General features: G+C 38.9%; 1 protein-coding gene across 1 annotated transcript; it reads right to left on the bottom strand.

The window, feature by feature from the left end:
- Nucleotides 1–46,243: 46,243 nt before the first annotated feature.
- Nucleotides 46,244–70,874, bottom strand: TMEM168 (transmembrane protein 168). Its single transcript, XM_030238269.2, has 5 exons — nucleotides 70,795–70,874; nucleotides 66,249–67,514; nucleotides 57,695–57,837; nucleotides 54,995–55,269; nucleotides 46,244–50,812 (listed from the first exon to the last, which is right to left on the bottom strand). The coding sequence occupies exons 2-5, from the start codon at nucleotides 67,440–67,442 to the stop codon at nucleotides 50,265–50,267; spliced, it is 2,160 nt and encodes a 719-aa protein (XP_030094129.1). The 5' UTR covers nucleotides 67,443–67,514; nucleotides 70,795–70,874; the 3' UTR covers nucleotides 46,244–50,264.
- Between the last annotated feature and the right edge of the window lie 1,215 nt (nucleotides 70,875–72,089).

Here is a 72,089-nt window from a genome sequence, read left to right as displayed (position 1 = left end):
AGTCATCCACATACCATTTTGGAAAAAAAAAAACAAACATGAGATACCTTCAGCTACAGAGGTGCAGCTAATGAGTGCTCTTTGGTCCTGCCAGTGAGGGTCATACCAGCTCTGCTTCTCCATGGCCTTGCCAGGGAACATGATTTTTGATGTATTTGGTCTCTGTTCTTGGCCTGTCTGATCTCTGAGCAGCCTCCACGTTCCATGGGTGTCCACGGGTGTGTGCAGTGGCTGTGGTTCTCCCTCTTATCTCCAAAGAGGTCTTGCATTCCTCATTATGACCAACACCATTTCCCCTGCCATCTTCTGAAGTTCCTGCCTCTGCACTGCTCTTCCATGCTGCTCTCCTTTACTCCTGGGGTCAGACCATGATTCCTGACTGTGGTTTATGCAGGGATGCTGCAAGCAGGGAGTAAGTGCACAACAAGACTAGCTTCACACCCAGTAACCTTGTAGCCAGAGAGTTCCAGTGCTCCTGCCCACCACTGGTGTGCCAGGATACCTGGCTGCATTTCCTACCTGATTGCCAGATATGAGTGGACAGTACAGTGGTTATCCTGAAAGTAGTGTAACATACTCCTCTGTGAATTCATCACTCATGGACTGGGGTCTTACTGAAGCTGATACACTTCTTCCAAGAGGTTTTCAGGTTTGGTTTTTGTTGTGTTTTGGGTTTTTTTTAGATAAATATTGTGCTGCTGCTCAACTAAGGTCTAACCCAAGTGTGCTGGCTACATATACACTAAAATGGCATGCCCAGCTCAGACCTGAAATGGAGTGCTATAGTGATGAATGACAGCAAACCTACAGTTAGCTAGCAAAATGTAGACAGGTGGGATTGTAACTAGGTTACTTTTCCCTATTAATTAAAGGGTTGGGTTCTTTTCCCAGAGTGTTTTTTACAAACCACCGATAATCACAGCAAATAATACTATATTGAAAATTCTAATAAGGGAGATGGATGTCCCCTTTTATTTGATTTCTGGGGTGTCATTCAAAAAGTTAAGTTTTTGAAGAGCTCAAGATGGCCTCGTTTTCTGTTCTGCCTAAATATAGGGAGAGGAATTTCTGCATTCCACAGATACTCTCTAATAGTTTCCAGAAATCTATTATTCATTAAATGTTGCACCTAATTTTAGGTCTCTCATTTTGCAATGTTATCCTTCACCCTCAAAAATGTAGTATCACTTACATAAAGGTTATTTTAGAAGCTCCTATTACCCAGGATCACATTAGCAATCCAAACCATTTCTTCTCTATGTGGTGACTTCCAGCCAGGACAATGTTATTAAAATGCAGGAGTTACAGTACTTTTCTTCTATTTAATTTGGAGAAGAGGTGGCTTCCTTGGGGGCACCTAACAGCATCCTGCCAGTGTGTGAGGGGAATGTGCCAAGGAGAGTGAGCCAGCCCCTACAAGGCAGTGCATGGCAGGATGATGAGAGACAAGGAGCACAAAGGGCAGTGAGGGAGGTTCTGACTGGATATAAGGTGCAATTTTTTCATGAGAGCAGTCAGGCACTGGTATGGACTTCTTAGAAAGTTGCACTATCTCAGCCTTGGAGTTTTTCACCAGCTGTCTAGATAAATCCTTAAGGAACTTTCTCTGAGCTCACAGGTGACCCTGCTTTGGGTAGAAGGTTGCACTACAGACCTCCTGAGGCATCTTCCAATCCTAGGTATCCTAGGATATTGTTTGTTCACGATTGTTGACATTATTCATTCCTAGATGTACCACAAAACAGGTGCTCAGTGCAGTAGTCTTCAGTTTGACCCATCCCTGAGAGGCAACACCCCTGCCAGTAACTCTGGTGGCCCAAGGTCAGTTTGCCAGGATGAAATATTCCCAAGAGACTGTGGATCACTGAATTCAACATGGCATCAGATGATTTGCTGCAAAGTATTCTTAGGGATTTTTCTAGCACCAGCACTGTAACTCTGAAGAGAGATGGGCACAACAGCAATCTGAAGAAATTGTGGTTTTTATCCATTCTTTTATGCCTGGTGTGATTAGGTAGCTCCCAACATGAAGTAGTTGCTCAGACTATTGGCAGGTGGTGCATATGTTCCCTTTGCCTGTGTCTATTTTTAGAGGAAGCACTTTGTGGTAGGTACTGGGGTTTTCATCTCGTATTTTGAGTAGAACAAAGCAAATTCAAATTCAGGTGGTCTTAGGAATCATAATAAACCAAATGAACGATATTCAAGTCAGAAACAAGTACAACACATGCATGCATCAGTGGTAATTGGAAGATGTTGTAACTCCCTTAGTGCAAGAAGGACAAAGAGAGCAAGGCCTGGAGGAGAGAGCACTTCATATATTGGAGCGCTAAGAAGCCAGTCCCTCTGGCTGGCTGCTTCAGAGCTGTGATTTTTGTAATTCATACCAAAAGAGGAATTTCAGAGCTGTGAACTGGGGAGACAACCAAAGGACAGGTAGAAAGTGGGAAGGAAGCTTGAAGGAGGAATAATTGTACTCTGCTAATTCCTATATTCTACATGGCTGTCCATGTGTGAAAAGGAAAATGGAAATACCTGTTTAAATAGGAGCATGAATATGGAATTGAAGATAAAAGTATGAAATTATTCAACAGCAACAACAACAACAACTACCACCAACAATAATAGTATGTACACTATAAAAATAATACAATTATGATTAATAATACAATACAGTAATACAATTGTATCATTTGTGTGCATGCTTGTGTTTTCAGAGAGGCTGACAAGAGTGGAACCAGTAGAAACCTATACGTGTCTGTGAAGAGTATTGTGACACTTTGGGAGAAACAGAAATTACATTTAAAAAGTGAAAAAGTATCTATTAGTATTCTTTCATCTGGGTAAGAGAGCTAGTGCTGGTGCACCAGCAGCTTCCCTTCTAGGATCTTCTGATTTCTGAATGCCTGAAATAGGAATCTGAATATTCTTTTGCCATAAATTTTTTATGCTACACATAGAAATATGCATGTGTATGGACATGCCCAAATGCACACATGCAAATTTTATTAAATTCACACACAACTAAAATAGAAAATTTTTAAAAATGTTGTTGCTCCTCTAGAATGCTTTAGTTCTTACAGATACAGTTGCAAAAACAGATTAAAAAATCCAGAAATGTGGGGTCATACAGATGTAACATTTCATCTTAACATGTACTTTTTTAGGAAAAGTGATCACATTTAATCTTAATTTTAAAAATACTTCTGATAAATCCAATGGGGGCAATTTTACACTAGTCTGGAAGATTGCTTGTTGAGCAGGAGACAAATTCCAAGTGTTAAGTGTTGTGTCTGACACTGAAATGATGGGGAAATTGAAGACTGAACATGTTATAGGAGCAATTCTCCTATATTTCAAGGTCCAGAACCAGACACTCTTGTAGTGAAAATATCCTCTCTTCCAAATTCTACCATTTTTCTTTCTACCATGAATCTGACTTAAGAATTTATTTTCAATTTAATAGCCATCCTGATCTTAATTTACCATAGAAATGAAGATAAAAACCTGTACCCACAGAGAGCAAGAGTACTTTAACCTGTCCACAGGTTTTTGGTCCTGTTTGATGAGTCTCAACACATACTAACAATCATTTGAAACTTTTTTTGTAGAGATTGCTGTCATGTGTAAGGCCACAGCCACCAGCCATCACACAGAGCTAGGACAGGCATGGCTACTGATATCAGCTGCTTAAAGAGTGAGTGAAAGTTTGCATCAAGCCTTGTGTGAATTTCTGTGGTGGTGACAACTATCTTTTTTTCTTTATAACATCTGAGTCACTAAAATCTTCTACTCAGCCGAGCACATAGCTTCCTTCCTTTAATATTTTTCCCACGTGGATACAAATGGGAGTTTTGCCACTGACTTCAGAGATTTTCACCCAGTCATGTCTAGAACTAGGTGCAGATATGCCCCTGGAAGCTCTTGGAGACTTGCCAAGTGGCTGAAGCTGTATCTGTCCCCCTGTGGCTCCTGGGAATGTTAGTTCTGCCTGAAATGTGTATTCCCTAAATAATACAGGAAAACGTCAGGTGAGGCAATGTGCATAAAAACTCCTCGTTGAGGATAATGGACTAAGAGCTGGATCTTCCATATCCTGTTAGCAATGCTCCAGGTGGTTGATTGTCTGTATTTTTTCAGTCTTGTGTTCTGAATTAGTGTATGAGCCATGAAATAGTCACTCTGGCTATGAAGTGCCCAGTTTCACACCAAGGATGGAGAATGTCTCTCAGTGAGGATTATTCATAGCTCTGTGGGGACAGCCCTCAGCTCTGTGTGGGCTCCTGGCACCCTGAAGCCAAAGAGGTTAATTTGGGCTTGCCTGCCCTGCTCCTCAGTCCCTGGGGAGTGCAGAGGTGCAGGGGAGCCCTGCTGCCTCGGGAGGGGCTGCAGAGGGGTGCACTGCCCAGAGCCACAGCTCCCCTGGCACCTGCAAAGCAGCAGCAGGCAGGGAGGGAGGCTTCCAGGCTTACCCCACAAAACTGCCCTCAGATCCACCAAGGGAAAGGATGAATCCTATTCTGGACCACTCTCCAGAATTTACAGTTTCTTGAGATGTCCCATAGCATGAGAACTACAAACAAGAACATTGTAAGAGAGAAAGAGAAAAAAAAGGTCCAACAGCAAAGGGGAAATGAAGACTATGACTGTATTACTGGGACAGGTGTGTGCAACTGAGGAGCAGAGCAATTTGAGTGCAGCCCAAATTGTTTTATGCACTGTCAGCTCTCATGCTGGATATTGGCATCACTCCCTCTTTAGAAGAAAACTGGTATAAGCAGCAGGTTCATCGTGTGAACAGACTTAAACCAAACCTTTGCAGTACTTTCTCAGTGCACCTGCTCATCTGATAAAAATGTTTTGCAAGAGCTTCAAGTCCTGGAAGATCTTCAATCACTTCTAATGTGATTTTTGAGAAAGTTTTGATAATAAAAAATATTTTGATTATATAAATAAAATCATTCTTCAGTTCTGTAGCTTGAACCTTTGCCCATTTTCTGCAGTTTTGAAACCCAGAGCATGTTAAAAATATATTAAAATGTTCAGTGCTGAAGAGAATATTTTAGCATTCTGAAATCTCACTTGGGACTGTAGATTCAGGCTTCCATTTTATTGATATCTTGTCAGAAATGATTTCATAAAGATTTTAAAGGTTTGAAATGTCCAGATCGATATATGATTGTACATTTATTATATATTGGAAATCCTGGAAATTATATCAAGTACTGTTACTCAAATCTAAAAAAAAAAAAGAAATCAAGGCAGGCTGAGATTGATTCTACTTTTCAAATCTACTTTTTAAAAAGTGCTACTTTTGGTATTATGGGATTTTTATCCAAAACTGCATTCTACCTTATTGGCTAAAAATGATGAAGTGCAGTTATATTAGAATGAGATGTTGAGTCAGTCACAGTATGTGAACTGCTACAAAAGAGAGAAAATGGGCATGAAAAACAACTTAGCTGCAGGTTATTGCTTTGCAATGCTTTACCATCTATGACTTTTATGCAGAAATAACCTAGGAGCTCAATCACTTTAAGCCTAGAAATGCCTTTTGAATTTTAAACAACAAACAAATGAAAAGAGCTGATTCAGTTTTATATTTCTATTATTTCTCCATGCCAACTATCTGTAATCTGGCAGTTTGAAGGATCTAAAAATGTCATGCATAGCAAACATCCTGAGCGACCTCGGGCTGAATACAAATGGCACAGTTTAATTGCAATTCCATTTTTGGTATCAATTCCTGCTTCCTGACAAAGGTTGTGAGGAAAAAGCTGTCCTTACATAGCAAAGCCTCTTCCTTTTTGATGTATACTCTGACTTCAGTGGCAATTAGGTGGCAACTGTCCAGGTCAAAGTTGTTGTTCCTCAGACCCTTCCACTGAGCCCAGTTTGTGCAGAACAGCAAAGGAGAGGCCTGTGGAGTTACAATGAGTAGGTTCCCTGATGATGTGTACAAGTAACAGGCTCTGTTCACTTTGCAGCAGCAACATCCAGTGTAATTCTGCTTTTATATGCAGAATTACTGGAGTTGCACAGAAACAAAAGGAAAGGTGTGAACTGGGCTTTGTGGTTTCAGTGTGTCTGTGAAATGACCAGATTTGAACAGAGAGGCTACAGCCAAAAAAGATCACTGTCTGTCAAGAGATGGTGCTGAGTTTGTTTTTACTCTAGAACATTTGGGAAAGGCATAATTATGTGTAATACAAAATAAGGCCTTTTTTTTTTAGTGTCCTGTGCAAGTTGTAGTCATTTGGTCAGCACAAATGGATGCTGATTGTTACCACTTCATGCTCACACCATCCAAGTCACCTTGGGAAATGCTGAGGTGGAAAGGATAATGGGAGTAACATAAACTACATTTGGGCTAGGTAGAAGAGAAGGTCCTACAATAGAGGAAATATCTCCATATTACCATATACGAGTCTGAGGTTCAGTTGTGCCCTTCTTCCTCAGGAAAGCATTGACTTAATCACATTTTTGTAAGCAAGGAGAATGGAACACAACACTTCATATTGTTTTTTGTATTTTATTGGACATATAACCAGTAATCTTGGGAGCTGATCCCTGGTCATTTGCAATGTCCTCTCTTCAAAGAACAAGGATATTCTGGAAAAGAAATACAAATCTGATATTTTTCTGGTAAAGGTCTTCAGTGTTTAATCACATTAGGAAGTCCATTAAAATACATGATTATCTTAGCAGATACATAGATAACAGCTGCTGTCCCTCACACTTCTCTGAGCTGTGTGAGAAAACTGTAAATCTATCTAGTAGCAATTAATGGTGATTATGCTGATGCTTATTCTATTTAGAGTTACATTCTGTTTCCAATAAAATATTTCTGAAGCTGCAGAATTAGAAACTCTTTCTTCTATTTGTATGTAAGCATTCATTTTCTGTGGTTATATTTAGTATTTTTTGTGAATATTAGTAAGGATAAATTTGTAGGAATGCTTGAGACATTGGTACTCTTTTGAATTTATTTTCTGTTACTTATTTTTATACATGAAGAGCAGTTGTGGCTTCAAAGTATATCCATAAATCAAGTTAAACATTCCCATGTTTGTAATTCTAGAGAACAAAGCAGTCACTAGTTGGTCTGTGATGAGCATGGTTAGAAGGAAACAGTTTTCAGTAAAAACCCCAAACTTTTGAATGGTGAAAAAAAGAGGTGTTAGCATGCTGAATGAATTTACAGACATTTTAAACTCTGATTATAGTATTAAATTATTACTAATTTTTTTTTCTTTCCTCTGAATGTCAGCCTACAGATTACAAGTTACAATCTGAAAACAATAAGATCTAAATTAGACAAGCATACAAGAACTACAGGAATAAGCAAGTACTAATTAGAGATAATAAGCTTCAAGTGATGTCCAGGGCATGTCCCAAGTAGGCTGGAGTCCCTCATCTCCATGGCTTTTGAGGGCCATGTTGGATCAGCCCAGGCTCAGCCTGTGTACCTGAGTAGATGAAGCAGACCAAAGTTGGATAGCAGAGCACTGAGGCCTTCTTAGCTTTAGAAACACCCCTGAAGTGTCCAGTGACATGTATCTGGCACTGAAATAGGAAAACAAAAGGCTCTGGCAACATTATTTTGAAGCAGTGCTTAAGAATCTTCCTTCTTTTTCTCTGCAAGTTATGCTGTAAAGAAAGTACCTACCATGTTGGAAAGGATTCAGTCCAGTTGTCCTGGCTCAGCTTCCCAGGATAGTGTAGTGAAAGAAATCCCTTTTTGGTCTAATGTAGCAGTTTTGGAAGTTCCTTTGTCAGCTGGGCCTTTTGGATACTTATCCAAATTGTTCAGAAATATCTTCTTTAGTCCCCTGCTTATGACAAATTCATTTGTCTCTTTGGCTACTTGCACTGGCAGATTGCCCCTTAACCGAAGAGCATGTAGGACAGTCTTCTACTAACTGAAATGCTTTGTGGGTCTCATCTTACCTTGCTTGTGTCCTTCTGAGCATTGATACAAGGAAGAAGAGGACAGGGCTCCTGTTTAGAGCTTCAGTACAAAGCACGTGGCAAAATTGGATGCTTCTGGTTCTCATGTAGAAGATGAGGATCCATGCACACCTGGGTAGTTCAGAAAGCAGAGCTAGTAAGCAGCATTTGTGTTCAGATATTGGAAGAGGCTGCAGATATCAGATCTGCTCCCAGAGGAATATTGAGGGATATATTGAGGGAAGGTTTGCTAGACCAGGTGCTCCAGCACTGAAAACCAGCCAATAACAGAAAAAAAATTCTGCAGGTTATCTTAGTATTTCTGTCCTGCTTTGTACATGCTTGTTTTGGTTTATCTTCACAAAACAAAATTGGATTTCAATAGCAATAACTGCAGCTGCACTTGGAATCCTTGTAACTTTTCCTTATTGCCCTTTGAATAGGATAACCACTGCCCTCTAAAAGGCAACTTAAAATAAAGCATATAATTAATGCTTAAGACTTTCAGTTGTTAGTGCTTTCATTTTTCCCTTTCACTGTCTGTGCTTTGATAAAGAGAACAAAAGATTTTTAATGGCAGTCGACAGTAAGCAGAACTGACAGATTATAAGCAACTATTGAATTTCATATTGTGGCAGAGCTGTGCTAACAGTTTTAATCCTCAAAGTTTGTGCACTGCATCAAAATGATTCCAGCAGCTTTACAGGACAATTCTGTTCACTTACAGTATTGAAGGGAATTCTGGTCTGTGGACATCAGTAATACTCTGACTGTATCTATCTGACTATCCCCAAAGTTTTGAAGTGTTTAGTCACCAAACAGGCTCTGCAGTCTTGTGCTCCTATGCTCCCTAGACACCCCACCACCACAGCAGTACTGTTACAGCCAGGAAGCACAGGCATTTGAGGTAGACAAGGCTTACAGAGAAAGGTGACATCTTTTATCAACAGACTGGGTAACAGACTGAAGGTGCCACAACTTAATCTGGAAAAGTCTGAGTTCTGATCTGAGGAAATTTCAATTGACAGGTGGAACTTAACCTTTAAGAAAAACTGAGTATTCACAAATAGGTTTTAGAGTGACAATCTCCTACGCTTTGAACCTGCACAGAGAAGAACTTCATCCTGGAGCTCTGCAATGACATTCTCTTCTTGATATGGAGAAGAAGCCTAGGTAGGTGTGTTCTGCATCCCCTGGGTGTGTCTAACACAGGGAAGTGCTCTATATCCTACCTTGTGTTGACTGGGCAGTGGTGGTCAGAACATTCCTCAAGTCATCCCATGGGCAGCATAGAGGAAATGCCTGTCTCTGGGTCCCTAAAAGGTGTGAGCTTCTGAGTACTATCAAAATTAAGACATATCTCAGCCTGCCCAGAAGCAGGCACTGAAGTATGCAGGAGACATTAGAAAGCCTTACACTTAAAATCCTGGGTCTGCTGTGGCAACTGGGCAGTGACACTGAGAAAGGAAGTTGTTACACATTCTCCTGGTCCTCAGCTTTAACCATAGAGCAGTTTTTCTGTTTTTAAACATCTCTGCAAAATATTGAAATAAATAGAGGACAGTATTGTTCAAAGATTAATTTGCTGCTGAGATTGTTTATGCAAACTATATCTTCTGCTGAGTAGTTTAATGTTCTAGTGAGTCATATTGCAATTACATGTTTCCCCTTAGTTAGATGACAGTAATTAGCTATGCTACAGGAAATTGCCTAAATGGAAAATTTTATGTAAGCTTCCTATGAATTTATAGAATATATAATGAAAATGGTTTTTCTATGCAGCTGAAAGTCTTCTCTTTCATCCCAATTTTGCACTGTTTTAAATCTATTGATTTCAGGAAAGTTGTGCATGGTTTACCTAAAAATGGCTTTTGTCTCCAAATGAGAACAGAATCAGGTTACTGCTTCTGTATCAGAATTGGTAATGAGGCAGCATGTTGCTCTCTTTGTGCTTTAAAAAATGTTAACACGGTTGCTTGTGCCTTGGTGGAGCAAATATAGAGTCTGATCTACCATCTCTACCTGGGATCTCATCTATTCAGTCCAAAGAAGATTTTCTTGTGAATTTATTTGTCCTGGACTTTACATAGAGATATTAAAGTATTTTGTAACATCTTCACTTTCATTTATGAACAAGCATACAGATATATATATACATACATTTCTAAACACATCCTTGAAAGCACAAGAAAAAACACACACAGTTCAGTACTGGCAGAGCTGAACAATTTATCCTGATATGGAACGCACAAAGATTTTAAAAGAATTTTAATAACATAAATTATTGTAATTTACTTTTTTTAACTAAGGTCTAGTCACATTATTTTTTAATTCTAATTGGGTAAATTCTGTGTCTTTTTTATACTCTGTTTAATGCGACATAAAAGCAGTCTTAATAAACTCAGATTTAATTACATTTAGTCAGGAAACAACTCATGGATTTATTTTTATATCCTAAAAGCATTGAAACTGTGGGGGAAAAAAACCAAAAAAAAAAAAAAAAGGATACAGCTTTGAGGAGTAAGTGTTGCATGTTATTTGTTTTAAAAAAGGAAATGTTTGGATTTCTGTTTTATGAAAAAGAAACCCAGTCACTGTGGTGACCAGTGCAAGCAGAGTACAAATTCTGGTGCCACCAGTATAATTGGTGGATGCAGAAAGGCTAAAGTACTCAGTCTAATACCTAATTAAAACTTCTGCAAAGGGAGTTAAAAATGCAGACTAGACTACAGAAAGTAGAGGGCAATGACTGGAGCATCAGGTCAAAACCAAAAGTCATGTCCTTTTTTCATGAATACTGCTGTGGACTCTGGGCAGAGAAAGATAAAGGACACTGCTGTGGGCTCTGTTTACCTGTTATCTCTGCTACTTCTTTCTTGTTCCTAATGCCTATTCATGCTACATAACTGCAAGAGAGAAATTCCCTTTGTTTTCTGTCTAACCCATTTCTAGAATGTGCCATGGAAAGTATATTTTGAATCTCATATGAGCATTACCTTGGTGCTTCCTGTGCTACTAATCTAGCCCTGCATTTGTATGCATTCAGTACACTCATTTTAAAGCTATTGTGTATTATATCTTAGCTCAAAATTCTCACATTCCATTAGAAAAAAAAAAGAACACAGACTTATGCTAGTAGCAATCACATTTTAGCACCAGAAAATTTCCATCATCTGAAATGGTGAAAGGTCCCAAGTGCTCAGCATAGCCAAGTTCCACTCTATGTGTCCTTTTAAGACATTTCCTCGGATTTCATTTTTATGAAAGTGAAGTATTGTTGTTCCTATTTTAATAAAGACCCACTGCTGGAAATCATCTAATGCAAAATCTAAATTTCACACTGCTAGAATCAGAGGTGTTTTCTGTACGATGTATCTCTCCAAAAGGATAGCAGTCTTTATAACTTACTGGTTTTTGAGGAAGAAATGACAACATGAAAATAATACAATCAATAAAGTCACCTTTTTTGTGGTCCCCAGATGTGCTCTGAGCCTTTATTTGGTAAATCTAACTTTACTCATTGCATTCCTTCTGCAAAGCTTGCTACCTAAATATTTTTCTATGTTTAGTCCAAGGCCACAGTTTTGATAAAGCTAACCCAATTGTGAGAGCAAAATTTCTATTTAGTCCTTAGCAGAATGTCTTTTTACAGGTCACCACATGATTTAATAAAATGTTGGTGTTTCTTGTTCTGGAATAATTAAAGTTGTTCAGTGACAGATTCTAAATTAATCGAAATTCTGCTTGTAAAACAGCATAAAATATAGGCAGAGAGTCTCCTTCAGTTCACATACCAGACCCTGTCTGTGAGGAGACACAGAGCCTACCTAGTGTTTTGGTAATTTCTTACTGGCCCCATAAATTCATCTATTTAAAGAGACTCTATATACTGCTTAAAAGGATTTTCTGGGATACCTTTTTTATACACAATGCCATCTGTGGATCTGCCTATATTTTAAGTAATTTTGAGGGACTAACAGCATTAAACTTCATGCATTTAAAAGCAGGAATTCTAAAAGGAGAAAACTAACATTTTTTAAGTTATGAAAGTATGTTATGTGTTGATTACTCTTGAAAGAGCACATGGACCTCTAAAGGTCTGGTTTACTGGCTGACCATCCATTCTTTTCCTGTTGTACAGCCCAAGTGCGACATTGCAGCTTGGTGAGAGATTAAATGATTTATGAGAAGGAAATGATTCAATGAAAGCAGACCTATAAACATAACCCCACTGATGAAAACAATAGTGATAATGATCAGTGCATTGCAGCAGAAATTGTGAGTGTACTGAAAAGAGAGAGGGCTTTTTTCTCTTGGCAGAATGGGCCCCTTAAAACAACAGAGACTGTTCCAACGGGGGATAGCAGGTGTGGAATTGCCTTGGCTAGGTCTTAGCCAGGCTTGGGTGTTACCAATCTCATATTACACAATATTGTAGTAATGGGAGACAGAGATTGTGTGGGGAAAAAGAGAGAAAGACAGAAAGAGGGAAAGAGAAAAAGAGAGAAAAGGAAGAAAGAGACGGAGCTAGCTCTATGTGACTGGTCTTTTCTGAGGAGAAAAAAAGTGGAATTAGCTTAGGGAATTTGGGATCATTCCTGTTCAACATTTAAACATTTAGAAAACCTTGTTTATTCACAGTGAAGGACAACTTTTTTTTTTTTTTTAATAATGACAAAGATATAATTCCAGAAGTAATATACTATTTGGTGTTCTAGTTGTTCATTTGCAATTGGAAGTCATTGATAAGAATTGGGACCATGCTCAAACAGACTGTTGGTAAAAACTGTGTTTTAGATTAGAAGTGCTTAGGAATAAGATATTGGAGTGCTGAATATTATTGCTACTGCTGCTCATGCCTGAATGCTTAGTTTTCTTTTTGTGTGCCAGAAAAAGACAGCCATCTTCAAAAATGCATCTTCTCCTGTGATTTACACCTCCAGAGATTAAAAGTGCACTGTGATCCTGGCCCCCAAGTGGACAGACTGATCTTCTGCAGAAGCATGTCACTGGCTTTCTACCCATTCCACAGCATCACCTCCATAAGATTTGTGCACTGATCCTTTTACTTACATAGATCATTTTCAGAACAGATGTGTGCTATAAACCAGCAGATACTCCGTGCAGGATGTTGGAGTTGAATTTATTTTTGCTTCTTTATGCTTGCCAACACTGAATTGAGAATGATGGCTTGAATAACTCACACCTTTGTTTTGTGGTGTTTTACTTGGATGCACTTACTTTCTGAAGGATCAGTTGTTCTTAAGGAGTGGCAGTCTCTCAGCTTCAAAATTTTAATGGAATGAAGGGAGAGGAGAGGAGAGGAGAGGAGAGGAGAGGAGAGGAGAGGAGAGGAGAGGAGAGGAGAGGAGAGGAGAGGAGCGGAGGAGAGGAGAGGAGAGGAGAGGAGAGGAGAGGAGAGGACTGAGGAGAGGAGCAGGAGAGGCAGAGGAGAGGAGAGGAGAGGAGAGGAGAGGAGCGGAGAGGAGAGGAGAGGAGAGGAGAGGAGAGGAGAGGAGAGGAGAGGCGAGGAGAGGAGAGGAGCGGAGAGGAGAGGAGAGGAGAGGAGAGGAGAGGAGAGGAGAGGACGAGGAGAGGAGAGGAGAGGAGAGGAGAGGAGAGGAGAGGAGAGGAGAGGAGAGGAGAGTTGTACATGACTAAATATTTACCTGGAGATGGCACCTGGAAGCAAGTTAGAATAAGAATCCAGGAGACTGAGTGCACTCATGAGCTCATGGCTGATCAAAGTTTGAAATTTCTCTGTAGAGCCTTGAGACTATAGCAGACTGAAATGGCAGATAACCAAGCTCATAAAAAATAGACAAATGGATCACTACACTTGACCTGAATTTTGAGTATTTAGTGCTTTGGAATCTAATCTACAGGTAATCTAATCTGGTCCACATCTGATTAGACCCCAATGCTTTGGAGAGACAAGAGCTTTTTTACAATGCAGCATTATGAAACTCAGTCTGGTATTTGGCACATAGTTTTCCAGTCTTACACACTTCAAGAAGAAAAAAATATCTCAGTAGTAGAAACTGACCTGAAAGAAAGCAGGTATAGTGGGAGATAACTGCCATCCTGAAGTTTCTTAGTCACTTTTTAACTGGAATGCAATGCCAGTATGTATATCTGTTTTGATTGCTGTCTAAGCAATAGTTTTTTATATTTTCTGCAATAGTTTTTAAAATTTTCTGCTAGTTTCATCATCTAATTGTGCTGAACTATTTTCACCCTCCAATAACCACTGCAGTTAGTGTGGCTGAAACAGTTATTCTTCCATTTTTCATTAGAGAAAACAGCCAGTAATGGGGTTGGGTGGTTAATGTTTTCTCCAGAAGGCATATATATAGTTATATAAAATGATAATAATGATGCTGTTCACCACTTTCCCTGTTACTGGGTTCTGCCCAGGACAGAGCTGGGGTGCAGGTGGGTGCAATTCAGCACTGGGGACTGAGGCAACGGGACCAAGTTGAGAAGACCTGTTGGAAGGTACGGAAAACAAAACATCTGTGTTTTAAAGATGTGTGATTGACAGCTGGGATTAAAGTTCTAATTTATGGAAAATTGCTTGCTGCTCTTGGCTAAGCAAGGTCAGGATTTATGTAGGAGTTTTCTGCTTCTGCTGCCCAGTAAGCCATGAATGTTTGTTTTGGAGAAAGACCTTGGTGCCTAACTCTTTTATTAGATATTGACCTGTGGTATATTTTTTACTGTCTTGAAAAAGAAAGTGATGCTGTGGGGAAATGAGCAGCCTAATTATTTTCCAAGAGGATATAACAAAAGTATTTCATGATGTGAAATGTCTGTTTATTTCCCCATGTGGTTTGAGACATTGGTTTTGAGCCAAAAGACTCCTGAGTCACCTTGGGATTTTTCTCTGTGTCCTTATGCACTGGAACTCCTGGAATGGCTGGGCAGTGACAGCACTAACAGTGTAATATTACTTGCTTAAAAACACAAACACCTGCCAGCTGAAAGTTTTCTGTAAAGGGCTCTCAGACTCACAACCTGATTCTTTCTCTCGCTATCAGGAGAGAAAAATACCAGCATCCCTTTAGGGGAGCAAAATAGCAGCATCCACTGATAATTAATGCTGGCAACAAAGGATTATTAGTTCAGTACTAGGCTTTTGCTACTTGATAATGGGATTAGGTAGAAATATATTCTGTTATGTGATTCCTTTGCTATAAGACAAGGGACCCTAGAACCTACAACAGTACCTTTAATGTCCTCTAATTCTGATGAACAAAGCATGTTCAGAGCAGCTATATGGGAGCACAAGGTCTCTGCACAGATGGCCTTTGATGGCATTTCCAAGATCTATGTGGAGAATGAAAATCTACAAACTGCAATTTTTTTCTTTTTTTTCGCAGAAAGTGAAAGAATTAAGTTGATTCTGTATTGTCAGATGAAAGCTGTGATAGAATTTTCCCTGCTCTTGCATTTATGTTTCATACTGAAAATAGGCTAAATATCATGTTCACCAGACTCCAGACCAGACTTCCATAAATCAATAGAACACATTATGTGAATCTATTTTGAAAACTGACAAGTGGTGGAAGGTGTTTATATTTTTAAAGTAAAAGCATATAATGCTTAATATTGGATTGCACAGTACAGCATCTCTCAAAATAATGTAGGTACTGTTTTTCAGAATTTTAAATTACCCATCTACTCTCTCTGCTATGAGTTGTAATCTTTTAGTCTGTTTTATATGACAGAAACAGTTATTCAGTGTATTAAGATTTAATAGGAAAACATGATGATCCACAGAGAGGAGCACAAGGCCTTATTATGCTGGTTTTTTAGGCAGAATATGAATGAGCTTATTTTTTCCTTGTAGATTCTCTGTTGAATTCAGTGTCAAAGACCTGATTCTCTTAATTCTTCAAGGAGAGGAAGAGGGAGAATGTTGCATACAGCCAATTAGAGATGCTCAAACTTTAGCTGAACTATGGGATCAACTGTAGGACTAAATATTTGATTTTGTAAGTAAAAGCATAATTTTTAGAGTTATTTTTTTTAACTTTAAAAACCATTTTACTCTCAGTTTTATAAAAATTTCCTTGGTTTTGGTGGATATATTTTAAATAATTTTATATCTCCATGGCACAACAATATGCTTGATCTGAGAGAGGGATTAGAGGCTAGAAGTCCGGCTCAGTGAGAGTTTAGGTAATTAAGCATAAACTTGTGCTTCTCAAAGAGGATGCCAGCACCTGGCTGCTGCATGGCTGCAGATGCGGTCAGAGCCATGCAGGGATTGCAGCTCCTGGAACAACTCCAGCCTCAGCCTCACCAGAACCCAGCAACTGAGCTTTCCCCTCCATTCCCAAGAGAGGCTGACTTCAGAGGGCTGTGTAATTCAGCTCTTAGTGCACATGGAGCTGACTGTGGCTGCATTTTGAAGCACAGGTAACATCTGTTTGGCAGCTGAGACCTATTCCATGTCTCCCTCCAACTTGAGGCATGTGAGATGCTAAAATTTTATCTCCCATCTCAAAAAAAAAAAAAAAAAAAAGAAAACAAAACAAAACAAAACAAAAAGGCACATTTGCCTGTGGATCACTGCATGTGGCTCTGTTTTGTTCATTGAAACTGCAGACATCTAGAGAAAAATTCAAACTCCCTGAGAGATCACATAAGGGCAACTGTAGAAAAGCCTCCGAAGTTGAGCCCTGACAGTTGATGCTCCAGATTTTTTGTCTCTGTACCTAGGATTCTTCCCTTATATCTAAATATGGGAAATAAAATACAGAAAATATAAATATGAGCTTTAGTTGCAATGAGTAGAGCCTTAAGGTCTCTTTTCACAATGGCTTGGCCCACCATCAGTTCATGAGACTCATGCTCATCCCATCTCCTCTGGTGCTAGTTTTGTGAATTTGTTGCACATTTATACTGGTTCAAGAGGGGTAAAAAGAGCACCCCTGCCACTGCCTTTGTCACTTGGTGGATACATAGACCTTAGTGCCCATATTCTCCTTCTGGATTTACCTGAAATCTCACCAGATACCGTTAATTAAAAGTCACTTACAGATTCATCAGCTATCGGCAATTTAGAATTGGAACAACCAAAATTTTCTCCTTGTTTATATAAGGTAGCTGATTTTTTCCCCCCTAAACTTCTGCTCTTGGAATAAAATATATGTCTAATGTTTCTCCCCTTCCCTTGGAAATGAGAGTTTAAGACACATCAGTTCTTAAGTACTGGGATCATCGATCACAGAATAGAGCAGAAAGCATGGAATGTTTCCTTGCTTGTTTCCCTTTGTTCTCTGTGGGAACAATATGAATGAAGTAGACAAAGGAAAATTCTAAGAGCCTTTTCAGTAGCCTGAAGTAAAGCTCAGGTCTCAGAGTCTCTGCTAACCATGCTATTTCTTTTAAATTTTTTTTAACCTAAGCACCTCTTCAGTCACAGGGGCATAAAATGGGCTGTCATTACTGTCTACCTTTTTTGCTCCAAGGAAAATTCTTTCCATGTTTCACAGCACGTGTTTCTGTGCTCTCAAGATCTACATCACAATTTGGGGAAATGTGACTCTCTCCTACAGATCCCATCTTTTGGTAAAAGCAAAAGCATTTTCATCTGCGAAGGTAGCTGCTGTACACAAGTGTTCACTTTTGTGTGACTCTATTTGAACTACCTCTTTTGTGGATAATTCCAGCACCTATGAAGAGTAGAATAACATCTGTGATGAAGGTTATTTTTCATACGATTTCATTTTGTTATGAGTTATGATTTACTTGTATTCTACAGCCTGAGTTTGAAAGGACTTCTATTTTGTCATTTCAGTGGCATGATTCTGAACCTATTTGGGCTAATAGTTTCAAACTGGCTTGTTGCGTACTACAGTTGCTGCTTTTGCCAACGTGGAAAATGTAATTTTTATTGTGCTTGGGATTAGAGACTGCAATTCACTGGGAACTGAGAGATGTTGGTCTACTATTCTGCTCAGAATAGGGCCTGCTGGAGAGGGCACTACTTAAGAAAATGGAAGATGGGGTCTGGATGTATTCATGAGCAAAAGGGGTTTCCATATTGGTCTTTCACATACTACTGTCCTGCTTTCACTGATAGATATATCTCACTGCGATTTAAAAAGAAGAAGAATAGCAAGCCCTGCTCTGCTCTTGGTAATAGCATTTGTAAATACCAACTCTTGAGAGAATGTCTTAGCCTCTGCTGCCTCTGTGGATGGAAGCTAGCTCAGGAACATAAACCCTGCAGAGGTAATAGGATACTGGATTTCCTAATCAGCATTTAATCTTTCTTGTCAGTTTTAGATACTCTGTTGCTTACAGGGTGGTATGGCTAAACTGAAGCAGCTGCTGCCAGTCCAGACAGTTCTGGTTTTTTCACCCCTGGTCCCTTCTTTAATCTATGTGCTGCAGCTGTCTCTCAGTTGGCCCTGGTGTGTGTCTGGTCCTGCAGAGACACAGCTCCACCCTGCTGCCAAGCTGGTTCCATGAACTGCCTTACCATGGCACCAGACACACACAGCTTTGGCTCCAGTGCTCAGCCTGGGGAAGGCAGTGGCACTGCTGCCTCTCTTGGCAGCAGCTGCATATGAGATACCTTTGATGTACTCCCAAACTGCCCTTTTGTGCATAGGGGGCTTTGAAGTATGTTTCTGCCATGCCAAACTCTAATTTTAACTATCCAGACTGGAGACAACTGCAGCAGTCTGATGATTAAAATGAGAAAGTGCAGAATCTCTTGCATTATCCAGATGTCTTAGCCAGGATGGTTTGCTGTGAAAAGCACTGACACACCTGGATGTGTCACAGCCTCTATAGCAGCTCTGATGTGCCCAGGATACAGCACAGTGACAGAGACTAAATATGGGCAAGGGCAAGAGACCTAATGCATTCATGACTTGTCAGAGCTAATGAATATGCAAAAAAAGGAATAAACAGGAATAATTTTCCTGCTAAGACTTGTTTTGTTGGTTTTTTTAATGTGGCAGCTCTTTGTTGTAGGAATGTGCAGCTGCACTTGGGAAAACCATGGCAGCCTGATGCTTAACCATACAACATGTACATGATTCAGGAGAAAATAAGTTAGAAAAAACCCCGGAAAAATGGTATTTCTCTATATCCTTCCAACCTCTTGCCATCCTCACTGCAGAGAAATACTTTTAGAGAAGCATTAAAAATATATATTAAAATTTTGCGGAGTTTGTGATTAAGCAATTGTAATCCACTGTAGCAATCTAGAATTTTTAAATATACTCTATGTCCTTTAAATTATTCAGACATTTAAATTATCTGTTATGGGTTTCCATGCTAAGATATGCTCTTAATTTCTTGTTTTAACTAAAGAAATCACAAAACCCCTGATAACACTGAACAATTGTATTTTCCAAGGAATGGTGCCAAACTGAAACATGCACAGGATTAAGTGCTGTTCAGAAGGACACCCTTTTTCAAGCCAAATTTTCCACCAGATTTCAGAAGGCAGTTGTACAGGAGGAAGGAACTTCAATTTCCCCCATTTCTGGCTGATACCAACCAGCACTCAGGTCATTTGTTACCTGTCTGACCTGCTCTAGTGCTCCTCCATTTGTCTTTACATTAAGTCCAGAATTACCTCTTCAGTGGTCCCTTTTGCTGTACATAATACTAAATTTTTTTACACAAGCCTGAAGTAAAAAATAGTTTTTGTGTGGCTTGGTACTGTGCTAAGTTTGCAACATTTAAATTAACTTGACAGATTTACCAACCATCTCCTTTATTTCTAAAGATTTTGTAATGTGAGATAATATTTTAGCTCTTACATCAGCAGCAAGTTTCATTGTTCTAGTTAATGACTGAAGAATATGTTTTCAGCTGCTGTGATGTGGCATATTTCAATTTAATCCCATAAAACAGAGAGCTTTACAGAGAGCAAGTGTCTGTCCTAAGACTGACACCACCTGAAAGTATCTTAGAGGAGATGTTTGAGGCAGACAGATGTTTGGATATAAAGGCTGCACAGGAAAAAGATTAAAAGTAGTTTTCATTAGGGTAAAGAAAACTTAGGCACAAACTAGTTATGATTCTGATCACTTAGCTGCAGCCTCACAGGAATGGAATCACCATAAAGAGGCTTTGGATGAACTCACTAAAGCAATAGAAGTTTCATCTATCCTAAAGGTACATCAGCAGCAGGATTTATGGTATCTTCATTGCATAATAGCCTGCTCTTTGGTGGGGAGAGGAACATCCTGGGTTTAGTGAGCTGCTACATTTTCAATCAGTGAGTAGATCAGAAAAGAGGTTTTTTAAATATTTGTTGTCGTGTTTCAGACTTGTAGTTTTTATTACATTCAATTTATTCTAAAGTGATTGGCATCTGTGTCTTAGAGTATAGCTACAGTACAGCAAAATTAGATCAGTGAATATAATAAACAATACTTCATCTAGAGGCTCAAGTCAGAATGAACTACAAGTAATCCATCTTCTGAATGTATTAAGTTATGCTTGCACATAGCATTAAGCATATTGAAAATTGAATTGTGAGATTTTTTAAAAATAAAATGAGATATTTTAGTGAGTAATGGAAAAGAGAGACTTCAGTTCCCTGGTTTTCTACCCACGTAATCCTTATCATTAGGTTTTATCCTTAGTGGTCTCTTTCTGAAATCATGGGTTACCTTTTGATCCCTGCAATGCACTTGGAATTTTTAAAATGATGCATTTATAAATCTGTGTCTGCCACTAATGCCAGGCTGATCTTACAAGAGTCTGAGAGTGCTTAAAAATACTGTGCAAGTACTGGGCGAGCTCACTCCTTTCTGGGATTGAGTATTTTCAGTGAAATTATGTCTCTTCTAATTTTTGTGATCTCTCTACTAACATCAATAGAACTACACATGTGGAAATGGATTCCTGCTTGTGTTTTCAGGCATTATCTGGGATGTTTTTACAGTTATTGATTAAACACACTTAAAGCAGTTGCATTGGCTTTGTACTTCTTCTCTAATCTTATTAACTTTTTTTTTTTTAATAAATTTTTTCCCCTCCAAGGGAGTAAATTGATTTATATGAGCATGCTGTTAATATTATAACTCCTTGTCTAGCCCCTCGGGTTCTAATGTTTTTTAAACACAGTACAATTATAGGAAACATTATATTGGAATGACAGTATAAATCATCCCCATAGGAGTCTGAGCAGTCTGGGGAGTTAATCACAGAGAGCCCTGCTGAGGTAAATAAGAACAGTAATTTGAAATAAATAAAAGACCAGTGGTGCTAATGCGGGTGTCTCAAGAATACCATTAAGTTTGTAATGGAATTGTTTACTTGGTGTAATGAGACTCATGTAGTGTAATGCTGCTGCTTAAATCATAACTTCATAGTTCATGATCTGCTGTCTCTTTCCTTCAGAGGGTGTGCCAGGTTGGCCATGTTTCCACATCTGTCCTCCAAACTCCAGCACTTGGCTGGAAAGCACATGTGAAAGGTGTTGAGATCCTCTAAAACTCTGGTTCAATTTAGCTGACATATTTTGAAGTTCAGGTTCAAAAATTTGCCAAAGGGGTTAATATTTTTTTTAAATTTTTCTGTTTCTTACCATAATCAGAGTGTTAGAAAGGTATGGAAATTGGGTAATGAAAATAGTTTCATTTCCTGGTCATCCATATTCAGTAGTGCAGGTGTTTGGGTGCAAGAGGGGGTCTCACACTGCTTTGTGCTTGAGCACAGTGTGAATTTGGCAGCAAGGCAGCCTGATGGTGCTCTTCTCTTGCAGCAGCTTCTTCACCAGTACTTAATTCCCAGAGATACTCCAAGCTATTCTCCCTTCCTTGACATGCAGGGAAAGTAAAGTGTGAGTTAAAAATACGAAATGAAAACAGTTAATCTGAAAAGGGACTACTCTAGGGATTTTTCTCAATCTTTTTTTTTAACATGTACAAATGACACAGTAGAAAATACTTCAAAAATATTACTTTTTCATAGAAAATATATTCCCTTTGAATAAATTCAGCAATATCATATGAATAAAATTATGGTTAAAAAAATTAAACCAATATATTTTTTGAGTAGTAATTGATCTTCCACAAGATTTCTTTTGTAGATGCTAGGGAACTTGCATGTAAAGCAACTTATACAATTGAAAGCCTCCTCTGTTTATGCAAAAATGAATGCAAAATGTTCATTGCATAAACACAGCCTTTAGAACGCATTGTTTGAAAATTTAATGGTATTAACTTTTTATGAATTCCAGAACCAATCTTGGAGCAAGATTAGACTTGTGCAGTCTGTTACACAGATTTATGTGCTGCAAGTATAATATGGCACTACTTTTCAGTGATAGGAGTGCTCTCAGTAAAAGGTATAAAAGTTTTGGGGGAAACGCTTGTCATATTGGGGACTTCAGTGCATCTTCAAGTTGGAATAAAGCAAACTTCATCTTTTTAGAAGAAGACTTTTAGAAACTATCAAGGACATGTTTTAAAAATTACAATATTTCATAGCCATACTGTATGTATTGAATGCATTGATGTCATTATTAAAATTTCTGTTCAAAAGAAAAATGTCTGCACTTTATTTGTTGCTCTCTGTTGCATATTCTCTATTGGTAATAAAAAATTGGAAAGAAGCAATACATGATGCTAATGATACTGTAGAGTTGAACTCTGCAAACCCTGTGAGTAATCATGGTACAAACAATCCACATTTCATTTAAGACCATGAAAATGTAGAGGAATTTTAGTTTGTTTTGCTTCTCATGATCTGTTTATAAAAAATATGAAAACATAAGGTGAAATTAGGCTTTAGTTTAGGCAATTTTCTAAGCTGCAGTTTATCCTGAACATAGCATAATGAGCATGTATTCTGCCTTCCTAAAAATGCCTTTCCAATAGAGTTTGTCCTTGCTGCAGAGACAGAAGATGTGGAAATGTAAGGTCCACTCATCAAAAATTTTTAGTGGAACTGCTGAGACTCATAGTGCCAGTGCTGTATGAAGACCCCTTAAGTTGGTAAGGCTTGCTCTGGCAACTGGCTGGTCTTCATGGAGTAAGTGATTCTTGATCAACACTAACATCATGTGTATTAGAGTTGCCTGGGTGGACACCTTGTTCTTATTATTAATATTATTATTAATCAGGAGTGATGATTCTGGAATCTGGTATCTACAGCTTCTCCACATGCTCAAGCTTATTCAAGGAATCATCACTGTGTTCTTATAACTTTAATCCTATGTGGTTGATAGTCTAGATAAAATTTCATTTCTATCCTCTTAACAGGCCTTTCAACTGTCCAAGAAAAGTTACCAGTTTTTTGATAAAGAGGAATCCTCTAGTCTTAAAATGGCATATTTCTGTGCTAAGTAGAGAACTCATTTGATTGTATAGAGAATAAAGACCTATCTGAAATGACCAGCGAGGAAAAGCTTTGATCTATTGTGGTTTTGGTTGTTGGTCACTAAAAGCTCTCCTGCCTCACAGTTCAGTCAGAATTTAGGTGATCCAAATATCAGTCACAAAATATGAATATCAGACGACGTGTCCCAAAATGAGCACTGCATAAGACAGATCATCAATGTCGTGGTTTGAAAGGAAATGAAGTTTTTGTGATGGTGTGGGCAAGCCAATCAGTGTTCAGATTTAAATCAAATTTAAACCACGACATCCACTTGGTACTTATCAGATGATTCAACCTCACAATGATGTATGTATTTATTACTGCAAAAGTTATATGACTGCTGGCCACGCTGGTATCATTCAAGAGGGGGGTGGTTGACTTCTTTTCCTCCTTGGAACAGATCCTTGATGATGCTGAATTTCATCTTCTGATTATCTGTTTATTACTGAAAGTTTTATACATTTATATGTTGTTTTTCTTTGCCCCTTAAATGCCTGAGGATTCTTATCTCAGTAATCCTCTAGTTGTAGTTTTACCTTCCTTATCTTGCCTGGCTTTACTCTGCAGATCCTGTCACTGCTCTTTCTCCCATTGCAGTTTGCTTGGTGCTCAGAGCTAAGTTTACACACCTGGCTCTGTTGGAGCAGGGCTTTGGAGCTGTGGTCACAGCCAGCTCTGGCTGTGGGGCAGCCTCAGGAGTGCTTAGAGAGAGGCACAGCTAAATAGCAGTGCATTTATAGTCATTAACACTTTCCATACATATCAGTGTGCTGACATTCTCAGCTCTACTCCCTACACACCATAGCTATGAATGCACTGAGGATTTTACTTTTTCAAGGAATGTGTTTCTGAATCATAAAACACGCCACTAAAATATTTAAATCCTTCCATTTTTTGAGAAAGCCTGTTTTCTTTCAGTGTAACATTAAGGAGAAAGCAAGCAACTAAATAACTTCTGCATCAAAAAGTGCAGCCTTTTAAATGCAGCACTCCAACCAGATATCCACGCAACTCTGCTCTTTTAAGGAGGATTGTCTCCATCAGATGTGGAGACAGTGAAGGAACTGGCTGCAACATCAGAAGGGCTATTCCCAAAGGCCTGTTTCTTTTCCCCTAGAAATTTCTGTTCTGTTATTGTTGTTGAGAAGCATTTCTAGGTAGATACAGAAGTACATAGTGCTTTTATGGAAAATAAAGCAGAGTTCCACTTAGCACCTACACAAAGTGTGGGCTGGGAATTTTTTGATTGGTGGGGTTATTTTACTAAAGTACTATAATTTTACTATTGTTATTATTGGAGTTTCTTTGTTTATTTTGTTGTTTTTTTTTTTTAATTGACAATATGGAAAGAATGAACAGTGGGAAAAGAAAGGATAATAGCTGTGGCTTTTCAAGTCAGGTAGATTACATTTCCATTAATCTGAAAAATATAATAAGTATAAAACTTTACAAATAAAATGACCAAGTCAAATGACCAAGTTGTGACTTTCAAAATCTGGCATAGATCCTGGCACCTGAATTAATGCTTTTCAATGATACTTACCAGAAATACTGAGTTGCTGATTAGAAGGGGTAGAGTTTTTTCTTAAGCTCAATTGCAGAGAAGGATTTTTTTTCCTTGAATGTGTCTAAGCACTAACATGCAGGTAAGATGAGATTTCTTTCATGAGCCTAAAATAGGCTTATCAAAATTTGCTGTTCCGAAGGAGAAAACAGCAGAGTTGACATAAGCAGTTTTATACAATTCCTTTCCTGAAATTTCCTCCACATTTTGTCATCATGAAATATAAAAGAAATGCCTTTAGGCCATAATAAATAATACCTTCAGGCCAGAAGATAGCTGTGTAGACATTAAGGGTCGTTTTGTCTGGGAACCCAGACAAAATTCAAAGTAGCTTCGATGTACCTGTGTTGGCATTTTTTTAGTGTCCAGTATTAATGTATAATTGAGGCCATTTAAAAAAAAAATTGACACCACCATTTTGGTAACCCCTTTCAGATACTTCCTGTAGGCTGTAGTCAGTTCCTCTTTCAGCCTTCCTCTCCTCCTTGTCAGACTAAACAAGACTTTTCCCCTCAATCTCTCTTGCCAGCCCATGTGTCCTCTGCCTCATGAGCCCTCTCCTGTACTTCTCCAGTAATCTTCATTTTCTGCACAAGCCAGGTGGCACAGAGCTAGATCCACTATTCCCCATGTGCCTCACCAAGGCAGCACAGGGAGATGGTGCCATTTCCTGCAGTTTGGTGTCCGTACTCCTCCCATTTTTTGCTTTCTTCTGGCTTGTGTATAGCCTGAGACCTGCCACGATGACCCCAGAATCTTTTCAGCAGGGTTGCTCTTCAGTCAGTTGGATTCCAGTTTGTCATGATGTCTGAGTTCTCTGTCTGAGGTGTTGAATAGGTGTTTCTTTTGGCTTGATCCCCAATGTCTCGTCAAACTGAAAGTGGTATTTTTGAGAAGAGAATTTTTCAGTCAGTGTCTGTAATAATGTAGAATTAATGTGGTGTGGTATTTGAAGAGTTTGAAGTAATCTAGTGCCAAATAACTTTGTAGTAAGCATTTCCAAAAAAAATCTTCAGCCAGAATTTTCCTCTTGGTTGTAATCAATTTATTGGAGTAGAATTTGGGAAGGTTCCACTTGCAGAAATGGTGTAATGCAGTGATGAAGAAGACACTAACTCTAACCTTCTTTTCTCTAAACTTGAAGACACTGTGTTTGAATTAGCCTTCAGTCTAATTTTATGTCAGATATGATGGTCCTATAAGAAATTTTGAAAAGAGCTGAATTGACTCAAGGGGTTCCAGGGTGAGATGCAGATTGATTAATAGTGACAGATGTTTGCAGATCCTTGAAGGTATTCAAGGATCATATAAATCAAGCACATCTATATTCAGATTTGCAAATTAAATCTCTGTTCATTTCATGTGGGTTTGACTATTCAGGAAGGAGAAGGGGAGACTGATAGTAACCTTCTCCCTTTTCTTTTGGAAATGTAACAGTGTTGATTGAATGACACCTTTACTGCTATGAAAGGCTGCTCCCCAGCTGGTAGGATGATATGCCCAAGACTTTGCCTATTGGTCTTTCATAGCCTGGTTACAACTTCACAAACTCATAGAAGCAAACCCACAGCTGTTTAAGCCCATCAAATAAGTGATTTACAAGAAAAGCCATAATCAATCAAGTATTTTGTCAATTATATTAGCAACATAAAATTAAAATGATGACTATTTGACAAGAGACTTTTTTAAGATACCACATTTGCATAATGTTTGTCTTTTCAAACTATAGAAAGCAACAAGACATCACAGAAGAGATATATCCATTATTCATGAATTTAAATAATCTGACTAGCATGTGGAAAGTAAGACTGAACTAGATTTTAAATTGTTAGAGTGTTGTTTTTTTTAAATACGGGCAATTATTGTTTGTTGCTTTTTAACTGATCCTGTTTCTTCAGTCTGATTCATTATATGAATTTGCAGTTGGAGAATTAAATATCTTTTGATTCACTTCAGTAAAATTGACACCTTATCTGACTCTGGGTGCTGAAAGTAAACAATTCAGGCTGAATTATCCTGTCACATCTGCTAGACTGATTAGACATAAACATCAGTCATGACAATTCAGGTTTACTGTAGTGCATGTGGCTCCTCCAGAGGCCCCTGTACCATGAGCATGGATGTTGACTGAGGCTCCTCTTCAGAGATATGTAGGTTTCAAAAAGCAAAAGTAATTAGGAAGAAGTGTCATGTAATTCTATTGCTCCATCTTGGTTTTGCTGGCAAGAACTGTTTCTTTGGTGTGCAGTTTGCCCTGTTTCTCAGTGCAGGAATAGTGACAAGACCTAATGATCAATGGAAGAGACATAAACAAGCCCAGTAGGTATGGACCTGCTTACCCAGGTGGCAAATGCAACAACTACATGCCAAAAAATAATGCCTGAAATTTGGTTAGCTCAAAATGCTTGGGTCTCTGGGGGGTTTTTCTCTCTTTTCATCAAAAAATTGCAATGAAGCAAACTCTGTTCTGTTGGAACAACAGCTCTAAAGCTGCAGCTTACATCTCTGAAATGCAGATGAGATTGTGTGGCATCAATTCAGAAGCTTCATCAATTCCCTCTCACAGCTGCCCCAGTGAGATGTTAGAACATCTCTTACTCTAGTCAGGCTTTTTATATCCAAGTCTTATGTGTCTCAACTCGACCAAGATCCTTTTTATTTATGACCCTAAAGATAATGGTGTACTTTGCAGACTCTTATCTAGTAATAGTCACACTTAACTGGTAGTGGTAGTCTGAGATTGTAAGGAAATGAATGTTTATAGGTATATAGGTAATATCTGTTAATTATTTTATTAGGTGGAACACTCTGTAGAGCAATGAAGACTCTTCTGACATTGGTCTGAACAGAACCAGGGATGCTGATAAAAGTGTTGTTGATTAATACATAGTTAAAGGAGGAAAATATAATTATAATTAACATAAATTTATGGAAAAATGGCATTGTTAGTTGCAAAGCAGATTTTTCCTAAACAATTTAATATTTTTAAATCCCACCAAAGATAATTTTTAATCTTTCCTTTTACTGTTAATTAACTTTCTCATTGACCAAGCTCAATTTGATCTAGGAAAATGCAGAGATTCTAACCAGTGATGTGATCATGAGTCTTAAAGACAACCCGGACAGGACAGAATCCTTTGGAACTCACTTTGCCTTTGTGGCCTGTTACCAACAGATAAGAGGTCAAGATTTTTACATTCAATACTATTTAAATGTATCTATTACTGTGATAGATACTATTATGAAACAACCCTGTTCCTTTATAATTTGAACTCCTTCTGTTATATTCACTAATAGAAGCAAAATTATATTTTTTCCCCCACAAATCTCTAACCTGAATAGCAGTTTTGTAGCTGCCATCTGCTGATCTTATTATCCATGAAGAAATATACTTGAAAAAGAAAGAATAGGTCTTTACTATACAGAAATGAAGATGATTCACTGTGGATTCCATGGCTAAACCAGCTTTCTGTTGTAGTCTTGTATAGTATTACATAATGGAAGAGGAACAGGACTGCTCCAACATGAGGCATAAGGACACTTTGAATTCAGCTGGGGTTCCTCATGACTGCTGCAAACTAAAGAAAATTCGATGACAAGCACTTGGGGTTTATTGCGTTGGAATGGAAAACCTTAATGACTATATTTATAAAAAATATTATATGTTATTTCTTGTATTTCGAAGAACAAGTGGGCAGAAACTTTCCTCCTTTGTATCATTATTTCTTGTCCCTCTACAGTATTTTTATTCTTCTCTAATTCCAATTATTACAATCCTTTTGTTGTTTTCTCATACAGATGTCCTCCCCAACTTTGTTTTCCAATTGTTTTCCTGACTGTCTTTGCACGTGTATGTTCTTTATGTGTTCTTCCACTGAGTGAGTCAAGATTAGTCTTATAGGAGACTGGCTCAGTGATAGATAAAAAATGTTGAAATACACTCTTCTCTCTGAATCTTTTTTGCTCCTAAGACTGCATTGTTAACTGTCACAGCACACTGAACTGCAGTTTTAATGTCAAGATTTCTTTTTGGTGAGATGTAAAGTTAGTTTAGAACTCAACACATAAAGTTAATTTAGCACTCAACAGCTCCCTTCTGCACACATTACCTTGCATTTGCCAATGCTTCGTGTAATCTGTTTGAGATGCAGACTTTGACTCTCTGGGGTCCTCTGCACCTTCTCCCCTTAACCTGAACTAACATGAGATTTTATTCTGTATTTCTCAGTTTACGGGAAATGAAGGCTGGAGCTCTTACTTTAAAGCAGGTTTAATGTTTCTGTAGGAAGCGTGCTCATCTTTCATTTACTCTGTTTTGTAAAATCAAGTGGTTTTTACAAGACTATATATACATTTTGGGCACTGGTAAATGCTCATAACTTTACCTTTACTTAACAAAGTATTTTACCTTAAAGCAAGAAATCGATATACTTCAGCATGCTCTTAGAAATGCATCAAGAAAAAAATCATACTTTTTGAAAATGTCAAATGTTTAAATTCATGTCTCAGGCCACTCATTTCAGATCTTGGGGAAGTGTTTCTGATCCTCCCTTCCTCTGAAGAGGATTTAAATTCATAGGACATAACTCCTGAAGAAGAGAATCTTTCCTCATTGAAGAAGTGCTTGGAATCTCTACTCGAAATTGTTCTACTTAAAAATGAAATACTTAAATATTTTTTGGGCCATAAGGACAGAATTGTTTTATAAGGCAAGGCTTCAAGCTTAATGCCCTGTGACTGGATTGTTTCACTGTTCTCTGTATCTCCTGTACTGGTAGAAATGTAGGGGTCTGTTGTTTTGGCTGGCACTGCTGGATTTAAGCACACGTGTTTGATTTAAATTCCACTTTAGACACCTACATTCTTCTATGGAACAGGAATTTAATGCTTCCTGACATAGGCAACAGCTGAATGAGTGTTTAGGAATTTAAATTCTGGGCCTCAGCACTGAAGAAGACACATAGTGGAGGTACTGAAATTCTGCAATTGCACACATGAATGGTCTTTGGGGCTATTTATAAGCTTATACTGTTTTTTCAATTTAGCTCAAGCATGTGATTTGATAATTAGCATTAGATGTCTTGGTTCTTCTACCTAACTTCAAGTTGGAGACAGCTCTTGTAAACTCACATTCTTTCATATAACACCTCATATTTCAGATTTCCTGTCTTATTTCTATTTAAATCAGTGGCTATAGGAATAGGAATGTTCCCATGTTCTGTTTGAATTATAAGAAATTCGTTTCTCTGATGTTAAAGAAGGAACGAATTCCTTTGAACTCTTTTGGATAATTTGGGGTTTGCTGGCTTTCAAAGCTCCCAGAGCATTTGAGTGAATGTTACTAGATTTATTTTTAGAAGTATCATCCTTTAAGAGGAAGTATTTGTTACCTCACCATGAAATATGCTTCCTGCAGTTCAGGGTTAGCTAATAAATACTCCATTAATCTCACCATGCCTATGTTTTCATTTAGATCCATCTGGTTAAAAAAGAAAGGGGAGAATATGTTGACATGTGCGTGGTACAGTGCCAGCAGTCAGCTAAAGTAAGATGATCATAGAGCATTTTAAAAGAAAAAAAAAATCTGGAATCTGGATTATTGGCATAGATAATCTGGTGAAGATTTTAAGATTTTTTAATACTGTAGAATTGCAGCACTCTAAATAATTGCACTTTTTGAGTCTAGCCATTACCAGGAAAATAAAACAAGTTTCCTGCAGTAGTATGTATCAGTTTTAGTTCTGGACTGGGAATATTTCATGCTTACTCACACACCAGTTTAAATGCAATTTAATTAACCTAAGTCCTTAAAAAATTGAGGATTTAGCCCCTGACATATTCATACTCTTGCAAAAGTAATGGCACAACTTATAACTCAAGTAAGGTGGAATATCAAAAGTGCCTCTGAAATTTCTCAGCACTGAATTGTTTTAAAACATTTTCTATTTAGAAATGGGAGTGTCTGCTTTATACTCCTGATTCAACATGAGCTGAATGCTCTGGGTTTCTGAAGCTCTTACACCTTATTTCTGGAGTGGGAAGGTCTCTGTTTCACCAGAAAATTTTTCCCTGGCTGTGAATGAAGGCAGTGGCACCTTGTATAGAAGGCAGTGTATCTTGTGTCAGGGCTTCACCTGAGGTCCTCCTGTGTGGTATTTGCAAGACATGCCATGCCCTAACTCACACCTGTATCAACATTTGTGCTCCTAAAATGAGGTCACTGCCTGGGAGAACAGACTATTTGGGGTGCTACAGAGCTGGTGGCAGTCAGCATCCTCTGGGAGGTGCTAGTGCTTTACATTATTCCCAGGCTGTATGTTGTGGGACCTATCCTCCTAAGGAGGCACTGAATGATGTTTTTTCATACTCAACTTGGGAAAGCTGAGCAGTCTTGAAAAAATGGTCTCAAAAGCATTATACTCACCATATTCAAAGCATTGAAACATTATCATTTTCCCCTTTTATTTCACTTCTCTTTGTGGCACTGTTGCAGTATTTAGAATTGCTGCTAATAAAAAAGAAGCCAAACCAGAATGTTTGCAAATTTCCATTTTGGTAGAAAATGGAAGACTTTTAACCAAAACCTCCAGAATCTTTAACTGTTCCTGTGACATAGATATCCATCTATCATCATACTAATTGAGAAAATGATCTCAGTCACTTATTTTTATCCAAGCCTAGATGCACATACTTCATTTTTAACAGGAAAAGTGGAAAAGTTATGCCCATAATGCAGCAAAATCATGATCCTCTGTTCATTCGGAGAACAAATAATGTAAAGAAAACAGATTTACATATTTTTCTGGTCAACCTATCACATACTTAGCGGCTATTTAAGTTTGCTAAAAAGAAATATTATTGTAGCATCAGAGTATTTTAATTTAATTTTCTCAGTGTAAATAACTCAGATAACTACTGTGGCTGCTCAGTGACCACCTTCTGCACACTCCCTGCTCTTGCTCTGGAGATCTCTATCTGCTTCAGGTGGAATATATCCCTGACATTATAAAGCTTCCATTGTCCTTTTTTCACAGACTAGAAATCAGTTTTGTTTATGTGGCAAACCTGTAGTAAATGAGAAGAAAAAGAAACAAGGGTTAAATTGAATTTTGGCATAGCTATCTTTTCCGTGCTTTTGTGAATACTCATAAAAAATTAACAGGCCTCAAATAATTTCAGGTATTTAGCTTCTTTTAAAGCAGCAGTAGCATTTATAGTAAAAGGATTTTATCTTAGTATTATTGTTAAGTTTCAGGCTTTAATCTAACTTGTAGTATCACAATGGTCTTGGATATCACAGTGTGAAGTTAAGTCTAGCTGCCTTTCTGCATGTACTGGTTCATGCTTTAGCATTCCACCATGATATGCCCTGAAGGTGCACACACAGCCTTGTACTCATCCTCACCTGTCCCAGATGGGATCCCAGAAATACAGATGGGAATTTTTAAACTACACTGCAGCAATTTTGGACAGAATCCCAAGTCAGCCTGCACTCAGAAAGCACAGCCAGAGAGGGGGATCTTAACACAGTAGGTCTGTGCTAAGGTTTGTTTAGAAAAAGAAGGTAAAATTTCATGTCTAATTTATTTAAACTGATGGTATTTGAATTCTTAACTTTAGCCACTAAAACATGTGACCTAGTTTTCAGAGATTCTGTAGGCACAAGAAAACCTCTTTGAAATGCATGAATCTTTTTGGTCAGTATAATCCAATTTGTTGCTGTAATACAGAGACTTGTCATGCTCCTCTTTTCTGCCCTGCTTCTTCCATTTTTTTTGTGGTCTCAGATGTGTCTGTCCCAGCAACTGAAGGATTGCATTTCATGGGTAATCTCTGTAAATCTTTGACATTTTAGCAGCTGTTGCCGAGGCACACCTGATGCAGGGCGTCTTACCCTTCCAAGAGGTTAAGCCACCATAATGGCAATGTGTGCGTTCATCAATTAGTCTTTAGCTTCATCTGCAGATGGTGTTACAGTGCTGACTGCTAGAATGAAGCTGGCATGCCCTTCAAATGCAAAGAGTGGTTTTTTTGGAAGTCTAAATGACACACAACTACTCAAGACTACCTTGAAATCTAGCATGTCCCATATTTAGGTGGAATAGCACTTGTGACTAACACAGGCAGCAGCCCACAGATTCATTTTCCATTTCATAAACCAGCACTTTTTAGTGCTAGTGAGTGAGGGTCCCATCTTTTGTGAAGATGTGAACTAAAAATAGTTTCTTTGTATCCCAAATATTCTTAGTAACTCAACACTTATCCTAGGCAGAGCAAAGCACCTTGTGCAGTTCTGAGGGACCTGCATGGAGAGATTAATTCTCTCTTTAGAGATATTGGAGGAGGTCTCTTGGGTCAATAATATGTGGCCTTGTGAAGTGTCCATTTGACAGTGACTCTCCTGGTGACACAGGGTGGCCACTGAACTGCAACACCACCTGGTTTATGCAACGTTCATGCTTCTCATTGACAGAAATAATTCAAAGTGCTGAATTTAGAAAGGACTGTTGGAGGAAATTGTCTGTCTCTTCTTTTTACTTAAAGGAAATACCCTATGAAATGATCTGCTTTATATGAGTTACAAGTCAGATCATTCAAAAATAGACTACCTGTTAATGTTTGCCACGGGCAGAGACTACAGGATCAAAATCTGGGGAAGAGAAAACCTGGGGTTGCAATGAAGAGAAAGACAAATTATGGGAAAAGTGTTGGGACAACCCTGGGAGACTGACTAGGTGTGTAAAACTGGAGAAATAGGAGGTACTGGATTTGTAGGGGATAGAGGTCTATTGCCTCTTACAGGATCTTGGAAGAACCCATCTATCTTGAGCCTGTGAACCTGGTGTCCTCCTGTGAGACCTGACACTGGACTTCTGACCTTAACTTACCCTAACTTACCCTCTGATCCCCTCGGTCTCCACATCCCAGACTCCACCTTGAGCAAGCTGAGGAGGGCAATAGCACAAAGCAACCTTCAACTTTTGCCAGCCACTCTTTGTTTTGTCAGTAAAGAATAATGCTGGCAGGCTCCAGCTTCCTGCTTCCTTTGCAGGTGCTCAGCACAGAAGCCGCCAGCTGAGGGGGGCAGAGGGCAGGGGGCTGCTGCTGAGTTCTAGGGGCTGTTCTGGGCTCTCCTGAACTGGGCCTGTGATACTGCATTACCCAGTCTGTAAAAATTTGGCTAAGTCATTCCACTGGATGCCATTAACACACACACAAACGTGCCTTGGAGATTACTTTACAAAACAGTTCAAGAAAGTGGTATAGAGAATGAATGTTTAAAAATAGCTATTTTCCCGTGACACTGCAACATTTTGGTTGAGATGACAAATCCAAAACTAAAGATGTGTCTTTACAAGGGTATTTATTTCGCATTAAGTTCAGCTACTGCTCCTAAAAGAAGCCACAGTGAACTAAAAATGCAAACCAATTAGAGTGTGCTGACTGCCAAGACAGTGTTTGTTCTTTCGTTTGTTTTGAAGCTACTTTCAGTTCACTGCTTATTGATGTAGCACAGCAAAGATAAGCCTTAATGCATGGCAGCCCTTCTGTTGTGTTTCACAACAGGACCAAGCAGTCCTTTTGCCTTCAGGCCTTATCCAGCTGCGGAGAAAACTGTGGGCATTTTTACCTGCACATCATTGGCTTCAGCAGAATACAGCAGTGGTACTCCAGCACTGTGTCAGCCAGCAAGGGTCAGACTCCTGTGACTCGGGGGAAGAAGACTGCAAACAGACTTGTGAAGTATCCCATGAAGAAGTATCTGAACCAAGAGGCATCTGGGTTAGCCCATTTTATTAACCAATGAGGTAAAAGAAAATTGTAGAATCTCCAAAGAACAAGCAGTGGGTTTCATGAGTAGCAAAACTAAAAAAAATTAGTTACCTGCAGATTTGAATCTCCTGGCTGGACCCTCTGATGATTTGATGACACTAGCCATGTTTTACACTATTGCAATAGGATATTCAGGATGTAACCACCACCTGAAGTTCCCCTCCATCTCCTCTGCATTCTACTTCCTGTAGGAGCCTAACATCTCTAACTTGATGAAACAATTTTTATATTGATTTCTGAGAACATATTTGTGCATATACAGAGTTACTAAGTGTCATTGCCATAGGAAGCTGGGCAAACTCCAGATGTCCAGCAGTATTTCATTTTTATTGTTGTTTTGACAAACTGGGTGGCATTTCATCAGAGAGCAGCCCACAGTGAGCCTCTCTCAGCTGCTGACAAAGCCAGGCCCTCAGAGCTGAGGACAGCTTCTTGTGCACAGGGCTGACAAGAGAGAGGTCCAAGATCAGACTGTATCAGCAGCCAACCTATCTGCTCCATGAGTGTTTTTAGAGCGCCACTTGCTAGATTTAGCAAGTGAAAGCAATTTTATGGATCAGTCTAGAAGCAAAGTGTCATTTAAAGCAGTTTGATTCACTTTTTTCATTAGGTTGTTGAGATGACACCTATGACAGATGACTCAGAATTATGCCACAGTGATAGAGCATTTAATTGCCTAACAAGGCAATTCTACAAGGGAATCCTACAGGGGTTATTATAACTGGTGAATGAACTTTGTACTTATCTGCAGGAGACACTGAAGGTACACCTGTAACACTGCCAGCCAGCATTCCCTTTTCATCTGCTCTGCTGCATCAAGATGTATCCTTTCATGCCAGCAGCATTCTGTGAGGGAATCAATCTGCCTGTGTCTCACTGAGATTCCATTTGCCTTCTTGAACAAGTACATCTGTGCTTTCTAACACTAGGTACAGTCTGCAAGGGGAAACCACCCAACAATTGTTAGCTTATTTCCTGCAGGCATTCAAAGCAGGACATTTCTTCCATGGCCTTCCCAAGCATTCTCCTGCCAACATCCTCTGAAAGCTCTTCTTCCCTTTCCTGCTGAAGGGATGGGAGCTATTTCTGCTGATGGTCAGATTTTCTTGATCAATGGTCCACAACAAAAAAATCATCCACCTGCCCCAACTGGCCACATGCCACAGGAGCACACAGGGAGGACTCCGGACCATATGGCAGCTTACTTGTGGAAAACAAAGTGGGGAAACAAATTTTGTTTCCAGTCTAGGGAAGATGCAAACTTCTCTTAACTGGAGGGTGTGGGACACTGTATCTTTTAGTCATCCAAATAAGAAGCTGATGTTGGTCTGCCTGCTTTTCACAGTGACACATGAGCCATTTGTGTTTTCAAACACAATTTCCTCCTTCGCAATTCTGAACAAGAAGGAGAGAAGAATCAAAGGAGGAAGAGACTGAACAACACATAGTAAGTAGTTGAAGTCCAAAGGTGGGCCATGAAGTTGATAAGGAGACAACTCTCCTGTGGGGACAGGCTAAGGAAGTTGGGGCTGTTCAGCCTGGAGAAGAGGAGGTTGTGTGGACACCTCATAGCAACCTTCCAGTACCTGAAGGGGACCTACAGGGAAGCAAGAGAAGGACTCTTCATCAGGAACTGAAGTAATAGGACAAGGAATAATGGGTTCCCACTGAAAGAGGGGAAATTGAGATTAGAAATCTATGAAAGAAGTTCTTTACTGTGAGGATGCTGAGGCACTGGACCCAGTCACCCAGGAAGTGTTTAAGGCCACGCTGGATGGATCATTGTGCAACCTGGTCTAGTGAGAGGCACCCCTGTCCACAGCAGAGGAGTTGGAACTAAATGATCTTTAAGGTCCCCTTCAACCCAAGCCACTCCATGATTCCAAGGTATTGACAGCAAGTGTTTTCAAGGTTGTTTTCAGGATCTTGCAAGGTAGGAAAGAGAAGGATGAGGGGTTAGCCATCTTACAACTAAAGAAAATCTCACCATAAACAAATAGGATTGGAAAACCAAGATGAGTGAGAATGACTGCTTAATTTTCTAAAATGAAGAAGGATTTTTCATCTGTATAATTGAAAAAAGTTCTATAAAAACATAACTTTCAGCCAAAGAAGTTATCTTCTCATATTCAGCAATTTTCATGAAATATCTAAAGTATTTTAAAAAGACTCCCTGAAGTTTTCATAAAATATAGATGCCAGTATATAATGAAAATAATTAAAATCTCAGTGAAATATGTTCCAAGTTGGGCATACTCCAAGACAACACATGCCCAGTTTTCACGAAATTGTATGCTGCATTTCATGAATTCTTCAGACCCCATATTTTACAATATTCATTGTGGTTCATAGCAATATTCATGACATTTAATAGCAATGTGCATATGACATTAAAGCACAAAAAAAACCCCATCAAAGCCACAAACTTAATAAATCACAGGAATATAAATTGTCTTCTAATCTGCGAGAAAACAATTTTTCTTATATTTTGTTAGAGACATACTAGCAATGTTTTGTAGTAAATTCACAAAATAGAACTTCAATTCTCACCAGCTGCTCATGGGCTGGCCATTCAGATTTGCAGAAAGCATGAAGACAGCACTGCTGCAGCTTTACTGGAATTTATTTTAAATTATTAATTATTAAAAATAACCCCTTTTCATCATAGCAGGGATCTGACAGCCTTGATCAGAGACAGCATAAAGTCCATCTGGAGAGAGCAACTTTCTAGCTGCTCACAACTTCTACCTCTGCACCTTCACATATAGAAAAGTGTGTTAAATAGAAGTCTCCACCTTCCAACTTGCCTTCTGGTTATCTAAATTCACACCTCATCCTTATCTTGCAGCTAATTAGACATTAGTTCATCAGCCATTCAGGACAAGGCTTTGTTGATCAGGGAAGTGGAGGATAAGGTGGTTCTTCAGAGGGAAAGTGTCCATTATAGCAATTGATGAAGCTGAGGGAAGAAGTAGGTGCTTTACAGCACAGGGCATCAATGCTCACAAACATATCACTGCACTAAACCATCCTTTGGAGTAAGGGACTCTTCTAAAACACAGACACCATGGAACAGCATGGAGGAGTAAACGAGGTTCTTTAATTGCTTCCACCCTTTTGAAATCATATCATGTCCTACCTGCACCAGCTGAATTTTCTTTACATCAGCAGAGGCCAGTCCCACCCCCAGGCAGCAAGTGACCTGCTCAGGCCCAGGTGCTGGCTGATGAGCAGAAGTAGCAGGTTTCTGGGTGGTGTGAGTGACTGGCTCTTGCAGAGCGTAGGAGCCAGGCATTGATGTGCTGCTTCCCCAGCTTTGCTAACTTTTTATTATATCTCTAGAGACATGATCTGTCCCATTAGGAGGTTCTTCAGTTGGGGCAGGTGTGAGGAAACACATCCATGCTGCATCCAAAGAAATGGTTTCTCTCTGCTTGTTTCTCTTTCTTGAATGTTTTGTTATACTCAGCTGGCAATGCCTGTGGATGGCAATACAGTACAAAACATATCAACTAATGTGTGCAACTACTCATGAGTAACAATGCTCTACCTGTAATGGTAAAACACTGGGACAGTATGTTTTGCTGCTGCAGGGATGTGTTGTATTTGCTAGAAAATGGGGAGAGACATTGGGATTCTTTCTGGAGTTTATTCTGTTACTTCTTGGGGAGAGTTTCTTTTAATGGCAGTTTTGTAAGAACCTACTTTAGAATTTGTCTTGCTATGACTAAATAAATAGAGATTAAGAAAATACTTACTTGTCAAGAGAAGCCTTAAAGTATTCTATTCTCAGCTCCTACTAGGCCAGTGAGTGGCCATCTTCAGCTTTTTCAGAGGCAAAAAGCATTCGGGCTAAGCAGTTCTCAGGATAATTCATGTAAGCACCTGGAGCAACTGAATCCCACAGTTTTTCTCTTGTCTGGGTAGGAATGAGAGGTGCTATGTTGGCATTTGTGATTTGGACTCCAACACTGACCATTTTCTCTATCAGTCATAGAACTGCTTTAATATATAAATATTTAATAGTAGTGTTAAATATTTCCAGACATGACAAAGCTGAAGTGAAATATACTGGAATGACCTGCTTTTTTAGTGTGTGTAGTTGCTGAGAGAGGAAATTCACATGCTTACTACTTGGAGAAGAGTAGAACAAACTGACAGTCACATGCAGGAAAAAGAAGAGTTGGCACACAGTGCCAGTAATGCCTGGAAAACACAAAACACTGCTGACAGTAGGATGTTCCTGTGAAGCCATTTGGTGCCAGCTCATTAGAGTGCTTTGGCAAGGATATTTGGCATAAAATAGATCTTATTTAGAATTAGGGATTCTACTGCCTTGCTCTTGGCATGAAATGAACTCGTAAATTAAGCTGTCTTGTAATATAATGACATTGCCTGGTATTATGAATCATTTTAGAATTAGAGAAATTGATCTGAATAAGAAATTAAGGCTTGCTAAGAAGTGGAGAAACACATACAGCTGACATTGAGGGCTGGCAGGCATAGGCCTGTGAAGAATGCATTGCACACTGCCCCAGCACTGCAGAGCTGCTTCTAAGCCTGTGGTCAGCACCTGGGTCCTGGTGTGCAAATGTTTTCACTTACTCCAGGGATTGCTTCAGCAATTATCCTTTCCTTAGATTCAATTTCTTTAAAAACTTTTCTTCTTCACTGGATGTCTCAGTTTGGTTAATATTAAAATTTTATACTTGCCAGAGGCTTACTTTTCAATTAGCAAAAGTTTGAAAAGTCTGTGTTAGGGTGGATGAAGTTTTAAATACAGGGAGAAGATGGCTGGGCATGTGATACCTCTCTAAATGCTTGATGAAGTAGAGGGCTCTGTTCTCATTTTCCATCTTCTGTACAGGGCAAAAACCCCATGGGGAAGGCTGTGCACTTTTGGAGCAACTCTCTAAGTATAAGTTTGGCTCATTTCCTAAAGCAAATTCAGTATTTAAAAATCACCCCCAACAAATCCATGAAAAAAAAGCCTAAAACAGTCTTTGGGGTTGCTGTCCTTCTTACAAGAAATTGATACATTCTCAGTCTAATCAGCTCATGTCTGTCAACATTCTTCAAACTCACAAAATTACAAGTGGAGAGAAATTTCTTGGTATTTCCTGGCAAATATTTTTCTCTCAGATCAAAGACACCACCCAGGCCTCTGAAGAAAGCTAAGTCAGGGAGCACTACAGCTATTTTTTCCTCCAGCCTGAGAATATGGGAATGCAATATGTTTTTCTGCATGTGTTGTGCTTTGGCATTCATGAGTATCTTTGTGAAGGCAAGTTTTGAGTCACATGCTGTGTCACACTACAGGGAAGAAGAATATCAATTATACAGCATGCTTAATCATGAGAGGAAATAGATGTGACTAACTGAACATGCAAATGCTAATTCAAAATAAAATTATGAGCTCTTCCTGATGTGCAAAATGCCACTGGTGAAAAACATTTAAATATATTAGTGCTGGACTTCGGAAGAGTGTGGTTTATGAAGGGAAAAGAGAAAAATATAATTTAATTTCTTCTTGTATTGTATTATTCTTGTTGGTATTTTTCTAGTTTGGAAAAGTATAGCTGACATGAAGCTTGTAAAGCCTATTTTGACATTTAAAATGCAGCTTCCTGTGCTTGCAATCATGCAAGTGGTAAGTAAATACTCACTGCTAGCTTTCCTGTGAACACCATGAGGCTGTACAGGATGGGATTTTGTTGTACACAAGGACAAGCTGCTTCTGGAATCTTACACTCCCTTGCCCTACTAAAGCAACAGCTGTTTGGCAAGGAGACAGGAACTTTCTTTTTTCCCCAAAACTTGGTATTTACAGCTCATCCCCGGTGGTGTGGGTGGTCACAGTTCACTTCCTGAGGCTGCTCAGTGAGAGCAGCACCTCCCACCTGCTGTTACAGCAGTCTCTGGTGAAGCACCTTCCTCAGACCTCATGGCAGAAGGGTTTCATTTCACACGGTGTGGTGGGCTGGCTCACCAGGAAGATGATGTGCTGTACTCAGGAGCATCACACTCTCCTGAGAGGGGAAACCTAATCCCAAGTATCTTTAAATACTGTTGAATTTAGCTGGAGTGTTGGCAGTCGAGGCCAGCTCCCAATGCCCTCAGTGAATACTGGAGCCTGTTATTGAGTTAAATAGGAAAGTCTCATTCCCCTCTTACCAGCTCTCCTATAGAGCTCGTGTTTGGAGGTCTCATCTAATCATACCTACAGGCTTGAGCTTTATAAGGAGATTGTGTCCAGCTGACTCTGGCTGGAGGCCAAGTGCCCACCAAGAGCCACTCGATCTATTCAGGGTTCATCAATCTTGTCCTGCCTTGCTGATGGCCTCAGAGACCCTTGCACACCTTGCCTTCCTGAAATGCTGAGTGTGGGCAGCACTGCACCTTCAAACCACGTGCTGACAGTCGGTGGAGGCTCTGGGGCAGGCCCCCCTTCTCCTGGAGGGGGGGAAATGTCCAGCAGTGTTTCTCCAGAGGGCAGCTCTTCTCTAGCCCTGAAGGTGCAGCCTTGCTGTGCAATGCATGTAGGCTGTACACAGCTCAGGTGAAGGAAGAGGACATTGCTGTACACTAAGGAAACCCAAATGGAGGGCCTAAAGTGGAGCTGAATTTGTTTAGGTGTCAGAATAACATTTGGTGGAAAAGTCCTAGCTGAGTCCTACTACATATCCTACAAAACTGGGGGATGTTGAAGTATGTTATGTCTCCTTTTGACTTGTCAATAAATAAACCAATGTTTTTCAGACTGTGCAACCTGTAGGCAGAAGCATTGATGTGGCTGTCCAGAGCTTTACAGATACAGAACTCTCCCACGAGAGCACTGGGATGCTTCACACAGCTGCCTGCAAGCTCAGTGCTTACTCTGCTGGTGCCATTCTCATTATGGTTTTGTCTGAGTGGGGTTTGGGGTAAATCTGTGATAGCTTGAATAGGAGCTGTATCTAAGCCATGCACTCAGACTGGGGATTTCTGCTGTGGGAAATACTACCACATAAATAAATGAGAAGTGAAAGATGGACAAGCTGGAATGAGCTGTGAACTGACAGCTTTGTGACTGGTTTTGACTTATTTTCTTTTTGTGGTCTAAAGCTGCGTGCCTCATAAATTCTGAAGACATCAAAACTCTAACTGACCCAACTAAAACCATCCTAGCTTTGCTGGAAACACAAAGAGCAGTAACTAACCAGAAGACAAGAGACAGTGAGAAGGGAATGAGTTCTCTCCTAAAAGGGCTGGTTTTGGGTATTTACATCAGTTTTGACATTGCAGATCAAAGCAGCACACAGAAAAATTTTGGGTATTTAGGGTCACAGTGACTGTCCTATAATCTCATATGGGCCTAGAGATGAAAATATTTTACTGATGGATCTTAAAGATCCTGGGATCCCCAAACAGATACATGCTAGTGCACCTCAGCTGTGAGGTGACACATTGTAGATGGCATTTGGCAACCACCAAGCGGTGTGCTGGTCTTGGGGGCTGTTTCATACTTTGCTCACTGTGGAGATGGGAGGGCAGCAGGCTTTCTAGGGGGAAGGATGATGTAAAGTGACAGCAGCTGCATTGGAACTGGTCAGAGCCCCATCCAGCCCAGCACCATGTTTTCAGAGTGACCAAAATGGTTTAGGAATGGTTCAAATGGACCTGATCTTACGTTACTAGCTTTGTGTTTCAGAACCCAGGGTACAGCTTTTCCCCATGAATCTGTCCTAGATCTCTCAAATCAATACAAGCATTGCACCATTCTCTGGCAGGACTCATAGTTTAACTCTATTAAAGTTATTTAGTGAATAGCTGGGTAAAAAAGTTGAAAAATGAACAATGGTAACAATACTCCAGCTGCAACTTGATATCCAGCATCATGCAATGACCAGCAAAACTTCTCCCCAGGGTGTGCATAAGTGAGAGCTGTTTACTTTTCCCTGGCAACAGTTCATTGTGCAATTGTGAGTAGCAACATCCCAGCTACCATCAATTTCTTTTGTTTCCTCAAAAGAGCCATAGGGCACCTGATGCACAGCAATGAATTGCAGAAAAGTACTAGTGTTTCTGATGGTTGGGTTCTGGTATATTTTGCCCCTTCACAGATATTGTCTCTAAATAACAATTTTGTAATATTCAAGTGACATTTTGGAGCAGATATTCAGGAGCCCCACACTTACTAAGCTTAAGTCCAGCATCCCCAAATTGCTTGCCCCAAAGTGAAGAAGCCTGAAAGACTACATCTATTACAAGTCTCCAGCAGCTAATCCTGATGTTTATGTACACATTTTTGTGCATCAAGAGCAGGCTGATCCAAAAACTTCTTCCTCTTGTCTGTGGGTGATACCAGTCTGTTCTGACTTGTTCAGATAAGGGCAAGCTCCTGAGTGGCCGTGGCTCATTGTGCCCTTTCATATTTGTAGCTGAGGTAGGCTGCAGGTCCATCATCTGAATCCTTCCTGGTACTCAGTTTTATACAGCTTTATTCTTTTTACACACCTATGGCCAAACAAGCAGAAATAATAAAATACTTAACTTCCTAATGCAAGCAGTCTTGTGGTATGTCTGGATGCAAGACAAGCAGGATGCTGTTCCTTTACAGGGCTCTCTTCCCAGCCCTGCTTTCTGTCCTTCTCCAGTTCACATACCTTGTCCATGTATGCCAGCATTGTATTCTGTCTCCATTCATCAAATCTCCTACCACAACATGCTCAAAAGTGAGCTCCACTTTTGGCCCTCCATTTGGGTTTCCTTAGTCTTTAAACAATTTAGTTTAGTGAGCAATTTTTCTTATTAGAAACCTGGTTCTAACTCAGGCTGGAAGATACCACATTTCCTCATCCAGAGATGCATCTGGAGACCCACCTGAGAGTAAAAATGAAACAGAGGCAGAGACCTGGCTAAAGTGGTTTGAGCTACCTTCCTCACAAGCCATGGCAGAAGATGGAACCTTCTTCAGTGCTGCAGCAGATCTTTCATGCACAAACATCACTGGGGGAATGTGCCCAAGAGCAGGTAACATCCACTACATTGCCTTGTACTATAAAAGCCCCACTGCTCAGCCAGCTGCAGCTGTGCAGCCTAACCTGTTTGCAGGCACAGATAATAATTTTTAGAAGCCACCTTCAGAATGTTAAATGGTGCCAGGACATGAACCTAGAATGGAAATTTGCCTGCCCATCCTGTCAGTTTGTTAGGATGGGCCACAGCCTACTTCTGGTGTGAGGTTACACACGTTGCCTCACAGGAAACTAAACTGATCAGTCCTGAAGACAAAGGCTTCAGGACTAGTTCTGTCTAGTTCTAGGTCCATGATTCCCATTCTTCTGGCCACACACTGAACATGACCCATCTGATAATACTACTTTTTCTCTTGGCTTTTTGTTTTCTTCATTCTCAACTTCCTTTTTTTTGGCCCCTTCCTTTCTTCCTAAGAAAAGAAGTAAGCTTTGTCTAAGGATAAAAATCTTTTTACTCTTTTGCAAGGCAGAAGAAATCTTTAGGGCTTTCAGCTATAAAAACCTAATTTGTCAGTTTCTCCCCCCCCCCCATCTTTCTTAATGGATCTCTTATGCATTTATAATGTAGTCAGTACCACAGTATCTAGGGACCTTATAAAGAATTTATAGAGCAAACATTTTTTTTTTCAAAGAGTTTCTGCTTCTCTTCTGGCTATTGCCAATCTCTGAATCTGTTCTCTTTGATTTGCATAGGAAGCCAAGTTGCCTGTTTTATACTCTTGACACAGACTGTCTTACAGTATCCTGGCTTTGCATTTGAGATAGTGAAACCAGGTTCACTGGGATTTCTTTTAGCAGTTATTAACTACAGAACTGTCTGTAATAAGCAGAGCTGGCTGCTTTTGTCTATCAGCATGGACACGTCTTTAGCTCTGTGCATAGTGGTATCTGAGGTAAGAGCCCAGAATGTTTCATTACACTTGAAGTGACTATATAATTCCTTCATAGAGAAAAAAATTCAGTGCTGGCAAGGAGTGAAATTTTAAATTTCCGTGTCACTAGCTGGAGCTAGTAAGGAGCTGGATGCTGCAGGCACCTCTAGGGAATATCTTCCCTCTCAGTAAACTAAAGATTTCGACTGCTGCTTGCAGGATGACCAACCGTTCACAAACACCTAAGGTGTGATTGTGAGGAAGGTAAACTCCTCAAGGAGTTAAACTCCTCAAGTTAAACTTGCCTGTGATTGTGTGAGGAAGTTAAACTCCTTCAAGCCCTGAGTCTGTAAAGGTGAACTCTGTAATACTGAGGGCCTTTACTGATCCAGCTTTCTGGTCTCCTTTATAATCCAGCAGTAAGTTTGATTTTGACTTTGCTAAGCCAACAGACACCAGCTGAGGGCAGTGCTGGTGCAGCAGGTAAAGCTGATCAACGGCTTGGTGCCTTTCTTGCTCCAAATCAAAGGGTTTAAAGTTTTGCTACACTTGTTTTCCAATAATAATGTATCTTTGTAACAACACCTAAAGAGAAACATTCTTCCAACATTGACAGAGCTATCTGCTTTTATTGCCCAGGCAACAAAACCAATTTGCAAAACTCCCTAACTCAGTGCCATGAATGGAGACATCTCTTGGGTTGGCTGACTCCATTCAAAGAGCCTTAGAATTATCTGCAGGCAGCACTGAGGGTGAGCTGTGCTGTTCTCTAGGGCTACCCTCTGGATTTGTGACTGAACAGAAAGGATCTACACAAGTTTAGTAAAAAAAGAACACTGATTAGTAAATTGCAAAATTAATGAATTAAATCACAAAGTACAACAGCCAAAATTAAACTCCTTCTGGTAAAAAAAACTTCAACCAACCAAAAGGTGCAGCTAAATCATCCTTGTATTCAGCCAGTCAATGTGCCAGAAGAACTGGCCATGCCTTCTTGACAGCTCTGGACACTGGATTAGCACTGAGATACCCATCACCCCTTATCACAGTACCACTCTGCTTCTCCACTGCCCACCAAAGTCTCCAATTAACAAGTCTAGGCTTCTTAAGAGCAATGCTGGGACTGTGGCCTGAGGACCAAGTGTAGGAACCTCCCCAGCAATTTCTGTGAGAAGCAGATGTGTGGATTTGTCCTCCTCACCATTCTGCAGCAACAGTTTCCTTCTACTTCCTCTGCCAGGCTTGATCTCACACAGGAACCCTCCATCAACTTGATCTTACTGGAGATAAGACATTTGACTAATTACAAGCCCTCATGTAAAGGAAGTCTTCAATTATATCTCTGTAAAATTATGTCTTGAACTATAAACAGCATTTTTACTAGCTTGCTGAATAAGTGATAAAAAAGACAAGGAGAAAGGCATTAATAATTTAAGCTAGTATTTCTCATTTCTATTAAATTATTAAACTAAAAATATTCCTTAGAGTATTTTCAAAATACTCTATTTTCCATAAACTCTGTTGCAATTTCTAGTTATAAAAAACCTGTGAAGCAAGCTGTATAGCAAACTCTCATGTAATTCAAGAGGGAGCACAGAAATCTGGAAAGCGATCAAGACACAAACAAGATGAAATGGAAATGAGCATCCAAAACAGCAAAATATATTTAAGTAGTATCACAAATACACTCAAAAAATCTATTTACATATCTAAAAACTGTATATTCAGTAAAAATCCTCCCACAAAAGGTATTTATAAACAAGAAAATTAATATGATTTTGTTGTCTACTGCTGGCAACTGAGGTGCTTTACTGCTAGCAAAGCATTAACTATGCTTTTACAAAATATACAAAATTATTTTGGGAAAAACTTGAACTGAAGACTGGACAAAAACTACAAGGCATACAAAGCATAAAGAACTGCAAATACATCACTCTAGTAGTGCAAAAATGAAGAATAATGGCTTTTTCCCCCCCACCAATACTTGTTTGGAGAAAAATACTACAGTGAATATGCAATTTGAACCCTTTTAAAAGACTTACATTTGTAGGACTCAGTGCATTTGCATGTTTTAGCAAGGCTAGTACTACACAGGAGGTAAATGAAAAGAAGTCAACATAAAATCATGCTGTGACACAAGTTTATAACAAATTTTATAGCAAAATGTCTGAATATACAGTACAGAGACAAGCCTTGCAAAAATGTTTCTCTCTACCCAGAAATCTGTACACATTACCACTAAAGAACGTGTACGTAACTGATAGCATATGGAACATTCTTTGGAATTAGATTTAAATTTCCTTCAGGCCCTGTCTTTCATACAGGAATAGCAGAAGGATAACTCCTCACTTAGATCACAGGAGCTTCCAGTGTTTGTCCCTCAGGCACATGCCCGAGGCTGGGCAGAGACCTGTGGAGAGGCATAAGCACCGGGGGCTGGAGAAAAATTCCACCTGGGAATGTGGGTCACTGTAGGATGCCTTGATAGAAGTCAGTGCAGAAGTGAAGAACTGATGAAGTTGAATTCCTCATCATCCATAGCCCTGGTTTGATAGTGTTTTGAAACACATGACAGTCTCTTTGTCCAAAAAGGCCTCATAATTGAACAGCTGTAAACATTTCTTTTAAAGTTAGCATTTTCACCATGACTTTGCACTAACAAAATCAGAATTAGGAACACATTAGCTCATGTTACAAACAAAATCAGAATTAGGAACACCTTAGCTCATGTTACAACTACTTCGAATTCAGAAAACCAGAGCTCTATAATTGAGAAAACAGAAACAAATCTGCAAACACATGATTAGTTTTGCAAATAGTATTTTTGCTCTTTTTTCAGCTCTTTATGCTCCCTTCAGCAAACAGCTAAATAACACCCAGTCTATCCTAGGAGAAAATCTAACTTTGGTAAGTAAGCTGGAAACCATTTAATATCCAGAGGCAAAACAGCAGGACAAACTGTTGCATTTATTCTGCCCAGAGCTAAGTCCATCACTGCACTACACAGCAGATTCCTGTTCACAGATTCAGGAGAGGTCAGGAATCCCGCACTTTTCTTGTTCCCTTTCATGTACAAAAAGAAAGATACAGATGATGTCCATAAAAATATAACAGTAGCAGGTAGACACTTACCCATTAAGATCTGTCAATTATAATTAGTGGCAGGTGTTATGGTTGATATTTAAAGCTTTTCCAGAATATAAAGGACTAACTTCTTGACTTCAAATGTTCAAAATGTTCACAGGGTTACTATGAGGTATTTATCGGGACTTTACTAAAAATTTCTAAGGCTCAAGCTCTAACAGTTTATGATGCAATCAGGTGAACTTCTACTGAAAGAGAAGTCAAAACAATGTAAAGGAGTCTTTATGCATCTATACTCAAGAGCTGATGATGAGGAATGGAAGACAGTGACTTCTGCAGAAGGCAGTGATGCTTTTCTGCAACCTGACGGATCCTTGTTCAACCCAACTTGAAGTATCCACTTCATGTGCTTGAACAAGGAGCTTAGGTAGGCAGCTCAGGCTCCAGAGGATAGCTTAGAGGTGCTCTAAGGTTATTCAAGAGACAGAAGGGATTTGTCTGCTTAACCTTTGGCACAGGAAAGCAAAACAAAACAAAAAAAAAATGCAACGCCCTCCAAAGTCATCCTAGAATAGAGACCAAACCAGTTTTCCTCTGGAAATATTTACATCTCCTTGCTAATGAGCAGTGGAGCACTTCAGGTCACTAGCATGGATTCAGGTATCTGGTTTTTGAACATATGAATTTAAATGAGATGACTCTTACCTCTGTTTCCCACATTAGGACCCTAAGTTGAATACCTGAAGTCAGGTGGTGTGAGAACCCTCTGTCCTTACTGACAACTGCCACCTCTTGATTCCCAGACAGAGCTGCAATCACAGCATTTACTCAGAGAAGACCCAAAGGCATTTAGTCTTCATAGGATATAATTTATCTCTTATTTCTTTATCCCCTTCTCACACTATGGAAGGGGAGAGAGCAAGGGAAAGCGATGTGGGAGGTGGTGCCTTGCTAAACAACACTGTGTAATACATACCAATGAAGAAACTTAGTAGCTGCCACTTGTAGATCTGAGAAAATCACCATTTTGAAGTTGGTGGGTAAAATTTGCTTTGGCTGTTGTAGCTCTCATTATTTATTTTGGGAGCTATTGATGGGTATCAGTGTTAGCAGATTCTCTAACTTGGCTGGCTAAAAAGCTCAAATGGCATTAGAAAAAGCTATGATGGCGAAGACTTATAGAGCTACATACCATTTGCATGTATTTAAATTAAAAAAAATCAATAAGTTATATTTTAGACAAATATCAGCTACTCTCTAACACTTTCATTAAAATACTGATGGAAACAGAAAAAAGTAAACTGTATGTCTACTGAATTGCACACACATATGCAAATAAACCACCACAAATTGTACTGTCTTAGCCACTTACTTGTTTCACCTCTAATTTTCTGTACTTGAGAAAATTACATAAAAAAGCGATGTAGCTTTTATGACTGAAAGAAAGGATTTCTAGAGTCCCATCCAGCTCTGGAAGCATTAAAATCAGGACCTTGTGGGTGGGAGAAAAGACTTAAGGAATACTGAGGATTCCCTTTTCTCCTAAGGGAATAAGCCATTCAAACAACTTTGTTGGTGGTTTTAATAGATAATGAACTCACTGGTCCAACTCTGTACTCAGACATTCCCAGAATCAAGATCTTAGGCACACCAAGGACTTCAGATAAATGTGGAAGCAAGGCAACACTTGTATTCCCATTTTTTATCTAAGGATTATTTTCTCTGTTAAATTCCCTGGGTTTTGTTTTGCTTTGTTTTCTTCAGAGTAGCTTTTCAAAATACAAACTATAAGAGCCTGGAAAATTCAGAATCACCTAAAAGGTGAGGGAAAAATGTTCACTGCAGTTTTTATTCTATATATAAATTAATTTCTGGGAATGTATGCTCAAAGATCACCAGCAAGATATTTAATGTTGAAAGTAACACTGAAAAACACACTTCAAAACACACTGTCTGAGAAGTATCAGAGCATTAGAGGGTTGTCTGATTTCCTTGTTTTCCATAGCAAATTTCCACTGATGGGAGTAGAGAACTGAGGCAGGGCACAAGATGTAAAAGCAAATAAAACTAAAGCTTTTTGGTAGCTACTTATATAGAACAGCTATATATTATGGGGTTTTTTTGGCTCAGTGATCCCACCACATAATTTCAAGCACACATAAACTGACTGCAGCATTAGCTTGGTTCCTTCCCTGTATTTAAACCGTATAGTGAACATAAATGACAGATCAGCATCGTGTAACATTCACAGGAGCTCCTGTCCATCAAACTGGTGTCTCTAAACAAAGGCTGCCTTAATAAGGCATATGAACATGGGGCCTGTCTCCAAAATGCATGGTCATATTAAATAAGTCTCTTACATATGTACACGTAACAAAATTGAAAATATCATAGTTCTACCCTCTTCTGTTTAATATTGCAATTTCTAACTGTTGCATATACTGTAACTGCTCAAAAAGCTGAATAAAGTGAGTAGAGCAGACTTTTTCAGAGAAAAATAGTCATAGAAAAAGTTTTAAATATGGTACGGTGAGAAAGTTCACAAAGCTCTCACTTCATTTTCTCTTTGGTTGCTGATCAGGATTTGACGAGTTTGAAGCCCTGTCCTGTATCCAGCACTGTGGGAAGAAACCAACTCATTTTCAATCTTTTTAAGCATCTAAAGCACGCTTTACAGACCCAGAACAGATTGAGACCACAAAACCAGTTTGCCAAATGTACTAATGGATAGGTGATGCGTGGGAAGTACATCATCCAGTGTTTGGCAACATCACTTCCCGTTGGCAAATGCAAAGTGTAGTCACTCCAGTGCTTTGACACACCATACACTGCTTTCACAGTGCGGCCCTTTTCAGACCAGCTGATGTTGCTGTCAGGGTTACAGTTGTACTCCACCCATTGCCTGGTGAAGTCACCAAGCTGTGGAGGGTCTGCTTCCTCAATGTCTACGACTTTGGCCATTTCTGCTCCTTGCACAGCAACATACTGGTCATTTACTTTTCTTACTTCTTTAACCCAAGGCTGAGAGTTCTCACAGTCTAAAACAATGATGAGTCGAGAACAAAAAGTGCCGTTCTTTTCTCTCCACCACTCCAACAGCGTGTCAAGTCGTAAAGCATCACCCCCTGCCACAAGGACAAAAAGATTTAGTATCAGGATGAAGAAACAGAAACTTCTGCAGAACTTTACCTGTTTTGAAATTTGGACATATATCACAGATGTTTTCAATTCATCCTTTCCATCTGTAAATGCTGCATGTCTCCACAGAGGTATTAACTGACTTGCTGTGGCAGACGAAGCCATGAACTTACCCTTGATTAGAAAGAAAACCCATCAGCAATAACAAAAAAGAGTGAAAGAAATTATAGCCAACTGATGAAATCTGGAAAATACAGATAAAGAGGGAAAAAATCTGAAATAAAGTTTATTTTGTATTGAATCGTAATAATTTTAGGAACAGGAATAGGACTCTCTTTTAGTATGCTTTTATGAATATTTAAAAAAGGCTTGTCTAAGAGATGAATTTAGAACAAAATACATTTTCAAATGGTGGGAATCAAAGCAAGCACAAAAATTCACATGACCAGGAATGAAGAGATTCTCTCTATAGAGACAGCTGTTTTAAAACTTCAAGAAAACTGGCATTGATTTACATCTCAATGAAACAAAAATCTCATTGGAATTTTTCCACAATATTTTTTTCCTGTCAGGTCAGAAGACCCTTGCAACTAGTGTTCAACTTCTCATGTCCTGTCTCAACTCCTGTTCCAACAGCACATTGAAAGAAGAGATTTTAATTAAACCTGAAATGTTATCTATAAGGAGAAGTCTTTCTGCCTAAATGTACTGGATGCTGCAGGATCTATGTAAGGCAGATTACTTACTCAGGTACCTAAGGACAACATCTTGCAAACAACTCTCTACTGTCTCCCCAGTGATACTAAAGTAAACAACCGGTATGCCTCAGTTCTGGCTAGCTGAAGCTATGATACAGGTTTACAACAAAATCACTGAAGTTTCAAACTATCAACTTTAAAAAATGAAGAAAAAGAAGAAAGGTATTTTAAATAACTGAATTTTAATTCCAGAGTGATTTTTCTCTAGTGAATATAATTAAGCAGTGTTTAAAATGTTGTTAGCTGCATATTTCAGCATTTACAGTTCTACCTGTAAGGGTTGACAAAAAAATGCTTCAGATTAATATCTCAGAATTAAAGCCTTGTGCATGCTATTGTAGTTAAAGCAAAATTACAGGGCTTCACGTTTCTCCAAGTAAATGAAAAACTTAAAAAAATTTACTAATTTTACTACCAAAGAAAATCTCTAGGATACAAACCTAACGTAATGACTTGTCTTGGTACATGATCCTCAAATTGCTGTAGTTATTTACAGCAGAGACTAATATAGATAGAAATAGTTTTCCTTTTCTAGGTATTTCTTCCATGTGAATTATCTATAAAAATTTCTTTATTTGTTCACACTTTAAAGGATTATAAATAAACTTTATTAAAGTGTAGCTATGTAGGAGTGCAGGTGATTTCCAGAGAGCATTGGATAGAATCACCCAAAGAAAACCATCTCATCCTCCACAGATACAAGCAAACACATACTTGGCTTACAACCCTATGGATCTCAAACACATGGGCTTATTACCCAGCACAAGGTTTAGGCACCAAGCTGTGTAAGAAATGCAGGTGTCTGGCCACCTCTGGCTCTCTGGCAGGTTTAGCAGGACAACAGGCATGCCAACAGTTTCAGAAACAGAGACAAAGCTTTATTAGCCCATCTCATGCCTTTGCCTTCACGCAGACAACATGACCGCCCAGGTCATTTGACTGCTCATACTTCATGCATGACTAGTTAACAGTTTCTTTTATATACCACTGTAATGTATCTCAGCTTCCAACAACAGAGAAACATCATTACTGAACTAATGAATTCAGTAAGCCTCTTTTGCAGTATGTGATTACAAAGCAAAGACTACACTGCTACTACTGTGACTGTACCAGGTCATAAGCCAGCAGTGAGAAACTACTTTTTTAATCAGATGAAAGGGTTTTTTTCATTATTGTCATCTCTTTTCATTCCTCCACAGGTCAGAGGATAGTACACATTACTGGAACTGATGGCCAAGGTTCCATCTGTCACAAAATGCCAGTGTCCAATATATGGGACACAATTACAGCCTTAATATTTTCAGTTTATACTTTCAAGTTACATGTGGGAGCAGTGATATCTGGAATGAGAATCACATTACATTCCATCATTTAACTAAAATAAATCACTAAAAAAGAATGCAAAACCTATGACAGCTGCCTGTTCTCCTTTATGTGACTATACACGTATGCATGTAGAAGCTGAAGATGTGTTTGGACAGAGAACTGAAAAGCAGCTTTGTCAGGAAGTTGAACACCACTGTATTTACACACTGTATCTTTCAGCACTCAAAGTTTTAACAGTTTCCTTGGTCTTTCTCTTAAAGGCTAGATATTAATTTAGGTTACAGCAATCAACAGGCTACAGAGAGACCTGAGGCCCCAGTCACACTCTAGGGAGGCTAGATGTAGTAAGCCAGGATTGGGGTGAAAGCTGTCCAGTTTTTGCAGCAACATTTGGCTCTACACATGCAAGAAAGCTGCTGGCTGGAGCACAGGTGGGAGGTGGAGTTTTGCTGATAGTCTGCTCCACACAAGGTGTGGACACACTCAGCAATTGCACAGGGTGGCAGCTGCTCTTATGGACAAACCACCCCTTCTCAGAGAAGTAATTTGGCCACCCTACATACACTGTAGCTCCCCACTTGCACTAAGGTCACAGAAAAAGCTGTGGCTTTTAAAAATCTCTGATACAGATAAAGCCCTTGAGAAAAAATACACACTGCTCTTCAGCAGTTCTAAAGGTTCAAGGATGGAGCTGCACCAAAACAGGTCTCCAGATGGAAACTGATCTATGCCTGAACACCTACTTCAGCCTGAGCACCCAATGAAGGGCATGCCCGACTGAAGGGCACATGCACCTGGAGAGACACTGCTGACAAAGAGCCTGGACCTCACAGGCCAAGTGCTACCCAAGAGAATTAATTCTATTCTAGGAAGAAAAAAGTTGCAAATTTTCAATGTATTTACTACAAGATTCTGGTTCTGCACACAGTGGCCTCAGTTCCCTACAGCAGCAAAACAAGGCCAAACCTTGCAATGATTTGACAACTTCATTAAGTTTACCACAGAAACGGGCCAAGAAAGGGGGAAACAGTGAAGTCTATGCCAAGGCTATGACAAGGCATTAAACTGGCCCTTTCAATAGAGGTTTACAATCTTGAGGCTAAACTATGCCCACAATCACTCACAAAGTCCAGTGTCAGCAAATCATACCTGTTTTTATGACACAAGGTTTGTTATATGTTCGAAGAGCTGTTTTTTGTAGTGTGAATTGTGTATTTGCCTCCTGTTTCTTTCACTGAGTCTTTTACAAAAAAAAACAAAACACATCTTAAAGACTTAAATGCAGCCCTTCGTGACAGTCTAACTGACACAGTGTCACAGAACACAGTAATTCCTTCTGTCATGTCCAAGGAATGAGAAAAGATTATGCTTGTTCATTACAGTGAACAAATACTCCTCAAACTACAGGGAAAAACCTGTCTTTACAGTAGGAGTGTGTAATTTCCACTTTTAATTCCATGCAGGGAAAAAAGCAATCTTTAAAGTTAACTTGTTGAAAATAAAAATCAGGTGTGAGGAAAATCAGGGGAATATGAAACTGTGTTTAAACTTGAAAGAATACATTTGGAGTCAACACTATTGGACAATTTTGAGAATAAGTGGAAGAAGATTAGTTGGCTGTAATAGGATCTTTATCAAAGTCAGTAAATACTAAAATGACATAAAGTTCATGAAGTAACATACCTGACTGCCATACAATGCAAGGGAAGGAAAGAGCTACCTCTTAACAATAACTTAGCTGCATTCCAATAGGGCTTCTGCATTTCTCCATTCTCTCCACTAGCAGAGACAGTCAGCCTGCAATCTGGCTTGTTTTCTCAATTTCGTGTAGCCTCTGAATCTCTTAACAGTCATGCTCTGTAATACTACTACCTCTACCTTTCTTCCCTCCCTGCCAGGAAGTTGTATAAAACTGCTCTCCAAAGACTGATGGTTCTTTGCCATTCTGAACAATCTGGTAGTAAGAACATTCAAAACTTCAAAGTTTTGCAATGCAGTATGATTTTCTACAGAATCAATGAATTGACGTGGAAAGGTTATCAATAACCAAAACAATTAACAAAAAAAAATCCCCAGATCACTTACCTGCCAGTGCCCATTCACCAGTGCCATGTGAGTGACCACTGTAATACAGAATGTAGGTATCATGTCTGGGTCCATCTGCAGTCCGAAGTTCAAGAAAAGACTTGATCTTGGAGTGAAGGGTATCAAAGGTCAGCCCGCTTGTAGAGTAGTCACAACCATACGTCTCAATCATGTGATAAGCAAAAAATCTTTGGATGGCATTAAGCATGCCAGTAGACCTCAGATTTAACTCTTGGACATGGTCAGGTGGAAGAAGAGTCGGTTGGCCATCAGGACTAAAGAGAAGGAGAACAGCTAATGATTATGGCTGATAATTTTTTCATGCTTAGTGGACTTCTAGTAGCTGTTGATTTTTTCCCCTGTTCATATTTTATCTACTATGAGGTAGCACTGTTCTAAATTAAAATTTACTTTAAATTTACAGTTTATAAACATCTCAAATTATTGCATTTGAGAGAGGGACCGCTATCTTCCTTCTGTCACACTTCAATTCCAAGCATAGTCCTTACTCAGCCCTATGCTATTCCTGCAACTGAGACACAGAGGGAGAGAAGGAAGCTGTGATAGGAAGAAGGGAGGCTCCAACAATTTCATGAAGTCCCTCTGAGGAGCACTGCCTTCACACAGGCTCTTTTTTTAAGAACAGCTAGAAAGAAGCACAAAGAAAATGAATGTTAATCTACACAAACCATAATGCAAACTGCTTTCCATGGATGAAAGAGAAATACACGCACACACTTTGCTCAGATACTCTGAAATATGGAGCTCACACAAATACAGATACAAATACAAATAGGATTAGCATAATTCTTCCTTGTTTGTGCTGTTCAGATGCTGTTCTTTCAGCATAAGAAATGTGATTCAGATAACAGTATTCACAGCTTAGTAAATCAAAGTTTTAAGAAAGTTACAAACTAGACCTAGAACAAACCATGTAGGTGTATTTATGTCTACATAGGTAAGAATATGCACATATGAGAAAAATAAAAGATTCCTTGGGTTTCAAAATGAATTTTATTTGTATTGTTATCTATGTTTTATGTAAAATATAGATAAATATATGATAAATAACCCCAAATATATACAGTATCTAAAATATCTAATAAAAATACACTTTATATTTTAGGTCTACACAGCTATTCATTACTCATAATAATAGGAAATTTGGTCTTGCAAGACACCCAGCTAGGGGAGTGCTCTTCAGAATATATTTTCAGAAAGAGAAAAGCATTCATCACTCTTCAGCTGATATAATAAGGGTAATGATGAGAAATATGACTGACAGCTAGGCCAAATTGGCCTCATTTATGCTCAGTTACAGACATGGAGAGGTTTTGTGAGTGAAAATATGAAGATAAGTGTTACTCTACTAATACAAAACATGACATGGTTTTTTCCCCTATATAGGTATATATGTGTGTATTCTTCATGTATTTTGTTTGCAAGCCAGTGTGTAAGGCTACTTAGTCTCCTTATTGGTCTAGCTAATTAAATTTTGCACCTCCTCACCTGTCTAGGGCTTTTATGAAAATTATTATTCCACTGGTATAGCTACATTGAATAGCTCATCATTACTGTTCATCTCAGCAAGGGAAGACTGGGTCCATCACTAAAACAGTCAAGCTTTGTTGATAAGAAGTTTAGTTCTGTCAGGTCCTAAACAGTTGCTCAAGAGTATCTCATTTGCTCAAAATTAGAGGGAACTGCCGGTGCCAGAATAATATAATACAATGAAAGAATCAAATTGTTACCATGGAAACAAAATTAATTTATTTTTATTGTAATGTAAATTTTGAAAATCTGTTTTTCAAATCTGTAACAATAATTGACAAGGATTTTTTTCAGGGTGAACAGCTGAAAGACTGTAAATCAGAAGCTCAGAAAATGTGGGTTTTTACAATATTTAAGATACAGTTATTTAAGATTAGCATACTTTGGTTTCTTTGATGTTAAGTTCTTCCTTATCCACTAAATCCATTACACACACTGAAGCTGTGAAGTTTTCATAAATTGGGCAGTTCTGTTTTGAAGTCTCTCGTATCAACTTACTACTCCATTTCTCTTGTGACTTGAAGAGATAATTTATATAGCTCTTGTTTATCACTTACCAAAAAATGTGCACACGCTGATTTTAATTTTATGGCAAAAGCAGCATTTGCAAGTTTAAAGCTTCTAAGAAAAACACACAGATGGGCAAATAATAATAGTACAATCCCTTTACAATAATTCATTTCTCATATGGTAACATTTATTTTGGAAAAAAAACAGCTTCAAATTCTCAACACCAATACATGACATGTAGTCCATTTGGAAATTTAATTTTAATGAAATTTAAATGTAGACACTACTTTGTTTAATTGAATTAAAAATTATTTTGAACTGATCTTTTTGGTTTATTAAATCTCCTCATGTAAGATACCTGGTCTCAGTCAAATGCCCCAGTCCTCCTTGGTGTGAGATATGGGCTGTGAAATCTGCCTATGCACATCTGGTCTGTATTCATCAGCTTTCTAAAAGCAAATTACCTGGATAGAAAGGTGGAGTTTCTCATTCCAGCGTGAGAAAGAGGAGAAATAGAAAATCTGCCTATTATTTGAATTTGTATTTAATTGTTGAAAATCCAAGCAACAGCACTGCATTGCCTCCATGAGCAAACAATATATTCACACACTATGAAGCTGAAATGGACAGTAACCATACCTGCAAAAGTTGGTGGGAATCACGACAGCATACCCGACACATGTTCCTCCCAAGCAGTTTCCCAGTTCATGGAAAAGCCCATGAGCCATGGACTCCAAAGGTAGAACAATCAGAAATGCACTCATGAAGATCCCATTGGTAGGCTAAAAAGAAAATGAAGAGATTTAGGCATTGTATGAAAATCCCTTTGTTTGTTCCCACATAATTGGGCCCTTAAACATGCAAAGTATTACTTGTAATGTATATTTATTTTTCCATGTATTACATGGTGAATTACTGTAAAGACAAATGAAAAACTTGGGGAGAAGGTGACTGGTAAGCAAAGATCACTCTTTTAAAAGGAATGCATTTGAAAACACACAGCGCAGTATTAGCTGTAAAAACTGTGATCATGTCTTAGTTTACCAACTGAGGCAAGAAAATCAAATGCCACAAAATTAATTGAGAGCATAAAATAAGAAGATCTGTAAGCATCTGCAGGGTAAGGCCCTCATCAGTGAGGTACAGCACAGATATTATGTATCTAGCACCAGATGACAGCACACTATCCCATCAATCTCTGGAGGTACTTAGAAGACCTGTACATGTGACTTTGGGAGGTGGTTTAGGGTGGACTTAACAGTGCTGGGTTAATGGCGAGATGTGATGATCATAGAGGACTTTTCCAACCTAAATCATTCCATGATCATTAAAAATATATATTTAACTAATGGGATACTACATATCACGCAAGTGATGAATTCTGAGATCATTTGTGAACATTATTTCAATTAAAAAGACAATTCTTTGTCAGTTACATTAATACCACACAAGTAAAGGAACATCCTCTACAGGACTACATAGCATTCACCAAGCTAATACCCCATATTAAACTTTCCTGCTTCAAAGGAAAAAAGCAGTTTTGGAAAATATTACACTTACTAATACATAGCCGATTTCTGTAAAAAACAAACAAACAAGAAGTTTCAACAGTTACATCTCAATCAATAGTACTAGTAAAATAAAAATGGACTTCTGAAATGCCAGATATTTCTGAGAGGCAGAACAGATAAGGATTCATTTCAGTTAATTAAGCATGATGTGAATGGGTTTAATCAGGTATTAAATTTTTTAGGAAAGACAGCAACAGTATATGTATTATAATATAAAATTAAACAAGAACTTTAATACCCATTGTTCATTTGTTAAATATTGATGTTTGCTATGTAGCAAAGGAGGTAAATTCATAGCTAGAGATTTCTGTCTTGAGAAGAATTCTGTGGTCTCTGACCCCCTCTATGTTTTATTTGTGCTCTCTGTACTAATCTACAATATTAATGTTGGGTTTTTTTAAAAAGGATATTGCCTTACTGTGTAAGACTCTGTGACTTGATGGGCACTGGTAGTTCAACTTAACATGAAGTCAACACTATTAATAATTTGGAAAGTATATTATACTGAAAATAATGACACCTAAACCAACACAGATCTTGTTGACACATGGCACGAGCTCAACTACATTCAGTTTTTAAACACAATTACTTAGCCTGAAAGAAGAGCTTCACCCATCTAATGCACTAAGAAAGAATTGTCTGCTACCTGTCCTGGTTTTCAAAAGTGTCCTATTACACTTCTGGTGGAAGGATCTCACCTATGTGTCCTTGAAATGTGACAGCAATACTTCTAATCACAAATAAACACCAGGATCTGATATTAAATAATAACTAACTGACAGCATTATTAACTGATAGCATAAATGATCTGAAATCACCAGAAAACAGGAAAGCTTAAAACACTGCAACTATTATGGTACCACCTCAATTTGTTTTGTTGTTAATACAGGAAAAATCCTTTAATTAAGGAAATATAATTTCTGTTTCAAATGTATCAGCAGCAAGTGTTCCTTTTAGTTGCCCTGTTTCCCCAGTGCACTCTGTAGAGTGGCAGCAACAAAAACGTACAAAGCTCTGGTAAGATTTTTTCTGTAGAAACCTTATGAAGTGTAAGACTTTGTTGAAAGAGTGGAGTTTTCTAGCTAAATTAATTTCAAGTCTTAGAGACTTAGTTTTGCAACTGTAAATTCCAGAAGGGTAATGAAAAAAAAAGGGAAGTATTTTTCTCACAAGTTCAGGTTTTACACCACATATAAATATATTTTCTTGGACTTTGCTAAAGCAAACTAGTCCTATATTGCATTAGTGTTCTGATAACAGTGAACATATTACAAAATAAAAAGTACATTTGCCCGTAAAAACAAGAGCAATCATAATATCCTAAATAATCATTAAACTAGTATTTAATAATTATTATACTGTTATTAACTATATTAATTAATAATAACTATTAAATAATTAATAAGCTATTATACTATTACTTTATATGAATTTTATTGTAGTCCTATTACAACAAAGCCCTCTTGTTCTAAATACTCCCTCACTCCACTCCCCTAAACACATGCAACCCACAGCATTCTGCCACAACACAAATTGAAATTATCACAAAGACACACTCTGACTGAGTTTAACTCCTAAAAAATATTTACATTTAATTATTGAAAATGCTCCTACTAATATGAAGATACTGACAAAGAAAATTCCCAAGTACTTGTGAAATAAGGGTCTCACACAGAAACACTAAGGATCATCTCGGTGATCCATCTTGCCTTGTATCCTGCTTTGAGTTTGTACCAAATATTACAACAGGAATGGGAAATAAGCCCTATAGTGTTATGAATCAACTCAGCTCCATCTGAAGTTTCAACTGTGTTGTCTTTTAGTGGCCATCTTATGCGGTGGAATAGGAAAATGTTGGATATTTTACATTTGTTGACATCTATGTAATGAGAAGATGCTGGCACCTGCTGTTAGCACTTTTTCAACAGTTTTGATTTAGAAGAAATATGTCAAATGTAAAAATGCCTAATCATGATTAGAACAAATCAATAGTAGGATAATAAAATATCTTAATCCAGCACTGCAAAAAAAAAAGACTGGTAGCATTTTAAAATACCTAAACAATAAGAACTTCAAATAGCAAAAAATATCGATTTAGTTATTGCAGTAAAACTGAAGACAGGTTCCTCCCTAAAGATAAATAGCTAAAATTCCAGATTGAAACTGTCAGGATTCACTTTTGTGCTTTATGGAAACTGTCAGGATTCACATTTGTGCTTTATTAAATACCAAAGATTTGATGACTGGTCCTTAATGGAGCAGATGGCTATGGATGCACAGGCAGAGCCAGAAAGGGATTTTGCTCTTTCATGTGTTCAGCCCATTTTAATTGTTTTCGATTGCACTAGCAACGTGAACCTGCAGTATGTCCCTGAACTCCAAGTGCCCACTGATTCCAGAGAGACTGCTCAAAAAGCAAACAGAAGTCAGGGACCATCTAGTCAATCCTACTGAAAAAACACATGAGAAATCATTTTATCTCTTAATCTTCAGGGGGTTTTTTTGCCTTTGCCCATCTTGTTCTGAAGGAATTAACAATTAAGTCTCATTTCAAGTAACACAGAAAAGGTAAAAGAAAAAAAAAATCTACTTGCCTCTGATGACTGGAATGACAGACAATTAAAGAGTGGTGAGATTTCACTAGTAGTAGTATCTTTCTCTTTTTCTGAGCAATGTTTCTTGTTAAGTGTAACTGTTAGAACACCAGAAGTATTTAGAGGTATTTTACAACCAAAATGTCTTTTTATACTCATGGATAAGAAAACTTCCATCCCAAAGAATAACCACTGCTTGAAGCAGAATAGCTCTGGAACTGTATTTAATTATAGATGTGTGACTGAAGAAAAAAGCCCAAAATGCATAAATGTTAGTTTAAATTGGAAGCCGATTACAAAGACCTATAGAAGAGCCCTTCTGTTTAAGACAGAAATGAAACACTAGACATATGTCAACTAAGATGGTCACAGGATCAGTGAATGGTTGGGGTTAGAAGGAGCCTCAGGAAATTGTCTGGCTCAACCCATTGCTCACACAGCAGGGTGCCAGGGATTATATCTAACAGACCAATAACTGAGAAAGCTTATTAAATCCCAAAGACTTTTTTTTGCATTTCCAAGAAAAAATACTGTCCTGCTTTCCATAACCCAAGCTGAATATTTACCTGTTTTTATACACAGACACACAGTGATACACAAAACCCCCCAACCAAAAGAAGTATAATAGAAGAACACTCTCTATGACAGAGAAGGCTCAGGAGAAGAAGGGTAACATGCTACCATTCAATGAATACCTTATTTCAAAGGAGGACAAGATCTACATTACAGGTAGAAAAAAGCTTAAAGACAAAATTTGTAAAGCTACAAAGTACATCAGCTACCAGAGGAAACAATCGTGTATCAAGTTACCCAATAGACAGTCTATAGAGATCAATAATAATCCTTTACTTCTGACTATGAGAACAGCAGCAGGAAAGTCTAGGAAAGAGTTTGCAGAAAACACTTGTCACAATCACTGGCAGACAAATTTAATGTGCTGTGTTTCCCATCCCTGACTCCTGCTATAGCCATGGGAAAGCCTGTGCTTTTATCTACAAGCAGTTATCAGTTTAAAAGTATGCTAAAAAAAACTCTGACGTTTTTAAATACAAAAATGTGAATCCTGAAACTAACGAAATTTTGACGGCAAGCTAAACACATAATAGACTCTTCAGACTAATAATGAATACGTTCTCTTGTCACCAGAGAGCCCCTTCAGGACTGAGGAGCACTTGAAGTGGTGGTGACAGCAGCAAGGTGTGCTGCCACTGTGGATTTCAGCAGGCAACCTGAGGTAGCTCTTGGGATGGGACAGAAGAGGGAGAGAGGCAAGGAGGGCTGAGCATACACTGAAGAGAGGAAGACAGGCAGCAAAAGTACACATGATAGAGGGTGAGTTTGAGAAGAAACGGTGAGCAGTGAGCAATGGGGACTTAGGATGCAGCTTAAGAGCAGTAGGAAAAGAGGGAATAAAGGTATTAGAAAAGAAACTCAACAGAAAAGTATAATAACAGCAAAGCACAGGTATTGAAGGCAAATCAGCAAGAAGAGGAAAAACTGTCAGTGATGAAAGGAAAGGGGGGAACTAAACATGACCATACAGATAGATGAGAAAAGGCAGGTGTGGCACACACATTTGACAAAATGTGGAAAGAGGCCAGAGGATGCAGCAGGGACTCTGAGGGGAAAAGAAGAAACAACAAAAAATAGCTCCAAACAAGCAAAGCCTGAGGAGGATTGGATTAAAAATCCAAGCCAGGAAGAAAAGCAGGGGTAAAGAGAAGGAGAAAGACTGGATTTGATTTGCATTCAAGTTATTTAACCTGTGATGCTAATAAAAGTATGTCTAAGTAAATATAGATGTTGCTATATATATGGGCAACCACACCAGAATAAAAACTACAAAATCATTAGCTCTCCCCCAAACAGTAAAGTACTCATACATATAGTAAACTTATTTTGTCTCCTATAAATGATTCAAGTTAAATGGTATTGTCCATTTAAGTATGAGTACTCAAGCATGTAACAAATACTATTATTTTACTAACCCATAAAATTCACTAAAACCAAGAATAATGTACAGAATAATGTACTTCATTCCATTACTTTACTGGCTCTAACGTAGTTTATTTTCCTCTTGGTAATACTACATACAAGCCTTCCAGGGATAATAATTCTCTTTGGCCACTAAGTCAGAAAACCTGTAGTTACCTTGGCAGAGAGCACTTAGCAAAATTTGATTTTAAGTTTTTGAGAAAAAGAGTGCCCCAAACCTTTCTAAGATCTTCATCTGAAAATTACAAGCTCTTCTCCACAAATTTTTCATCATTTTATTGGATTCCTGAAGCAGTAATATCTGAGTCATCTGCATGACTTCTTCTGGATCTTGACCAATCCAAGGGCCTAATTATCACCAGGCACATAATTAATTGCTGAAATAAGCTGGCGCTAAAGAGCCTATTGATCTGACTGAAATTACTCAAACAAATGTAAAGGCAGGTGCTGACCATTTCCTGCAGATTCTGCAAAGAAAACATCCATACATTTTTACCAACAAGACAAGACATCTTTCCTCTGCAGCTATAACAAGGATTATTCTCAGAAGCAGACCATGTCCCAGCTGAAACACGCCCCACTGAAAGAAGAGCTGTTATTCCTTTTTTTAATGCACCCAACTTTAACACATTACTTTTACAGTTCTGCCCAAGCACATACCTTGTCTTATTACAAAGGCTATGTTTCCCTTAGAGAAAGGTCCTTGACTGACAGGACTTTAGCCTCAACAGCTCTGCATCAATAAGAAAACCACTGTCCCTACTACAACAAGTGAATTCACCTCACTTTAAAAACCCCTCCACAAAAGAAGATTTTATATTTTTCTGACAATTTTAATAAAATAGGATACTTCTAGATATCAATTAACAGACAATTGGTGCTTTAGGTCATGACTTTTCATACACATGAGATTCATTTGAAGCACAGATATTACAGTTATTAGAAATGTTAAGAGGGCATATAAAACATGCCTGCAAAACATTTTCCAAGAAAAGGAATCCCCCTGCTTCCCACCACTCAATTTCTGGCTATAACTGAGATTTTTTTTAATAAGCTATTGCTAATTATTTATAGCTGACTGTTAGGAAGCTCTTTTCCAAGGCTCAGATTTATAGCAATTCTATTCATAGGGGGTCAAATGGCAGACCACAAAGTGATTTTAAACAACCTCTCTTATCAAATGCACTATCGTTAAACAAGCTTTCAGTAGTGAGGAAAGGTATAAACAAAAAATGCTTCATCTTTCAGGTCACTTTAATCAGATTTCAAATATAATTTACACATACTGAAATAACTACAGAAATCCCAAACTAATGTTGCAAAGACTGAAAATTCTTACATCTTACATATGCAAAAAATGTTTTAAATTATCTTTAGAAGAGCAAATACATTTTCAGGAACTGGAAACCAAGGAATACTTGGCATTCCTGAGAAACTCTAAGGAAAAATATGTTAAAAATGTAAATGTAAAGTGCAAAAAAGTTTCCTGAATATAAGAATGTATGAATGGCTACATTAATCCACACCAAAGGCCCATCCAGAAGAATGTCTGGCTCCAAAGAGGCCAATTGCCTAGGAAAGATGTAAGGACAGAAAAAACATGTTTCTCGAGTACTTTAACCACTAGTGGCTTAAGAACTCCCTGAGCCAGATGTGGCTTCCAGATAGTACACAGACCCCAGTGAATTTTGTCCAGCTTCCTCCTGAGCCTCTTCAATCACAGGGCACCACACATGGCATGCCATGATATACAACCCCAGAGCTCAGCACCATATGAGGAATTATTCCTACTAACCTGTCTCCAAACTGCTTCTTGACAACTTGATTCCCCTCAACTTTTGCACTGAACTGATTATTTATTATCTCTACTTTTTTGGTTCTGTTTCCTTCTGTCTTTTCTGCAAATCCAAACACCACAGCTATGAGTGCTGATAATCTTCCAAAAAAAAGGCAAAACTACCCAGTGTTCCTTGGAGGCTTGTCTGTTAACCTCTCATGCTCTTCATACAAAAAACAAAACCCCAAGCCCAACATTGTTACAAAGTAACTGTAAATTTAATCTTTCACTAATTTCTTTGATACCATTCATCCACAAGGTTATTTAATCTGAGAAAATCTGCAGGATTAGAAATTCCACAGGAGTGGGCAGGATATTGTTCTGTAAACAGTACAAAGACATAAAACTTGATCTACTGGAAAAGGATATTTTATATACATGAATATATGTTTGTAATTTATATAAGAGGAGAATGAGCACAAAATTAATTCTTATTGCAGTTAGTTTTTTATATCAAATTGAAAAAGAAAAGAGACTGTGAACCCCCTGCTGCAACTATGACAACACACCGTGTATCTTAACTTGGGTGCTGAATAAACATTTTGAAAGAAATGTATGCTTTCTGCTTAAGAAAAGACAACATCCTAATTCATACATGGAAAGAAAAGTCAAAGGACACTGTGGGATTTTAATGACTGTTCTTTCAGATATCATATCCTGGGGTATATAATCAGATTTGAAAGTGAGACACTCAAAGCTCATGTAATGTCAAGGATTTATCAGTTTATCAGCTGATCTCTAATTCCATGTAATTGATCAAGAGCAAAGCTAAATTACGGAAAATGACATTATTTAATACATTTCAATCTAATTAAAATAGTCCAAAAGAAAATCCCTAGATTTAGTGAGCATTACACAGTGATTTATTCAGAAAACAGTTTTTATGGCACAGTAAATTCAATAGCAAAACAATTTCCCACTTAGGCAAATGCAAAATACTTTCCTCACCTCTTTTGCTCTGGAAGCACTTACCTTTTCCCATGCTGCCACATAAGGAAGCTGGTAAATTGCACTTGCTTTAACAGGTCACCAGGCAGCTCAAAGTGTTAAGTGTAAAGCCCACAACAGTGAAACCACGCATTCCAACTTTGACCTGCTAACCCACAGCACACCATCCATTTTTAGGAATTTTAGCGATCCAGCAATTCTCAGGATTATTGTCAAGAGGAGATCAAGATAAAGAGATTATTATTTACCTGCCAAGAGACTGCTCCCAAAACAGCAGTCGCAACAAGGCTGAAAAATACCAGCTGCTCTGAGATCAAACAGAAGTGACGCATTCCTTTGGATGCCATGACCCTGTCCAGGCTGTTGTTTTCTGCTCGGTGAGTATAATACACCCTGTGGCAGTCATTGAGTTTTGTGTGAAATCCCCAAAGAGTTATAAAAAAAATCACATGACAGATCATCCAGAAAATTCCAAAAATAGAAAAACCAGGTATCACAAAATACCAGAGTTCCAAATCACGTAGTTTAAAGGCTGCAAGAATGAAAAATATTAGTTCAATGACTCCAACTGAGATAACAGAAAGTCGCCTGCAAACTTTACCACGGTACAGGTATGGCTTCCATCGCTCAGTAACCGAGAGTCCACTGAAGTAAACGTCGAGAAGGGGATCTGAAATGAGGCAGCTGAAGAAACACGCCAAGGCAAAAGGGTTTGTGGGGATTTGCAGTGATGGAAAAAAGAGTAGGGATGCAATGGCTCCAAAAATTGCCAAATTTGGAATTGCCAAAAAAGACTTCATACGTAAGTCAATAATCAGCATGGCCAAAGCCAAGACCAACAGAATAATACTTACAGATTTTTCTACCAGCATAGTTGTGCTGGCAATTGCAAATCCAACTAGCTCCAAAAACTCAACTGTTGTCAGCAGAGTTGGTCGATGATGGACACAACCACAAATCCTTTCAACTAAAGCACATAATATCCTTAAAACAATGGCAGAGAGAAGCAAATATTTTGTAGCTTCTTCTTTCACATCCATCTTGAAGGCAGAATTATTGAGAAAACAGAGAAGGCCAAGCAAAAAACCAAACCAAAGATTGGAGAGACTCAAACTTGCTGATTCCATTGAAAAATAGTAGTACAGTATGCTGGCAATTCCAAGAACAAAGAGCCCCAGAATAAATATTACCAAAATCAGTGCATCTGCAGTTTTTTCCCACCTGACATAAAGGCCCATGCAAATGGCAACCAGTAGATTGATTCGGGCAAGATAGCCAAGGTATCTGACTGATGAGTGCATGTTCACTTCTCTGTTTACTTCTTCTAGCCTTGTCATTGCTGCATAGAGACAGTGACTAACACAGTACCGCAGTGACCTACACATGTAAACTGCAGGTAGGGGTTTCACCCACTTCACTGACAGTAAATATTTGGGTTTCATCCAACAAACACAATGCAACTGCTGCCTTCTGTAATATCATTTCAGTAACAGTGGTCCAGAATCCTTGAAGTCCTGGAAGAGAATTAAGAAAAGTTTTAGTGGTAAATAATTCCTTAAAAACCTATAGAACATAAATATGACTCATCCCATCTCACAAAGAGGCTTAATATCTAAAGTAAAAAAACACATTAAAAAGACCAGTTAAGTGTGAAAACCAATATAAAATGGGTTCTGCATAAACCTTATTTCATAACTTGAATGAGAGGAAAACAATCCTGGCCTAGGCAGTTTTCCACAAAACTCATTGATTAGGTATCTATATTAGATATCTATGGATATCCAAAAGCCTTCTATGGTAGCCACTTGCTTCTAGAACATTTCATAATTATTTTAAAACAATATTTTATTTCACCATTACATTTGGTAAGTTCTCACTTTCTATTAAATCTTTTCAGCATGCTTTGCAAGACTTCCTTTTAGCAGTCAAGTAAGTATATGATTTACAAAAAGAACTTCCCACTCAGTTAACGAGCTTAACCCAGAGTAAAAAAGATATTATTATCTCCATTTCACAAAAGGAGAGTGGACACACTGATGTAGCAACTGATTTGGTCTGATTTTGAGAGATTTCTCCTAATGTAAAATTAAAGCCTTCATTTGCATCCCTTCAAGCCAGTTTCACCCCTCCTCCATAAACAAGAAAACAAACAAGCTGATTGGGATAAATATTACATTTAGAACACAAGCACCTCCTACTCAGATCCATTTAACTAATGTGATTTTCCTTTTAATATAGTTACAAACAGACAGAAGTATTTTTAAGGGGCATTTTGTAATGTTATGGGCAGAGTTTCCAACACATAAAAAGACTTATACATAGCCTCTATAATTTTTTAAGTAATTAACTAATCGCCCATCTTACAGAGATTTCTGAAGAGTTACTGGTCTGACAGAGAAACCAGTGTGCCAAAACCACTAGCTTATAGCTTACTGCTTTTATTTATATTGGTGGGGGAAGTGTTAAAAGACACCTTGACTCAAATGCAACTTTTAGACTTTATTCCCTCTTGATTTTTAAATTCTCATTTTTTAAACCAGTGAACAACAAAAGATAAAGCGAATTGACTGGTTTCCCCCTAAGTTTTGGCAGATCAAAGACTGACACACAGAGTAAAACCAGCTTGAGTAATTGCTGCAGAGAAAAACTAGGCTTGAGAAATCCTGTTGTTTAAATCACTTATTTGGTAACACATATTTTCAAATTATGCTATACACCCAACAACAATGCAGATATTACCTGGAAGAACTATGCATTAAAAATCTGTTTACCTGAAGCAGAATACACACCATATATTTAACGCAAATTGCTATTACATGAAGTTATTATAAGTTAAAAGTCCTTTGGATTTCAACTGTGCATTTTCACAGTATTCATTATTAGTAGTGTTTTACAGATATTGACTTAATTCTGAGTTGCCTGGATGCTTAACGTCTCACAATATCTCTTCCCTTACTTTCTGTTCGTCTCACCCTTTCGTTTCTCCATTATACAGATAACACAAATGTGAGTTAGTTTTCATATTCCAGGGTTAGGTTTCATAACACTGACTCCATCTCAGTATTTCTTGTACTACAATCAACATTCATTTTATGGACAACTTGAACCATTCATTTCAGCTGCTACACATGCCCTCCCCGTGCCTCCTGATCTCTCTAGTTCAAACCATGAATACACAGAAACGATTTCCCATCTCCTTTCAACCCACAGCCCAGTCGCGACATGTGACTACTGCTACTCTGAAGAACATATACCATCCATCCTTTTAACCTGGATTCCTTTCTGGAACCCCTCCAAGTCGAGGGGCTAACCCAATAAACGCCCAGTTGGACAGCAGCCCCGCAAGCCGGCAGGAATGAGCCCTTTGCATATGAGCAAACAGCAAAGCACCCGCCTCACACCCAGCTTAAAATTTTGCTGCAATCGCGGAATTGTTTTCTGTGGGATCATTAACAGCAGCTACCTCCCCTCTAGGCCAGCAACTCTGACAGAACACAACTCTCACTGCTTCAGCTCGTGCCAAGTGGAGTTGTGCTGCCAGCACAGCGCCAGAAACATGAAAGAGGAACTCCTCTGCCCTTCCCCTGCCAGGTGCTGGGGTGGGGGAACAAATGGGGCAACATGTCTGTTCTACTGCAGACACAAAATCTACTTGGGCACAAGTAGGGAAAAACGATTTGCAAAATGACAGCTCAGGCTGTGAACGCAATCTCTTCTTCCTGACCCCACCTTCTAGCCAATTAGCAAAAATGGGCACTCCTAAACCACACTATTAAACATTAGTATTTTTTAACCAAAATACATGGTCAACTTTTTTGTGAAGAGGACGAGGTGCATTTTCATGATTAATGTATCCCATCACACAGCTATTACCAAATAAAAAGAAAAAAGCAATTCAATTTTAAAGAGAAATATCCATAACTGATTTGTTCTCTAAAACACAGCTATGTGCTAGTAATTTCTGTCAATACTTCGTTTACACAAGGACTGTTCAAAGTCCTGGGAGGGGCTAGTGCTCCTGTGTTTGTTTTAAGGTTTTGGGCTTTAAGGTTTCAGGCTGGACACCACTTACAGATTTCAGCAAATCACATTTAGCTTCAAAACATGTGGACACTCACTTTTAAGTGTTTGTCAACTTTTGCAAATATAATTTCAAGGAAAACCTGGAGCCTCATAAACATTTAGAGACGAAACTATCTAATGGCTTTCCTATATGTAAAGAAACACTGCTCTCAATGTACTAACCCTAACTCGTCTAAGAAAGTTGCAAAAACAACCAAACCTCAAAGCTGGTTCAGTAGTTAAGCCCAGGTGAGATCTAGCTAAAATAGTAAATCCACTTTCCTTCACCTTTATTCTTCCAGTTTAGCACTTTTGTTCTTTTTAAAGCAATTCTGTAGGAGTTGGTGGTTTTTTTTTTGTTTGTTTGTTTGGTTTTTTTTTGGTTTTTTTTTTTTTTTTTTTTTTTAAATAAAAAGTCCTATTTAGCTAATACATAAACACATCAGACTTAGCCCCCGGAGACGGGCAGCGTTTTCCAGATGTTAACACCTCGCCCACAGGGGACTGCCGCTCTGGGGGAAGGGCGCGTTCCCGGCTGCAGCTCCAGCGGCGGGGCCGGCCCGGCCAGGGAAGGTCAGTGCCGGCACGGGGCGCGGCGGCGCATGGGGTCCCTCAGCAGCCTCCCCGCGACGCCGATCGGTGCTGGCGGCCCCCGCGTCCCACGGCGGTGCCCGCCCGGCCGCGCTCGGTGAGGAGCCCGCGGCGCCCCCGCCCCGCCCGGCCCGTTCTCACCTCAACAGGCGGCCCGGAGCCTGCCCGCCCCCCGCGCCGGCCGCCGCCATGTCAAAGCCGAGCGCGGCGCTTCCCGCTACGGGCCGCGCCGAGGCTCAAACACCGCCGCGCCGTCACGGCGCGGTCGGCTAGAATAATGAACAAGCCCAACCAACCAACCGAGAGCCCCAACCAAACCCATAGACACTGGTGCTTAGGCATGGAAGCGGGAAAACTGTGTTTAAATCACGACTGCAAGGCAGACTGAGTCCTCCCCATGCTGTGGTCCGGCATACCTCGTGCGCTTCCTCGGGCCCGGAGTGCGTTCCTCCGCACACGTTTTGAACTGGCCCGCGGAGGCAGGTGAGCAGATAGCGGGAAGGTTCTGGATCATAGTAACCCCACGTCCTGGCCGAGAGAGGCAACACAAGAGGAGTGTGGATGACAGTGCTGCTCAGGCACTCTTTGAACTGCAAGTGGGCTGGATTGCTGGGAGAAAGCCTCTGTTCCTGTAATCCTCCATCACAACCTTCTAACCCTAGTCAAGAAGCACTAGAGTAACCTAAACATCTCAGCTTGCCCGTCCGTCGTTCCTGACTCAATTATTCAGATTCACAAGAAGCTCAGACATCCCCCAAATTATAACATCTCTTGAAATACTAGATAAAACTGGCCCAAAGGCCTAAAAGTTACACGGGTTAAAAACAACAAACAAAACCAATGAACCCCCCAAAGAAACAAACAAAAGCCCAACAAAACAAAAAAAAAAATCCACAAGCTAAGAGGTTTTCCTTTAATAGGGAAATCTTTTTAGATCTGAAATCTCAGTTGCCTAGTGAGGGTCACATGCTTCAGATGCTTTACCAGCATTATGGACAACACTTAACTAGTACAGTATTGATCCAACCATGATCTTGTTATACACCTCAAGCAACTATGGAAACTTCTTGAATGTTTTACTTGGAGGGTAAAATAACCCAACAAAGTTTCTGTGCAAGTTTGTGAAATGAACTCTTTCTAAAAAGACAACTTATTCTTCTACAGGTTGAAAACAATTGAGGGAAACAGAAAGAGGAGGAAAAATGAGCAGAAAACCTGCTGCTGACACACTGAGATATGATTAAAAAGCCTTAGAATGATCACACTTGTAAAGCCAGTCAGGCAGTCTTCCTGAAACAGAATGAGGCAGAAAGGAAGTGCAGGAAACAACACTGAGCACAGCTGTGAAATGCTATTTAGTCATCTTCCCTCTTACATAAGAGATCAGAATGTACCAGGTAGGCTGAGCAGTGCTAGGGACACACTTCAGTTCTGCT

The sequence above is a fragment of the Serinus canaria genome, chromosome 1A, assembly GCF_022539315.1.
Source record: "Serinus canaria isolate serCan28SL12 chromosome 1A, serCan2020, whole genome shotgun sequence".
Taxonomy (NCBI): domain Eukaryota; kingdom Metazoa; phylum Chordata; class Aves; order Passeriformes; family Fringillidae; genus Serinus; species Serinus canaria.
Note: the sequence above shows the minus strand (reverse complement) of the source record. Positions and strands in the feature narration are given on the sequence as shown.

Excerpts from the sequence above, each read along its gene's own strand:
- TMEM168 (XM_030238269.2), bottom strand. The coding sequence starts at position 67,442 with ATGAAACCCAAATATTTACTGTCAGTGAAGTGGGTGAAACCCCTACCT. Across the intron at positions 55,270-57,694 it reads ATTCCCACCAACTTTTGCAG|TCCTGATGGCCAACCGACTC; the intron begins GTATGGTTACTG and ends CCTTCTCTTTAG. Across the intron at positions 50,813-54,994 it reads TGGTGAATGGGCACTGGCAG|GGGGTGATGCTTTACGACTT; the intron begins GTAAGTGATCTG and ends TCCTTGTGGCAG.